Raw genomic sequence first — 72,089 nt, forward strand, 5'->3', positions numbered from 1 at the left:
CGCCACTGTCGCCAAACCGACCTTCGGAGATTCCCTTCCGCCCACCATCACCTGTAGATCCGGTGGTGGCCGTCGTCCAGCCACCGCGGGGTGGCCGCGGGGCTGCCGAAGCTGGCCTCAGGCAAGGTCCCCGCCGCAGCCACCAAGGATTAAGACGGGAGGACGAGGGAGGAAGGAACCGAACGCAGGTGCAACCCACGAACGGAGGTGCGACCGAACTGAGCCCCGGCGCCTTCCGCGACCCACCAGCACTGGAGGCAAGGGAGGCGGTGGCGGCGCCAGGCCAAGGGGTGACGGCCCAGGTCAGCGAGATCGGGCTAGGCACCGGCGCAGCCGAGCCTTACCGCAGCCCACCGGCGCCAGGTGTGTAGGTGGGGGCGGACTGATCCACGGTGGCGGCAGGGGCGATGGCGACGCGAGCGCCCCGGTGGCCCCAAGGCGACGCTAGGCGAAGCATGGGCGGATCCGGAGCAGGGGAGGTCGGATCCGGCGTGTGGTGGCTGGAGACCACCCTCATCAGCGACGAGCAGCAACCCCGCAACCATGGCAACCTTGAAGGGGAGAGGAGGAGGGAAGGGAGGAAGGAGGGAGGGAGGGAGAGAGCGTGCGGGGCCAACTTCGACCTCGCCGCGGGCCGCCCGTGGCGGCCACCGGTGCTAGGGTTTGGGGGTGGCGGCGGGCTGGGCGGGTGCCCCCGAGTCGCTGGTCCATACACGTAAGAGATCTAGGCAGCAAAATCTTCAAGGTCTAGCACTTGAATGCCCCACACCTAGGAGATCTAGGCAGCAAAATCTTCAAGGTCTAGCACTTGAATGCCCTTAATGCCCAGCGTGGAACTAAAGTACGTGTACCATTATCGTCCTTGAATGCCCTTAATGCCCAGCGTGGAACTTGTAATCTCATTGACAAACATGCCTTACACCACCATGACTGCGACGGCTGCTGCCTATAAATACTTGCTATCTCAGCCCTTGAAGGCACACACACGGTTCAGAACACATCCACGGTTCACTAGCAATGGCAACGACATCCAAGTCCATGGCGTCCCCTGCGCTTCCTCTCCTTGCCATGGTGCTCATGCTCGCGGCTTCTGCTCTGGCCCAGGCACCAGCACCTGCGCCGCCACCGACACCGACAACAACGGTGGCGCCCTCTCCATCCCAAGCTTTCTGTCCTCCCAGCTTCGACACTCTTCAGGCCTTCCAAAAGGAAGCTGCACAACATGGGGATCAGATGCTTTTTGCTTACTTCCCTCTCTTTGGATCGAGCGCAAGTATTACCAGCAAGATGACGGGTATCCTAAGCCAAAACCCTACCTGGAAACTATGCGTGTGTTTCCCTAATCCCTTCTTCATCCTAGGCTTAACGGGTCCTGAAGTGACATGCGCCTACTATGTAGGCTCAGTCTCGGTCTAAGCATCTATCCATGCAACATTGTTATGCTCGCAAGCATGACGCAACTGAAGTATGCGTGCAGCTTGAGTCTTACTCTTACACTACCGTATAGTATATGAATAAGTTGCCTTCTTAGGGCATGCATGTGTCATGTCTACGAGGACACTAGTTCTCATGTATTTGTGCAACACCAGGTAACTGGAGTTGACCGATTTGTGTAGCGTCGTGAGATATGTTTATGTTGTTGTATGTCTGCTCCATATATATATACCGGAAGCATTATAAATGCTTTCTTTACTTGGAAGAATTTGACTTAAGATAAACTCAGAATCCATCCTATAATAAAAAAAGAGGTATGGGTCGAGCAAATGCTGCCATACTTCTCAATCTTGGCCAATTACAATCATCCACGAACTCCACGACACACAAAATCCGGCCTTTTCAGATGCACCACTCCACGATATAATGGTACCGTGAAATAACCAATAAGAACGAATCAAAAATCCACTTGATCCATTTGAACAATTCCGTGAACCGATACAGCGAGAGCTCTTTTATGGTGCACAATACTAGACTATCCTAGTGTTTCAAAAGGATATCCTAGTATTTTGCACAGTAAAAATGCTCCCAGGTGAAATGCATGTCTACACCAAGTCTCCAGCCTTACCCAACTTCCCCACTCTTGCTGACTGATTATTTATCTATTCGTTTCTCACGTTGTCTATTTTTAGAATCTACTAATTGCCAAATGCGAAACAAATTACATAGGATAGAAGTACATGATAGCACACTGCAGGATGAGGTTCATACACCTTATATACTTATCCATCCCAAATTGTAAGTCATTCCAAGAATCTTGGAGAGTCAAAATATCTCAAGTTTGATCAAATTTATATGATAATATAATAACATTTATGATGTCATCTAAGTATATTAGATTCTTCATCAATTATATTTTCATAGTATACCTATTTGATATCATAAATCTTTATAATTTTCTCTATAATGTTGGTCAAACTTGAGATACTTTGACTCTCCAAGATATTTGGAATGACTTACAATTTGGGATGGAGGGAGTATTATTTAAGAATCATGGGGGCAAGTTTAACACTTGACCTCTGTATTACATCTTCATCATATTCACACGGAGTTCACATACATCGAAGTTATGGTGTCTTTGAGGTTATCTGGGTGGGTATACGCATCATCACGCTTGTACATGTTATCCATTACTCGTGCAACATTGACCGCCTAGCTTCTTCAAAAGCTCCTTAGGATGTGTCTGATCAAGACATCCCTGGACAATATCCATCCATGCTTCGTCGATTAGTGCTCTAAGCTTTTCATTGGCCTGATGTACTGTAATCCCATACTCCTTCATGCAAGTTTGCACCGTGGACACCACATGCTTTGAAACTTGTTCTCGCTTCAAGGAAGGGCAAAAAATAAAGAGTACGGAAAATTTTTAGCTACTTAAACTGATTGGAGATCCTTTAGTCAATCTAAAATGGTAAGGGTAGCGGAAGAAACCAATAAATATATGTTAAAAAGTAATAAAGGTACAAACAAGCTCATGTACATGCACCAGCTATATATTAGAGTGTCAGCATGCATGTTGCAGATAGAAATAAAATGTTCACAACATTGATCAAGATTTATATGTCGGTAGAGAGTTGTGGTACCTCATGTGACACGATGTCATTACCAATGCGCCCGACAATACAAACAGCTCTTATCATTTTTGGACAGGAGAAAGCCCACTCAATGACCCCTCTAGTAGTTACATCCCCCATTAAAATGAAAGTGATGTTCGCTATGTGCATATATACAAGCACTGCTACCCACTGAAACTTGTAGGTGTTCTTTAACTTTTGCTGGTACATAGCGTTCATCGCGCCATTTCTCCATAGCACGGTAACGTTTGGCCATGTCAATAAACTAAATATAAAGGTGAACAAAATGTTAAACATAAACCCAAAAGGATATGGGTCTTACGTGTTTTTTGCATGGTGTAATCGTTGGAGAAAAACTTACCAATTTTTGACCGATTCAGCGTACTTGTTTTTCTGAAGTTTTAACTCTTCGACAATATCATTTATAGTGTTAATAGGTATGAAGATGAATAATTCCTTCACCAATGCAGGCAATTTGTCTGCGCCTTGTTTATCCCACCTATAATCATATCATCCACTTCAAGCAAGTTATAGTTTGTCACGGCAAAATAGAAAAAAACCATATATGATGTATAATTTGTGTTCATCATTCTATAAGTATCAAAGAAAGGGTCAACCTTTCCAGAGAAGAAATGAATATCTCATATTCTTCGATCGTGCTATAGTTGTCACAAAAGTCATCCATCAGCGACACAAGTTTCAGGAACTTTGTCAGCACTATCCGTGATGAATACGACTGGTGAGGCTCATAAACAAACCCAAGCATATCCAAAAATGCATCTCCGCTACTCTATCCCGTGCAAATCTTGCATATGCCTGTGACTGGAGACCTTTCCACCATCAGTTAAACATGATTAGCACAAGACAATATTTTGCAGTTCAACTAAAGAAATGCCAACTTCCCGGTGCAAAAATAACAGTGTGCCCCCTTACACTGTAAGAGCTTTCAACTCCTCACAACACAGAGCCTGCAGAATGTTGTAGTCCAACGTAGCAAATTCCAGTATGGTGTCATTTCGTGTAACCTTTTTCTCATACAATTTTTTTTTTTGATGAAACAGGAGGGGATGATCATCCCCTGCTGGATATATATTTAAGAGAGAACAAAAGTTGTATAATTACAAATCAAGAAACAAAGAAGGAGAGAAAGAAAATCAGAAAAACTACAATGAGTGCTCTAGCCATTCAAACATTGGTTGTTTCCAAGCCTCTTTTACTCGTAGAACAACTTGAGTAAAAACAGTCCTAAACCTCCTCATAGCATCTTGGATGGAGGGAGTAATATTTCTGAAAATCCAATCATTTCTTGCCATCCAAATACGCCAGCTCATGAGCACAATGATTTCCATAAAAAACGGGACTTGCAGCTGAGTTTTAAAGCTGGTAAGAATTGTGTAAGGCTCATCTTCCAGGTTAGCAAAAAGACTGATATTGATCCAACACTCTTGGGCAAAGGGACATTGCAGTAAAAGATGGAACAAGGTTTCCTCACTATCATGCGGACACAAGACACAAGAATAAGAAGGCAGAGTCATGTGTTTTCTTCTAAGCACATTTCTAGTACTTAGTCGGTCATTAAGAAGGAGCCAGAAGAAAAACTTGTGTTTACTTTGACATCTAGACTTCCAAAGCCATCCAAAAACCGGATGCACCTGTCGATGCCCAGACAGTACATGATATGCTTTTGATGAGGAAAAGTGAGAATTGCCCCAGATATATGCCCAACAGTCATGATCTTCATTAAATTGGATTCCATTCAGATCTGTACCTAATTGAAGCAGCTGATCCATAGCTTGGGTTGATAAAGGCAAATTGAAAAGCTGGTGCAAGTTAGGCAGGTCATAAGCTTTCCTAACAGATATATCAACCTTTGTAGTGAAAGAGTATAAGTGTGGATACTCTTGTGCAGGGATCTTATTATTCCACAAATCATGCCAGAGAAGACAGGTCTGACCACTATGCACAGTTACAGATGCTAGACCTTTGAATTTATCCAAGAGTTTCACAACATCTTTCCACCAAAAGGATCCTTTTCGAACTTGTCCTGGTAACCTGCCAGAAGCATAATATTTCTCCCAAATTAGATGTACCCATGGTATGTCTGATTTGTTCAGGAACTTATGAAGGTACTTAAGAAGAAGAGCTTCATTCTGAGTCCTTAGATTTAACACCCCAAGGCCACCCTCTTTCTTTGGTAGACAAACAAGATCCCAGGCAGCCTTTGGAGGTTGCCTATTATTTATATCAGAATTTCTCCATAGGCAACATTTTCTATATTTGTCCACTTGTTTATATACTGTCTTGGGAAGCTGGAAAGTACACATATGAAACATTGGCATGGCTGTAAAAATTGAATTTGTCAACTGAAGCCTCCCTGCATCTGACAGAAATTTTGATGTGGATACCAACCGCCGTTCACATCTAGTGACCATAGGCAAGAACTCCTCAATTTTTGGCTTAGTAAGTCCAAGTGGAAGCCCTAAATAGGTAAAGGGAAGTTTACCAATAGCACATCCAAAAGTCTGTGATAGGAATTGTAGTTTTTCCTCTATGATATTAATGGGTACCATCATTGATTTACAGAAGTTGACCCTTAGGCCAGTGGACAGTGCAAAATTGTGAAGGAGCTGCTTCAAATGTAACAATTGGTTAGGACATCCCTCCATGATTATTAGGGTATCATCAGCATATTGCAGAATAGGGAAATCCGAACTGTATGTCAGAGGAATTGGTAGTGTGAGGTGGCCTTGTTCTTTGGAGTCATTTACAATGGTTTGTAATAAGTCAGCCCCTAGGACAAAAAGAAGGGGTGAAAGGGGATCACCTTGCCGGACTCCTCTTTTGCATGCAAACCTTTTCCCAGGGACGCCATTCAAAAGAACTGAAGAAGTACCAGAAGCAAAGATTTGTTCCATCCAATGAATCCATTTGTCACCAAAGCCCTTATGCTTCATGATTGCCAACATGGCCTGGTGCTCAATTTTATCAAATGCTTTTTCAAAATCAAGCTTGAGGATGACTATCTCCTTTCTGGACTTATGGCATAAGTGAAGGTATTCAAATGCCCAAGCAAGACAATCTTGTATAGTTCTGGTCCTGATGAAGCCATACTGATTTACATGCACAAGAGATTTGATCACAGATTGCAATCTATTAGCCAACAACTTGGTCAGAAGTTTCATAGAGGTGTTCAAAAGGGATATAGGCCTATAGTCCAATACATGTGCTGCCCCTTCCACTTTAGGTATCAAAGTTATCAGAGATCCATTTATACTCCATAGGGAAACTGTGCCAGAGTAGAAAGCATCACAAAGATCATAGAAATCCTGCTTGATGATCGACCAGCACCTCTTTATGAAGGTTGTATTAAATCCATCTGGACCTGGAGCCTTATCATTCGGCATAAGCTTGATAACAGAATCTATCTCTGCATGAGAAAATGGTTCCTCCAGGCAAGACAGATCTTCCACTTGGTGCAATAATTGCTGTAGATCAAAAACCATAGAATTGTATTCAGTAGTACCCAATCTTTCCTTGTATGCATCCCAGAGAATTGCTTCCTTTTCCAAATGATTATATTTCGGGGTCCCTGTTATGTCTGCTAGGGATCTAATATAACTTTTACCTTGCTTGATGGAAGCATTTGCATGAAAGAATTTCGTTGACTCATCACCAAACTTGATCCATTTAATTGAGCCTCGTTGTTTCCAATAGATATTTTGCTGCTTGAGTAAAGTTTGCAACTGTTCCTGTAACAGAACCTTGAAATTCCATTCAATAAGAGACAAGTCTCTATATTCCTCAATTAGTTCCATAAATGAGAGGGACAACTTCACATTGGATAGTAGGGACTTTAGATTTGAGAGGTGAGACTGCCATGCTCTTAGCACCCTTTTGAGATTCTTAAACTTCTGAGTAATAATTCTTGCTCTATCAGTTGCCTGTATTGGGACCGACCAGCCATGTGAAATTATGCTCATGAACTGATCATGTTCAAGCCAATAGTTCTCAAATCTAAAGAGCTTGCCCTTCGGAATATCAGAAGCGATGTTGATTACACAAGGAGAGTGATCTGAAGTTTCCATCACCAAGGGATAGGCCATTGTGTTTGGATGGTTAAGAACCCAAGAATTAGATGTGAAAAACCAGTCTAACCTTTCCAACAGAGGTACTTGTTGTTTATTTGACCATGTAAAGCACTTTGATTTCAGAGGAATCTCCACTAAGCCAAGCTTGTTAATTGCCTCATTGAATCGAAACATGTCATTGTGATTACCCCCAGGCTTGTTTCTATTGAATGGCTCTCTTATGAGGTTAAAATCACCCACCACTAACCAGTCAAAATCATATGGCATCCGTATATTTTGAAACCACTGAATAAACGCAATTTTCCCCTCCACAGAACAAGGCCCATAAACATTTGTTAAAATCCATTCCCAATCAGTAAGATTGGAGGAGAGCTTCACTGAAATAGCATATTGATTCATGAACACCAAATCACCATGAAACACAGAAGATTTCCAGATTATTGCAAGACCACTAGAAGCCCCTTGTGAAGGCAAAAACTCAAATTTATCAAAAGAGGATGGGCAAAAATTTTTGACGAATGCACTGTCAAAGGCTTCCCTTTTTGTTTCCTGGAGGCAAATGATGTCACAATTACTTTCAGAAATTTTATCTTTAACTGAATGTCACTTTTTGTCAGAATTAATTCCTCTGACATTCCAGCACAAAACCTTCCAGATCCTTTTGTTAGGACTAGAGTTCATTAAAAGATATAAGGCAAGAGTTCAGCAACCATAGTACTGTATGAATAACATCAATACAAAGACACAAAAGAAAATTACTTCCAGAATGATAAAGACCCATAGGTACATAACAAAAAAGGCCTTGTGTATACTTGAGAAGCAAAATAAAGTAACTAGTCCCCCTTCCAAGAGCACTACTTTCTGGGCTTCTTCTTCTGATCTTTTGGGACATTATCAGCTTCATTTTTGTCAGCTTTCTTCTTGGCTGGCTTCCTTCCACCAGGGGGAGCTGCAGGCTTTGATTTCTTATTCAGAGCAACCACTGATAACTTCAAAGAGTCAATATTACAGAATGACTCTCCCAGGTTACGAATCACAGACTGTGTCAAGAGCGGTGGCTTTACCGAGCAACCAATGCAATTTCTGTCCTTACATCCTGAAGCTTTAAAACCATTATTGTGTTTGGCAGTCCTGGTACTCCGGCGAAGTTCATCATCAGAAAGAGGGTTACCAGAGACATCTTGAGTTACCTTATCCATCATGGAGGCCTGCTGAAGAAGGGACTTGGACCATGGGCCAGCTGAAGCAGCAACCTTATTAAGCAACCCCTGAACCGGCGTAACTGGAGAAGACTGAGTGCTGTTGGCTGAGTCACCCGAAGGAAATCCAGGCCCAGCACACTGGGGTGTAGTTGCGGCAGTAAATGGAGAAGCAGAGGAACTCGTAATGAGGGATTTATCAGAACCTTCAAATATGATACCTTTGCCTTTGTTATCAACTGCTGTCTTGGCACAAGCTGTAGCTACAGAATGAGGACATTTCAAAGGGATCGAAAATTCCAGAAATTGGTCAGACTCCAGGCATTGCATAGCTGGAGATGACAGAAAATTCTTGGCCCACTCAAAATTTCCAGGGGTAATCAGTTGAGCCATAAAGAATGAGGCCCAAGAAATAGGGACCTCTACCTTGGGTTCATCAGATGCCGAAGAGAAATGTGTAGCCCACTTCCTATAGAATTCAGCACTTGGCTGATTGGAAGGTTGGCGATACAATGAGTCCATTTGGGCAAAAACTGGATCCTGACTAGGCTGTATAACCTCCACATAACCCAGGTGCATAAGATCATTATTCTCATCTGCCAACTGAATATCCTGGTCCTGATTGCCTCCCAGCAGCTCATTCTCATTTATTTCATCTTGCACCATCTGAACTGGTTGTCTATCAGCCTGAGGAATGAAAACCTCAACATGAACAGGTTGCTCCATCACCTGGTTAGCTATAGGAAGGTCATTATCAGAATTATCTGATCCTTCAATCACTTGGTTGTTTACTGCCTCATTACCTTCCTCCTCTATTTCCTCATCTAAAGGAGCCAAATTATCAATTCCCCCCAAATCATCAGCAATGGCCATGTTCAAATCAAATTCTGGGTTATCCCCTTCTGCTCCCTGCCCATGGTTCCCAGGATTAAGTGCAGGCAATGCCTGAACAATAGGGACAACAGGATCTTCCTGGGCTATTTGTGGGCCAATGAAAGGCCCATTATCTTGTGCATCCGGCCCATCTGGCCAAAGGCCCCATTGTGGTGCTGGCTCCTGATTAACCGGTTGATTAGCATTGAGATTAACATTTCCTGGATTTGCCACATTACCAGAAGGCTACCCATAACCAAAGAAATCAAATAGAGTTGGTTCCACATCATCAGGCGGTTGTCCTTCATCAGCAGGACCCCCACCTAGCATTCTATACTGCAAAATTTCACACTGCGCAGTCCAGGAATTCCCTTCAAAATCCTCACCTTCTGAACAAACAAGGAACCATGGTATTTCCGAGAGATCAACAACTCTTATTTTGGCAACAATTCTGGCCAAATTATTGGGATCCTCTTCCCAGACCAGGAGCCTACCAAATTCCGCAATAGCCTTTTCCAGGTCCGCTTTTGTCCAGTAATCAATATTAAAACCGAGAAGCATGATCCAAACTTCACAATTCATAGTTATGAGACGATTATTCCAGCCCTTATAATGATCTGAAAAAGAGATCCTATACTGGCCATACTCATGAGGGCCCCCACCAATTAGGAAATCTTTTTCATGCACAAACTAAAAACGAACATAGGCTTGGCCATACGGGCAAGGCTGAATGGACTGGACCCCCATTCGACACCGATTCCTCAAGAAGTCATCAAGCAGATCTCTTATGGATTGAAATGATACCTGCTGATGAGGAAGGGGCTCGATGGTTGCTATCGCCACATCACACTGATTTCGCCGAGGAGCACCAAGAATGACTCTGGACATTGGCTTACGGAAGCCCACCAACTGCCTCTGGGAACCATGAGGAAGAAATGGAGTAGGATCCACAAATCTGTACGCCATTGGGGCCGGAGGCGGATGCTCCGAGGGTGCCTGCTGTCGCCAAGACAAGTCACCCAAGGAGAAGAGCTGAGGAATCTGCGGCGAGGAGCAATGAGGGTGCGCTCCAGCCAAAGGAGGAGGATCACGGCGGCTGGATTGCGGCCGCGAGGAGGTAGGCAGCTGCGATTGCTGCGTCGGAAGCTGGGAAGGTGAAGCGACAGCACCGGCAAATGCGGCTGTAGAGGAGAGTTGCCAAAGAACTATTTCCTCCGGAGCAGCAGCAGGAGCACCCAGGAGGTACCGACCCAGATGTTGGAAGGTTCCTACAACCGGTGAAGCAGTTGTTGAGGGCCCACTTGTCATAGCCTCATGGGTTTTAAACCATCGGTGAACATTTACATCCTTTCAACCAGATTGAAAAACCGAATTGGAGAAGGTTCTATTCATGGATAGGCCAGGAAATCTTGGTGGGTATCTGCAAAAGTTGGCGACATGGCCCAGCCGGAAACAAAGCCCACAACGAACAGGCCGAAGACAGGAGGCCCGGTTATGCTTATTGGAGAAACACCTTGAGTATGATAGGCGGCCCAAATGAGAAGCAAGTGCCACATTCAAATCTAGCGCCAAGTTAGCAGGTGACCTTGCTGAATTATCAACTTGCAATGATGGCCCCAGATTAAGCCCCAAATTAACTCCGGTAAAAGATGAGTTTGAATTCGAAATCCACCCAGATGCCGTGTTCTTCGCTGGCGAAATATGCTGAGAATCCCAATTCTTGCCCAGGCGATGAAAAACAGAAGACAAATTCCTTGTATTATGCCGAATATATGCATCAGAGGAGAAAGATCTAACTGGAATGAGATTTGATCCAGTCAGAGGCAAATGACCATGATGATGAGCCTTCCTAGAAACCACTGTTTTCCAATCCGAGCTAATTCCTTGAGTGGAGGAAAGGACGGATCGTGCAAACTGAATTCCCCGTTCATTACAGAGATGAAAAGCCACCTTGAAAATATCACATTGAAAGACCCCCAATTGGTAAACTAGAAGACCAACTTCCTTGGAGAAGACACAAAACTTGAAAATCCAATCCTCCAATTCAGACACTTGAAAGAGGTCAGATGAACCTCCCAGGGCCGATTGTAAAAGAAAGCCAACATGCTCAACAGTCAACTTCAACTTTGATCTCGTGAAGGTTGCAATCAGCCAAAAGCTCGATCCAGAAGAAGGAGAGGCAGAAACCGAGACTCCAAGGAGGGATCGTACCTTTTTGGAAAATTGAAGACCAGGACGAAGGTCTACCAATGAGGAATCCATGGAGAAAAATTCAGAAGGAAGAGAGAAACGATCGCCGGCGCCGAGAACCGGCGGGACCTGGTCCCCGGAGACCAGAAGGTCACCGGCGGGAGAGCGCCTCCTCGCTCATCTTAGCAGGAGCTTTCGTTAGCTGAGAAGTATTGGTTTATATGGCTAATTGCTTTGGAGCTTGTGATACCTTTCTCATACAAATTGATATAGCGCCTTGCTTCCACTCTTTCCACTCTCCTGTAACTAGGTGTTTCCAATGTGTATTCCACCTCTGCTGCCAGCTCTGGATCTAAAGTTTTCATCATAGACTGGAGGCGGCTCTTGGTGAAAGCCGTGGCATTGTCAAGTATCTCTTCACCGCGAGTTCTGAGATGCGCAGCATCATACAGCGCCAGCAGACATTTGGCATCGTTACTTGTTGCAAAGTTTCCTTGGTCATCTCTAAACTTCACAAACACATCTGCTTATATAATTAACCAGACGTATGTGTTAGTGAATATCAAAAATTAGTTGCACATTATATAAACTATAAAGTAATACTTTAGCCAACACATTTTTAGATAACGGATAAAAAATACGGCTTCAACCATGCTCCGATCCTCCTTTTTGTTTCCTATTCCAGAGGAGTTGTTTTACTGCCTTACCGGAAGAGACATTGTGCCCATGCTTTCTGAGCAACTAATTAAAACCGCAGGGATTCGACATATAGCTCGCATTGCAGCCTCCTTCAAGCTGGGCGTCTTCAATATCACCCAGCAACTCATCTATCTCCTTGTAGTGGTGTCCCACTCCGATCCGTTGCAGTGTGTCGACAAGCTCCAGCTTGAGAGCCAGTTCGGAAGAAGCACTGGTGTCAAGTATGATCTGCCTCACCTCCTCCTGCTTGATCCGTGCATTCTCCTTCATGAACTGAAGTTGCAACACTAGTAACATGACACATCGCATGCATGCACAAACACACACACGTCTTGACATATTTTTCTACTGGGATGCAAATGGATACCCAAACCCAATAGTGTGTTCTGGGTCGGTCATTAATTACTATGGCATGCCACTCTATTTTATTTCTACTCCTAAATTATTTACACAGAATGTCATTCTAGTTCATTTTATCAACTTTTTGGGTCGACCCAATGACCCAAAGTATTTATAACTTGCATCACACTTGCAATGGAGTGCATGGCTGGTGTTCAAGGAAGAAGTCGCCCCAGATGCTTGGGGTGTAAGGCCGGGGCTTGCGCTGCAGGATGACCTCTTGCGAGGCCACAGCGAGCACAGGGCTGCCGCATGTGCCCATTGATCGATGAACGTGCGTATGACTGGCGCCGATCTATCAACGTGGAGGATGGTTGGCTTGGATGGTAGATGACTGAAGAACGTCTTTGCTGGCTTTATATAGAACCTGCGAATCGGCAGCTTTGAGAAGATCATGCGCTTGTAGGCGATTTTTTGCCAAACACCAGCTGCCTAATTAGATAGTCCAAGCATAGTGGTAATAATTACACTATTTTGATGTCATTATATAGTATAAATTGTGCTTCTTCTCGGCCAACAGCCCGGAAAATTGTCTGTTCAAACCTGATGAAGTGATGGCACAAATAACATATAAATTATCGGTTCATAAATCATAATACTATGGTCTGGTTTTCAATTTCTAACTACGAAATCATTTGTATCAGTGGTTGTAAACTACTATTGGAATTTCTATTATTGTTCACCTTGAGTCGACGGTGATGACCATTGACCTGCACCTATAACAGCACTAGCCTCCTCCCTCCCCGAGCTACTGCTATTCAAACTGAAGCACTGAGCTTCTGTTGTAATAAACAGCAGCAAACTCAAGGGAGGCATCAGCCTTTATTCTGGATTGAAAGGGAGGAAGCTCATTTATCAGAGGAGCATTTGTTTTTTTATCCAAAATTAGTTACAATGTTCTAGTTATCTTGATTGATTTGATATGTTATCTCTAGATTCAAGGGCATTGTTGCCATTATCACATTCAGTTCTACCCTACAACCATCAGTGACAAGTCATTAATACAAACCCTCTAGAATGGACGGCGATTAGTTTACCCAAGTTTGCTATTTAATAATCTTTAAGCGGCCATTTTGTTTTTCAGGTGCAGCTAAATTTTAGTCCAAAATTAAACACATATGCAACTTTTTTTTTCTAAACACAGCTATTTCTTAGGTTATTAATTCCACTGGTCACCCCATAGTGCACACCAACTTCTTCATTTTACTAAGTCTTCCCGTGTGTGCTCCCTTAACATTTTTATTTCTTACTCTATCTCCTTTCTATAAGCCTAATAATTCTATCAATGAGCATGTGGGTTCTTAAATATAGTCTAAATAGCATCTAAGATCGAGATGCAATATATGTCTCCTGCTTAGATTGTTTTTTTTTTAACAAATGGGCATGAGACTGTGCCAATTTCATTGATAGAGAAGAGGATACAAGAATACAGCCCTGGAAGGCTCTAATCAGGAACGAAAAACCAACAATATAAAGCCACAAAACCAAAAGACTCCACAGCTCTATCATCACCGGCTGCCACAACATTTCTAGCTTTTGTATCTAAAGATCAAACACAAGAGACGGAGTACCTCCCTAATAACCACAACACTAGCCTGCTTGTCGCCGAGATGGCTGTTGCTATGCAAAGCCAATCGCCACCACAGCACCAGATCATCCTCGTCCACAGGTCATGCACACAGTCATTGAAAACCCTAGACATTGCTTCACAACATCAGAAATCGAAGGAGAAGTAGACTGCACCGTGCCGAGAAGGTCGCCGCAATGCAGGGAACCATCGCCGTAATGTCGCTGCCACACCGCACTCCCAAATTGACCAAAGAAATCCATCAGATCCGGACCACTTAAGACTGTCTCGCAGTCACCACCATGAAAACACAAAGCGGGGGGGGCCGGGGGGGGGGGCTCGCCACTTCCACCGCCGGACTTCTCACCTCAATCCCGTCGCCTTGAAACAAACAAAGCACGCAGGGGTCTTGCCTCGCCCACCGCTGGACTCCATCTTATGCATCGCCATCAAAGTGGTAACGTGGCACTGCCCCACAACTCTAAGCTCCGCCTCCTTCTGCCAAGTCGCCACCGAGATCTCAACTGCACCGCAAGCACAGCCACCAGAAGCCTCTAGAGATACTGGTCCAACTAGTTCTTTTTCCCACCTTGAGCACACGGTCACCACCGTCGTGTCAACATGCCATCATTGCCGCTTGCGTCGTCTTTCGACGATGTCCCACGCCGAAGTAGCCCCAGCTGTGTCGGGCTAACCACCGTAGGCCGCTGCAAGGTGTGTTGCCGGCACATTGTTGTTGTTGCGAGCGCCATCTTCCGACATTGTTCTACACCACATTAGCTGCTGCAAACCAGGACCAACCGCCACGTTCTGCTGCAAGCAACCTGACCAACACACATGTCGCAACCTGAAGCCATCGCCACGCCATCGATGAACCAGCTCCATCTCCTTGGTGTTGTCATCTCCCCAAAGCCACACAATGAACCACCGCGGCCTTCAGCACCGGTACAAACACTCACCGCTTGCTATAGATGCCAGCATCACCGACTGGTAGCAACCACACCAACGACGAGGCAGCTCCGGTGAGCCACCGCAACACATGGCCGCTGCACGCCGCAGCTCACATGGCCTCATGCCGGCGCTGCGCACGACCGCATGTCGCAGCCCACCCCGCTGATGGCCGCCCGCCGTAGCTGCGCGCAGCATTCTGCCAAGGCTAGGAAGAACCGCACGCTGCTATCTGAACGCTAGGCGCCCACCAGCTACCCGAGACTAGAATGGCAGCGCAGGGCCAACGCCAGCCAGCCCCAGCCATGGAGCCTCGGCTACCGCAGCCATCGTTGCAAGCGCTAGGCAGCCGCTGTGGGCCCCTTGAGCGTAGATCTGGCGGCCTGCTGCCCAGATCCAGGCTTCCGCCACCCGGATCTGCGATGCCACCGAGCAGGGCTGCCGGCCTCCGGCAAGCTTGAGCGGTATCTCCATTATAGCCACATGAAAGAGAAGGAAGCTGAGAGAGGAGGAAGAAAGAGGAGAAAGGAGGGGTGGAGAGGGCAAGAGGAGGGGTAGGCCGCCGCCGCCAGCAGGCAGCGGCGACAGCGGCTGGGGTGGGGGGGGGGGGGGGGGGGGGGGGGGGGGGGGGGGGGGGGGGCGAGAGGGCGCTGTCACCCCTGAGCTGCCTCCGAGAGAGACGACGCGAGGGTCTTTTTTCCTCTCTAGTGTCCTGCTTAGATTGTGATCTATGATCCAACTACATATAGTGTTTTTTCTGCAGATTCTAATAATATGCTTTCATGTTCCAAATTGAACGATCTTGCCTCTTGTTATCCTCAATCACTAGCAAAGTTCCCGTGATTGCACCATCACATTTACCATGAGCGAAAGGGACGCATGTCACATGACACGGGGACCTTGTGGACAGTGACATCGTCTTCATGTACGGCTTCCAGGACCTCCACGTCCTATCTTATGTAACATGAGTGTGCATTGGACAGCTTTGAAAGCTACATGGTCACCACGGTTGTTCTTTTTGTCCATGAATTTTCATGGCTACACATTAACACATTGGCCCATCTCAGCGATTCAGAAGTTCGCATTTCTCAAGATTTCTGATATATGAGAACTATACAATGAGAGGCAACCTAATTATTTCACATGGATAAATAGCCATGGTAGGTAATCAATATAATCATTGTTATGATGAACAGTGGATGACTAATTTCTCAAACTGACAGACACTTCATTCTGGAGTTAAGAAAATGTTTAGGAAACAGTAATGCGAACATGAAAAGCACTAAAATATTTTTAACCCACAAACAGGCACGGCCATGAAATCCAAGAATTTGCCGCAACTCCAGGAGTCAAGGAACATATCATCTAAGCTAATGTGTGTTGTTAACCTGGCCGCACGTACCGCTTCCTCTCTCTTCTTTTCTTTTTTTTTTTTGAGCGAATACAGCTTTCTAGCTGTATGAGCTACGTGCGCTCCCTGGCAGGCCGGTAATCGGAGCATTGGGCTTACATTGGGCCGTTGGTGTCGGTTGCGCTGCCCAGCCAGAAGCTTTCACCTTTTTTTTCACATCACCAGCCCGCTAGGAATTGGCCCGTTTCAAACGAAATCAGTGCTTTTGTATTGTGTTTGGAGAAAAATGAAATTAATGTAGTGCAGGAGAGCCAGTTAATTGTGTTGTTCACAGGTGGCGCGAGATATAAATAGCGGTTTAGCTTGCTTAAAGGGGCGTTGGGTTACTTTTGCTTATTTTTAGCACGTGTCACATCGAATGTTTAGATATTAATTAGGAGTATTAAACGTAGACTATTTACAAAACCCATTGCATAAGTGGAGGCTAAACGGCGAGATGAATCTATTAAGCCTAATTAGTCCATGATTTGACAATGTGTTGCTACAGTAAATATTTGCTAATGATCAGACCTAAGCCGTTATCCGCACGTAATATAACTAGGCGGATAGGTGCGCTATGCTGCGCCGCCCGTTAGTTATGTTGCGCACAGTTGCGGAGACAAGACCAGGAAGTTCTTGAGCCGTATTAGTCATCTTGATATTTCTAAAAAGTTAGTCTCCCAGGTAAACCAAGAACAACATCACCAAAATAACTTAGGCTAAACAAAATGTATGATTCATAGTTAAGTATACATGACCACAGAAAAATAGTAGCTGAATTGTTCATTGCCAATACCACGTATGCAACAGAGCAAACTGGGAGACCACAGGCAAATCTGCTCCATTGCGGTAGCACGAACTGGCCTGGTAAATTATGCTTCTGTCGTGAAGAGCGAGTGCCGGAGTGGTGTGTGTCCCCGAGACGAAGACGAGCTACCGCAACCTGTGTGCTCCCTGCGTCGACTCCAAATCGGGCGTACACGTACGTACACTTGGGCGGTCGGGGCCAACGCGAGTGTGCTGCCGTCTCGCCGCCTACCTCGGGGCACGCGGCAGCATCTCTGCGTGGTCCGGCCGCCAGCAGCCGCCGCAACTGGAGGGCGCGCGCGCAAAAGGCAAAAGCCAATGCGAACGGCATCTCGTGTCCTGTCCGGTCGATCGCACCGAGTGGCAGAGGCGGCGGGCAGCAGATGGCCCTGTGGCAGGATGAAAGACGTGGGCAGATGGCGCGCGGGTGGACCTTGGCAGCACCCGGCCACCCCTGGACACGCGGCGGCCGCTCGGCGACACTTGGGCCGCGTGATTTGGCAGAAGCGTGCCACGCGAGCCATCCCTGTCTCCTCATCACGTTGCCTTGGCGTCTTGCGGCCGACGCATGCAATCGACGATCGGCCAGCACGGCAGCACCAGATGAGTAGTCCAGAGCAGACCAGCCCGCCCGTCCGACCTGCCTGCCTAGTGCCTACCGCGCGCGGACGCTCACGAGGCCCCAACGGCGCCAGCTCCGCTCGGCAGGTGGTGCCCGGCCTAATTTTTTTCCCTTAAAGAAAAGAATTCGACGATTCGTCACGTGCGGGTGTGGGGCTTTCTTCTGTTCCGATTCGATTCCGAGGCTCCAGCTCGGATTGCATGCAGGCGTGACGTCGGGGTCGTCGCGCTCCGACTTTGACGGCGAGCGTCCTCGTGCGATGCACCTGGAGCGCGGGCTCCGCTCGGCTCGACGGCGCGCGTTTGATTGCCTCCCAAGGCACCGTCGGATACAGACAAGACAACGGGCAGGCAAGGAAACAGCCGGTAACCATAAAGAAAGAAAGAAAAGAACGGCCGGGGCAGCCTGGTGCGGGATGTGACGAGCGCAGGGGGACGGGATCCATTGCGCCGTGGCAGCCGCTGCGGTCCCCGCGCTCCGGTGGCCTCCATGACAACTGATTCACTAGTCACAAATCTATACAGCTAAAAAAACCAAAGATGCGACGTTTTAACGGTCTGTCCCGTGATGCCCCACCCCCTAGCCCTCGCTCCAGGCGATTCCAGCCCTCTGATCGTTGACGCACCTTCTGCGGTATCCCTCGGCAACTCACCGCCCTTCATTCTTCTGTCGCATCACCCCATCTCCGTCTCCGCTTCTTTCGTGATCCGCGCATCCTACTTCTGCCCCAAAACCTCCTCTCGTCACCCTTTTCCTGCCGCCGCCACCCGCCCACTAGGCACACCCCTCTGTGGACGTCTTGGTCCATCACCCAGCGGCCATCTATCCTGGTGCGTTGCCCAACTCCCGATCGCCGGCATCGCACTGCAAGATGGCCTCACGACGTAGGAAGACGACGACCCATCCAGGCACCCTTTTCACGCCGCTGCCGCCGCCCGCCCATCATTTGCTCCTCATTGACTGCTGCGTTGCAGGTCTCAAATCACCAACCACAAGGGTGACTTCGCCCCTGGAAGACATGGAGCTGGTGCCCTCATCTTTCACTGTTGTTCCATCATGGGAAAAGGATCACCATCAGAAGATGGGAACAGGTGCCATCATCCATGCCATCATCAATGTCGTCGCCGTGTGAGGGTGCCATCTTGATCCATTCTATTCTGCACAAGGAACCAATACACGAAGGTCAGATCTCTCGGTCATGGTGTGATTTTTGCCACAACATTCTTGCCACTTCAATTTCTCCTTGCATTGTTTTGTAGTGTCAAAATAGTGGTCGATGGGTTTTAATATGTATCTTCTTCAGAAGCCAAGGAAATATTACATACTCCAATGACCATGAATTTCCAGGTGAGGAATAAGATGAATACTGATTTTATCTCCCAGTTGGGGATTTTATAGTGAAGTTATTTGTTTCTAATTGAACTGGGTACAACACTGACATGTAAATTTTCATTCAACCATCAATACTACTCAATGACTGAATTGTATCAGAAATCTAGGATCTTAAGAGCTTTCATCTGATGAATGCAACTTGTACAGTTCCTAACATTGATTTTTCTAACCTAGACAGAGTGGTGCTTTGGTATGTAGTCAGCATTCAAAAGGAACAAGAAATAATTACAACAATCTAAAAACTGTAATCATGGGTACACTACTTGACAACTGGTCAAATTAAGTAATAATAAAAATTTAAGATGCAATTTTAATTCTTTAGATGCTTCAGAATAGAGTTTCATCTATAATTCTGATGGATAGGTGATTCGATCTTTTGAACAAAGATTATGGAGCTCAATGCAATTGTCTAATTTGACTGCCGATGGTAAAATCATATTCTAAGGAAATTTGACAAATAATAGTGTTAAGAATGGAAAATATCAGAGCAAGGAAATATTTATAAGCAGAGGGAAAGAATCCTTTCTAGTTTTTTTTTGTTGTATGCAATTGTCATAATACATTAAGGATAGATAAGATTAGAGCAAGGAAATATTTAGAAGCACTAGGGTATTCCCTATGGCTCCTATCTTCACATGAATTCTTGACCCTCAAATCTAAGATCAACGATTTAGATTTAGTCTAGGGTTTGGTGTGAACTAGGATCAAATAATTCCCCATCCATCCCCTCCACACTCAAATTATGGACCCTTGAATTTGGAGATCAACGGTTTAGATTGAGTTGTTCTCCTCTATATATTCTCCCCACCCACTCTTTATCTCCACCTCATCTATTCACGCGTCGCAATCCCCTGCCCTCAGCCTTACCAGCGCCGTTCACGATGCCGCTGAGGCATGCCGAGCTACCTCTTTCTCTTCAGTTCTTGCCCGGTGTGTGTTGCCGCTCGCCATCGCCATGACCATCCCACCGGGTTCTAGTGGTGCCTCTGCTGACCTACCCTTTTTCCTTCCTTTATTGCCCCGACGCATAATCGTCGCTGCCACCATCCCACCAAGCTCTAGTGGCGCCTCCACCGACCTACCTCATTTTCTTCCTTTCTTGAACGACGCATAATCATCACTGCCACCATCCCACCAGGCCCTAGTGGCGCCTCTACCGATCTACCTCTTTTTCTTCAATTCCTAAATTGACTGATGGCTAATCGTCACTGCCACCATCCCGCCAGGCTTTGCTGGCACCTCCACTGGGCTACCTCTTTTTCTTCCTTTCTTGCTCGATGGGTAACCGTCACTACCACCATCCCATCAGGCTCTGGTAGCGCTTCGGCCTACCTCTTTTTCTTCCTTAGTTGCTCAATGAGTAACCGTTACTGCCACCATCCCGTCGAGCTCTCATAGTGCCTCCACTAGGCTAGTTCTTTCTCTTCCTTTCTTTCCCGTCGTGTGTTGCAGCTCTTACCACCATCGTCGTTTACTAGCCGAGCTGTGGTGGTGCCTCCACCACTGCCTGCAACTGCTTTCACTCTAACTGTAATTGATTATTTCCCCCTCCACATGCCAAACCTCACCATGCAACATGTCGCGCCTAGCCGTACCATTTCCTTTCCTAATTTTCTAGGATGATTTTGTGGAGGCACGGGGAGCCAACACTCCACATGACAGCTAGCGCCTGTCGGCTGTGGCAAGGGTGGACAAGTAGCCCTGGGAGTGGAGCCAACATTGTGCGCATGGTGGTATGGATGGTAGCCACAACAAGCAGCGTCAATGGAGCTTCACGTCACCATGCTGATCTGCGCCGCCACCAGTGATAGATCGGGCGTCGGGAACTATGGAGAATGGCTCAGTGAGAAAGGTGGAGGCAAAGGAGAGTTAACGCAGCCGTATGTCTGCATCCTGCTGCCCATCAGAAAGGCAAGGGGCAGTGATAGATCAGGCACAGGGAACTGCAGGGATAGCTCCATCAGAATGGTGGTGGCATGGAAGTGTGTCATCTCTATCGCCTCTACTACCGACTACCCTGATGACCTGGAGCTCTATCTAGGTCCATTGAACACCGGTTCCCCTCCTCCCTAAATATTTTGTTTTCAATTTATATATGCTATAGATTAAATTATCATCAACTACATAAGGAAAGAGATAAAAGAAACAAAATTACACGCACGCTCATCATGATTAGATTATGAAAACCCTATCTAACATTATTATAGGGAGTGAGATTGGACCATGTTCAATGATGATCTCTTGCTAGAATTTTTTTTTGGCTTATATGTGGCTGAAAACGTAGGGTTGTACTTTTGCACCCGTGGCTTCTTCAGCAGGCTATTACTAGAATCAATCTTAGCTTAATTTTTGAGCCTATAACATACATGTCAATAGGAACTATTCATACCAAATTTTTTCTTTTTTTAGCAATTGTACGAATTTACCAATTCCACTCCTTTTTTCCAAAGGAAAATTCATATTCGTATATACACAATTCAATTTCCTTGATATTCCCCTATTTTCCCACAATTTTAAAGGACCCCTCAAAACCTCGGGCATGATTGATAGTCACAACACTGACAGCCTAGCTCACTACCACAGTATTACTCCCTATTCTCCCTACCGTCGCAAACAGCAACCCCAGCCACACGTGACACGCTGCACCGGATTCTCATCCGCAGGCCACATCCAGGGCCACACGATTCCAGCGGCCGCAGAGGAACCACCTCGGCTGCCGTACTCGCTGATGCGGACACCCCTCTCAGCAGCGGGGCAGATGACGTCGTCACTGACGTCACGGAGCCCGCCCGGCAAAACCCCCCCTTGGCCCCGTCCCCGTTCCCTTTTGCTCCGGTCACCGTCAGGTTCAGAGAACCAGGCAGGCAGGGCGAGACCTGTTGCCATGGCGTCTTGTCGACCGAGACCGCCGCAGGTCGCAGGATAGCACCCTGCGGCAGCACTTGCTCGGCTCGCCGCACGTGCCAGCAAGAAAAAAATTAAATATAAGCTTGACCTCACCTAATGACGTGATCACGTGCAGGCTATCTTTGTTGACCCCGTCGTAGGTTTCGATTTCAATGGGAGGTTTATCCTCTTGGGCTTCCCGTCAATGCCTTGCCTCATGTTTGTCCTAGTAGGTTCTAAAGGAGTCAAAGGCTTTTTATGTTTTTTTTAGAGAAAACAAGATTAAGAAATGAGCTATCCCACGGCTAAGAGTAATGATCCTAAATAATTTATGATTTTGCTTAAAAAGCCTACTAATTTGGAACGTGTAATCTAAAGTTCCGAAACGGTAATTTACACGAGTGCCGTTCAAAGAAGACAACGAAAAAGATTCATTCCATCTTATGGCAGTTTCTTTTGAAAAAATTAGGATAAGATAAATCCACGCTCTTTTTCTGTTTTACCTTGAAAAGATCACTACCGACAAGCGATGCATATTTAGATCGGCTGTTATAACTTGTCGGAAGTGCTATTCAAAAGAGACAAATCGACAGGATCCGATTCGATGATGGTTTCTCTAAAAAGTTAGGATAAGCATAAATGCACATCCCTTTTAGATACGTTGAAAAGATCACTAGCCGACAAGTAACACGAAATCAAATACCGACAGTTGAAACTTATCTAAAATAACAAAGCCAAGTACCCACCACCTTAGAGGATTGCACAAGGTATGATATGCTACTCTTCCCTGTTTCTTGTAAATCTTAGCAAATTACTAGAAGACCTATTTTGAATGCAACACCATTGCTCCAATTTGAAAAAGACTAGAATTGTGCATAAGAAGAATCCTCCTGTCACTGTCAGTCATTGACAAAGAAAAGAAATGGAAGACAGTGGCCGCTCCCTGCATCCAACGGTGCCCAAGGTTCTTCCGGTCAAATGAATAGACGTCAGCGTCCTGCGCAAGCGGCCGACCGCAACCCCCAACCATCGGCGACCCCTACCCTGATCTGCCCCGCCCCTTCCCCCTAGCCGCCGCCGCCCCCAATCCCACCTCCTTTGACCCCCCGCCCACCACGAACCTTCCTCCCCTTGACCCTTCCCCCTCTCCCTATTTATCCCCCTTCCCCACTCCGCTCCCCGCCTCCCCAAGAACCTCCCCACTCCAGCTCCCCTCCCCTCCCACTGCCTCAGCAGCCGTCACCCACCCCACCCACCGCTAGCAGCAGCAATGGTGGTCCCGGCGCACCGCCGCGACGCCGAGGCGGAACTGAACCTGCCCCCGGGCTTCCGCTTCCACCCCACCGACGAGGAGCTCGTGGCGCACTACCTCTGCGCGCGGGCGGCGGGGCGCGCGCCGCCGGTGCCCATCATCGCCGAGGTCGACCTCTACCGCTTCGACCCCTGGGAGCTCCCCGAGCGCGCCCTCTTCGGCCGCCGCGAGTGGTACTTCTTCACCCCCCGGGACCGCAAGTACCCCAACGGCTCCCGCCCAAACCGCGCCGCCGGGACAGGGTACTGGAAGGCCACCGGCGCCGACAAGCCCGTCGAGCACGCGGGCCGGACCGCGGGGATCAAGAAGGCGCTCGTCTTCTACCACGGCAAGCCGCCGCGCGGGGTGAAGACCGAGTGGATCATGCACGAGTACCGGCTCGCCGGCGCCGGCGCCAAGAAGCCCGGCAAAGACGGCTCCCTCAGGGTAAGAAACTGAAATTATTCCTGTTCCCCCACATTCTTGATGCGTATTATTATTAAAGGATTTAACTTGTTCATCATCCCCATTCCTGATTCATTGATTGATTGATTTGCAGCTGGACGACTGGGTGCTCTGCCGCCTGTATCATAAGAAGAACGAGTACGAAAAAATGCAGGGGCACAAGGAGAAGGTCGTGGAGGCGGAGGCGTCGCTCACCGACACGCGCACGCCGGAGTCGGAGATCGACGACGACGCGTTCCCGGCGTTCGACGACATGGCTCCCGCTCCCGCTCCCACCACCGCCCCCGCCCCCGCCGGCGCCGTCCAGCCCAAGGAGGAGGTGCAGGATTTCGGCAGCCTCGGCGGCGACGACTGGCTCGCGGGGATCAACCTCGACGACCTGCAGATGGACGCCGACTTCAACATGCTCGTGTCGCCGGTGGCCCCCAAGGCGGATCAGGACGGCGGCTTTCCGTTCTTCTGAGCCTGTGCTCTGCTCCGACTCCGAAGAGGGATGCAGCTGCAATTGTGACTGTGAATAGTTCAGATTTGTTCTCGATTCAGAGAAACAAAATCTTCTGCTGATATATGTCTGGTTCTAGTGTTGTAGTGCAGAAGTAGCAGTATGCAGTTTAGTTAAGGATTGGAGTCCAGTGTAGTGGACTGAAGCTCGTCATTGGAGCTGTGTCAAGTGACAACATTCATTCGTTTCTGGTTCAGTAGTTTATCACCTCTAGTCTTAATTAGATTTGTTTCTTTGGAATTCAGATGGGAAAATGGCATGCAGCCCCGTTTATGTTCCTTTGCCTTCTGAACATTGGATGATTAGCACATCTCTGTTTGGCATTTTCGTCTGTGATTGATTGCTCAGTGTGTTACTCTTTAACATTCAGGAACTGTTCTTCGTTGATGACCACCACGTTCCTTGCGTTCGAGCACACTACTGTATCTTTCTATTTGGTCAAATGTTGCAGAGGATGTTGGTTGTTTGGTTCTGGTGAGATCATACGGCAGCCTTACCAATGCTGTTCAGTGTGTACTGTGTAGAACTGACAAGTTAATTTTGCCAAATGAGGTGATGCGCAAGGCTTGTTTAGTGCATTGGTCTGACCATATTGTCTCCATCATCAGATAGGCAGGACGGCTTTTTATGTACTCTGAATAAGTTTTTATGTGACTCCTAAAAATATCTTTCTTGTGTTTATTGCCCAAATGGGTAGATGCCAATACAGAAGGGTTTTGTTCCTTACATGTGAACAACTGCTATTCACCATGCTTGTGTAAAACCACATGGTCTCCACCATTAGATAGGCAGGGCAACACTGACTGAAAACACTGTATCAGTCTGAAGAATTTTTCAAAAAAGTCTGAAGAATGTTTGTTTGGTCCTTGAAAATATGCTGCGGGTCATGTTGACTCAATTGATTAATGCATAAAAAAAGAACGATTTGTTCATATAGGCTTTATATCGAATAATTTTTAGCCTTGATGGGCACAAGGTGTTAGCAGATAGAACTGTATATCATTGTGCCTTAAGAACATATGGAATTTTATACTTATATCTGAGAAAAGTAACAATGAGGAGTAACAATGAGGAGGAACTGAAACTTTGCCTTAAGAACATATTCAGACTTACCAAGATTTGAGAGGGGAAAATGGCAACAAAATTCAGTCGATTGTGCCGGTGTGTTGCAATGGTGCTATTGTTTGGAGGTGAATTATAAGAATCGAATGGACTCATAAATCCTCATCAGAGCTCTGACAAAGCATACAAATTCTCTTGTTTCCGGTGTAAATTCTTCAACTTTCTCACTGGTCTGTCCAGATGATTGAGGTCCAGTGCAGCCTTCCCTTGCATTAACGGCGAGGTTGGTGAACTCCGAACATTTTTGTATTTAGCAGATTTCCGTTCTTCTTGTTCTGCATGTTTGAAAACAATGAGCTGGGGGCCGTTCAGGCAGTTTCCGTTTGACCACCTTGTCGCTATCATCAGGTCCCCAGTGCAAATACCGTCTCTGAAGGAATTTCTATGCAGTCCCTGGAAATATCTGACACCATATGCTCTGACTCAGTTGAGAATACATTGACGGGCATGAGAGAGAGAATGAAAGATCTGCTAAATCCGGGAAATCCAAGCCGCACCACGTGATGAATTGATCTGTTCATCCGTATCTCCAACCATCATGGTGCTGAAATCTTTTGCCAAGCTGGAACGTTAAGGCTGGATTATTGAAGATTTTGGCGGTTTGAATTGAAACACATGATAGAAATAGCGATAGGCACAGTATGCCAAATCTCAGCACAGTGCAGTGCTACAGTAGTGACAGCCTTCTGGAAGATCAAAACAGCAGCTGCGCTATACGCTAGGCACACGGACGTGCGCAACGCCAGAGCTAAGCCTCACAGATAACAAAGAATTGTACTCGTACAAAGCGGGATCTAATAAGATTCTAAAATTCTAGGTTTTTGTGCCGTGGCAATGTGGCATTCCTAGAGCTGATCGGTGGTTCAGTGCGTAGCATTAGATATTCGGCTTCTTCGGCTGGACTTATAAGTCGGCTGAAAAGCTGAAACGGCTAATTTGTTGTGAGAGAAAAATACTGTTTGATAGTTGATAAGTTGAAACGAACAGGCTAATTGTTTCAGTGTGTAGCATCGAGAAATCGTTGAGCTGATGAGCTCGTGATGCTGTTTTTGTACGTTTATCTCACCACATTGAATTAAGAGTGCTGGTTCAATCGAGCACACATCACGGATTCAGGGCACCTTTGGTTTCCTTGCCGGCGGAGAAGAGCCAAACTAGCTCGCTCAGAAAGCAAAGAAAAAACTTTTTTCACAAGCCCCAAGGCATTAGGTAAGGAATCCAAATGCAAGGATTGCTCGCCCAGCTAGGCTAGGTGAGCCCAGGCGAGGGATCTAAAGGCGCTTTTATATGCTAATGTCTTGTTTGTTTCCACTTATATTGTGAGCCTAGCTTTTAAAAACTAGATCAAGTTGATCCAAACACAGAAGATTCCGCCAATCCAGCCACCAAAGAGCCAATGCATGCCAAATTTGTACCAAATTGTATGATCTAATCACCACACATGTACGTACAGTTCAAATATTTAAATAGCCCTTCGCTTTTACAATCCAATTTTAACAACCCACGATATAAGATGGATCCAAACAAGATCTAAATCTAGCGGATCAAAAACCATTGCTCACTCGCACCACGTGATGAATTTCTATGTGTGCCCCCAACGTTTTAAATACTCGTTTTACAAATAAAATCTTTTACCAAGCTAGAAAATCGATCTCATTAATAATTGAAGATCGATTTCCATTGTTTGAAAAACTTGAAGCACACGGTGCAAATACAATACGCGCATATGCCAAATTTAAGCGCTGGGTGGCCTTCTAGATGGTCAAACGGCAGCTGCAAATGTGCGTAGTAGCCGTTTCATCGAATTTGCCGTATGAAGTGTCACGCTCATAGTGCAACGTCATCTCACGAGGCAGACGGGCAGAGACGCGCACTACTCTAGCGTTGCGTGGCGGTGTAGTCAGGCTGGCAGCTAAGCCACACAGCTCACAAACACAATGCCAACAAGCTGGCAATCAAAGGCTCGAAAACCTTATGAGAGTGCCTCGCAAAAAAAGATCACAACTACGAGGGTTGAGGAGCGACCATGATCAGGAACATTGGCTTTAATTTCAAAATCTACTAAGAGATTGACATCTAAGTCAGGATGGTCGAGTGGTTTAAGGCGCCAGACTCAAGTTCCGCTCCTCTAGCGAGGCGAGGGCGTTGGGTTCAAATCCCACTTTTTCTGACGCTGTTTTGCTTTTTTTTTAATTTTGGTACTTTTTTTACTGTACTAACAAAAATGGTGTAGCATCACAACTGCTAAAATGATTGCTTTTTTTTATAATCTGGTACATTTCTTTTTACTGCACTAACGAAAACGGTGTAGCCCACAAGTGCTAAAATGATTTGTTAATTACTTTCATGGTTAGTACAAAAATTGGTAACCTTAGTCTTGTTGCTGACACAATGCTAGAGGCATGCCCAGACCTTACTGCCTTGTGGACTATGTTTTTTTCAGGTTGATATTGTTGGTGGTACTTAAGTTTGTAAGTAAGATTTACTGGACTTCAGGCAGGGGCGGACACGGGCACACATGCTCCCGTTCAAAATTTGCTAAGAACGTTTTTGTTACCATGAGTGCCCCTTCACAAATGAAATGCTAGGCCCCTTCATAGGAAGAAATATAAGCTAAAGTTTAATAGTCATGAAGTGTGAATGAATTTGAGCCGATGAACACTACTTAAGCTGGAGATGAAATGATTATAGCATTATCAATATGCAATTCCACCTGAGGATAATTCGGCTTATTCTATTATATCCCTTCCATTTATGCAACCAGAATGAGGGAGATCAAGGCTGGGGGCGGCTAAAAAAAGAACTGGTGTTGGTAAGGTTGGTCCCAAGGATTAGAGGGAGAAACTTTTACAACCATTTCTGAGGCCACCCAGTTCTGGTTCACTTTTGCCTTTAGACATTCCTAAATACTCAAACATGATCCACACATTGACATGATTTTTGCCCTCAACCATATAATATTGGTACTAGTGGATTGCAAATGCCTCTTCCATGTTTTAAAAACCTTGGCTGTCAAATCAGAGAATTGCCTTACAAACATTTGACGTGCGCTTATGTGTCTTGCTTTGCAAAAACCAGGCCATGGAGACATGCCTTTTGGCTTTGGGTGTGCAAGTCTTGAACTTGATTCTGTAGCCGTTGAAGGAGCTGTTCTCCTTGCTGCTGGTGTGGTATGCTGCTGTTGTAGTTTGCAGCTTGCCACACTCCCTCAATAAAAATTCAGACGAGGATGCCGATGACCATAAAAGAAAGATCGACCGCTTGGGTCTTACTGTAGAACCATCGATCAACGGTAAATTCAGCAACTATTGCGAACTGAGGATACTGACCGAATTTATTTTGATCCAATGTACTCTCTCCATCCAAATTGTAAGTCGTTTTAGCATTTCTAAATTCGTAACTTTCGCTATGTATCTAAATATAAAATATATATTATGACCCTGGCGTGACTCCAACTCCACGTTAGAGCTGTTCAGATAGGGTGTTTGGCTAGGAGGTAACCTCCAGCTCAAAAAAGAGGATTTCTGGGGTGGATTATTGCCTTTTTTTTCCCAATTCATGACCCCATCTGTTATCCTCTCAATCCCTATTTATTTTTTTTCCAAGGATATCTTCTTCCTCCCACCCACGGCCACGGGGCCTCCTCGTGCTGCCGCTCCGTTGGGCCACACCTCTACTCCTCCTCTCGCCTGCACCCCCGCGAGGCCTTGCTAGCAGGGCAGCCGGCGCCCGGTGGTGGCGCACAGGAAGGGGTGGAGAGGGAGCCGTAGCACCGGCTACTTCATATTTATGTTTATATTCGTGATCCTTGGGTTGCTAAAGAGGCGTTCTAAAGAAATAAACTAGAGCTCTAAAAGTGTTTGGCTGGCTCCACCCAGCTCTAGACTGGCATTGGAACCATGCCAAATATGACCAATATCCAGATACATACTAGAAGTTATAAATTTAGAAATGTCAAAATGACATGTAATTTGGGATGGAGGGAGTATATTGTGATCGGACGCATTTCTGTCTTTGCTGTTTTTCTTACGTGACTCAAGTAAGCGGCGAAGTTCACCTAGTTGCTATTAGTTATTGATGCATTCTGATACAAACAATTGGCAATTTTTCCTACTTAGTATATTTTGTCATGTTCATTGAAATATCAAGCAAAATTTACAGTTCATCACAAATATTGGAGAAAATTTACATTCATTGTCACTGATGGAATAATTAAGACTTCTTTTTTCAATTTTCATGTAAACAAAGCCTTGAATATCAAATCACAGCACCACTGGATCATCTCCAAACAGTCGAGTAGTTGGGAAACATTTGATACTGATGTGCTACTTTGTCCTGATTGGCGCCGTCGGGCCAACCGCCAAGTGTTCGACCGGGGTCCTGTCAGCCAACGCTACGCCACGCCCTGCAGCGACGGCGTTGACATCACCTCGGTGTTGACCGTGGATGACGACGTCGACGGCATGGACGCCGGCTCGGGCGTCGCGGCCGACGACGAAGCCGTGACTTCCGAACCCTCGCCGTCGGGCAACAATGCGTCGCCTTCGCCGTTGACGAGGCGCGCGTTGTAATCGGCGAGCATGCCCTTGAGCAGGGCGAGCACCTCGGTGATCTCCGGCCGCTCGTGCTTGTAAGGGCGCACGCAGCGGCACGCCAGCGCGAACACGGCGCGCACGGTGGGCCTGTCCCACGCCGGCCCGAGCCGCCGGTCCACCATGGCCTCGGCGGCGGGCCCCGCCTCGCCGCCGGCCTCGGTGACGGCCCAGTGCGCGGCCTGCACGATGGACTCCGCGCCCCCCGACGGCGTCGGCACCACGGCGCGCATCCCCGTGGCGAGCTCCAGGAGCACGACGCCGAAGCTGTACACGTCGGCGGCCTCTGACACGTGGCCCGCGCTGAAGCTCTCCGGGTCCACGTACCCGCGCGTGCCGCGGATCTCCGTCGATACGTGGGTCCCGCCCTCCGGCACGATCCGCGACACGCCGAAGTCCGACAGCTTCGCCGCGCCGGACTCCGAGAGGAGGACGTTCGTCGGCTTGACGTCGCGGTGCACGACGGCGCCGTCGCGGAACCCGTGCAGGTACGCGAGCCCCTCGGCGACGTCCACGGCCACCTCCAGGCGCCGCCGCCACGGCAGCTCGCCCTGGAACAGCGCGCGCCACAGGTTGCCGCCGGCCATGTACTCGTACACCAGCGCGTGGTCGCCGCCGCCGAGGCAGTACCCGACGAGCGTGGTGAGGTTGCGGTGGCGGAGCTTGGCGAGCACAGCCACCTCGGCGTAGAACTCGGACACCTTCTTGGCGCGGTAGATCTTCTTGATGGCCACGCGCTGCCCCGACGGGAGGTGCCCGAGGTACACCTTGCCGGCGCCGCCGGTGCCGAGGAGGAGCTTCTTGTCGTACCCGTTCGTCGCTTGCATCAGCTCCGCCTTGGTGAAGATGTACAGGCCTTCGCGCGGTAGTGGCGGCAGCGACGCCACCGAGTCGTCGTCGTCGCTGCACTCGCTGTTCCCGGCAGTCCGCCTACGCCGACGACGGATCCTTGTAATTGCCACGGCAGCGAGGGCGATGCAAACGACGGCCGCCACGCCTGCCGCCGCCGAGCTGGCGGCGATGCGGACGGTGTTTCTGCCCGAGGAGGAAGAGCTGGAAGCGGTCGGAGCGGGAGGAGACAGGGTGGCCGAGGCGGCAGCAGGCGGCGGCGGCGAGGGCACGAGGTCGCCGGTGCCGAGGCTGTTGACGTTCTCGAGGACCTGGAGCATGCAGAGCGCGTAGGCGCTGTAGCGCTCCAGCTGCGGCGGCGCGGCCGACCAGATGGCGACGGTGGCCGCCATCCCGCATGGCACGAACTCCTTGGTGCGCTCGCTGGCCAGCATTTCGTAGGTGGTGGCGATCACCGCGCCGCGGCACGCGGCGCATCCCGGCGTGCCGGGCCCGACGCTCTGGCCCGGCTCGGCGCAGAGGCGCGTGGCATTGGGCAGCGCGCCAGGCGCCAGCGCGCGCACGCCGCTGATGGTGGCGAGCTGGCACGGGCGCGATCCCGCCGCGAGCTTGCCCGGGTCGCCGGTGAGGTCGCAGGAGCCGTCCGCGGCGAGGAGTGACCGCGACACGAGGCCGCCGGCGAGCAGCGCGGCGGCGAAGGCGTCGGAGCACGCCGCCGCGGGATCGCGCGGGAGGAAGGCCTCGCCGGTGCGGTTGGCGTGATCGGCGGCGGTGAAGATGTAGGCCGCGAACACGTACCAGCAGCAGCCCGTGGCGCCTGGCGCCGCCGTGGAGTTCGCGTGGCACTCACGCGGGATCATACGCGCCGCCGTGGCCAGGTCGTACGGGCACGACGGCGCATCGTTCGTCGGGCCAGGCGCGGCCGCTGCCCTAGCCGCGGCGGCGGCGGGTGGCGGCGCGAGCACGAGGAGGAGGAAGGCAGCGAGGCAGAGCATGTCGTGTGGGTTCCGGAGCGACTGGGCGAGGGAGCTCTTGGAGTGTACGTGGCCATAAATGCGAACGGGTCAGAGCATGGGCAGTTGGAGGTCATGATGTTTGACTTTGGCAAAGTATCACTCACTTAGGGGCGTCTGTTTCCCAGTACTAAACTTTAGCCTATCAAATTATATGTTTGATACTAATTAGGAGTATTAAATATAGGCTAATTATAAAACTAATTGTACAAATAGAGGTTAACTTGCGAGATGAATCTATTAAACCTAATTAATTCATAATTTAACAATGTGGTGCTACAGTAACCATTTGCTAATAGTGGATTAATTAGGCTTAATAGATTCGTCTCGCAAATTAGCCCAGTGCTTCTGAAATTAATTTTATAATTAGCTCATATTTAGTCCTCCTAATTAACATCTGAACATTCGATGTGACAAGCGCTAAACTTTAGCCCAAAGATCCAAACACGCCCCTAGTCACACAAATTTGTTCACGCGTCTCACCTGACATGACAGAGTAGGGGTACTGGGTAGATCCTTTGTCTTCACACCATGACTGTATTTATCTTTTCCTTCCATTTTTAACACTAGTCCATCAACTCGTGCTCCCGCACGGGCTAATGTTTTTAGAAGCTATTGTATTTGAAAATTATTTAGAAATTAAACTCTTAGCTAATAATCAAAATTGTTTACCTACTACTCTCTTATTTTTCCAATACTTCAACATAATACTTATATACCTATCTTTATCCAGATGTGATTGATTTTTAATTAATAATTACTCTATGCACTTTTTCATCCATATTCATACTTTTTCCATTTTGTATCACACCTCCAATCCTTCATACATTATGTTTAGCATCCAAATCAATGTTTTTCATCGATTCTGCATGTATATGTATAAATGGTCTAAATGGTGGCACTCATCATGTGTATATACTTTAACTTAGTATTTTTATATTAACAATGACATAAATAGGTAATTTAGAATCATATATTTGTTTACTTTTTGACATTTCTGTAAGATTTAGATATTTACTTTAGATTATTTTTAATAACGACATATGTGGGTAATATAGATAAAATTTTAGAATGGTATTTTAAGTTATGTTTTATAACGAGGTGTATTAGTAAATTGGATGAAGATTATGAGGTTACTTTAGATTATGTTTTATAATAGCTGAGCTCGGTAATTTAGATATAGGTTTAGATCTCATTTTTGAATATTTTCACAATGACAGTGGTGGGTAACTTTTTTAAAAATATAATAGATTAATGGCTATGATTATTAGAGTTTACAGGATTGGCGTTTGATATTTTTAATTTTTATGAGAATTTCTCTCTTTTTCTAGCTTGTCTTGTGGGAACTAATGTGGAGTCTCCAATGGAAAAAGAAATGAGACTACATTACTACAAAACTATTACCATAGGCTACCTCTCATTTGTTAAATATTCGAACACAATACTTATATAGATATATACTTAATATCTTCGTCCAATTGTGATAGATTTTAGTTAGTAATTACTCTATAATATTTTCATCCATATTTATGATCTTTAACTTTTCACTTTGGATCGCAGGTATGTGCTTGAATTTCTTTAATGAACCCTAAGTTTGAGATACAATTTTAGCATAAGAATCTATATTCCCATCACTTTATATCCTTATAAACGATGATACACATCATACGTATAGACCTTAATTATTATATCGTATAGCAATAGTGCAAGATATAGAGGATTTAGAATCGTATAATGCTGTATATTTTTAATTAAGGTTATTTGATTCAAACGTAGGGTTACCATGTTATTTTTAATAATGGCATGTGTGGGTAATATAGATGCAAATTTAACGGGTTACTTTAAGTTTTTAAGTAATAGTGGTGGGCAATTCGGTTGCAAATTAGGGTGTTATTTTAAATATTGTTTATAATGGCATAAGTGGGTAATTTTGATGAAGATTAGGGGGTTACTTTAGTTTATTTTATATAATGGCAGAGGTGGGTAATTTATATATAGATTTAGGGGGTTACTTTAGGCTATTTTCATAATGGCATAGGTAGGTAATTTTTTAGAAAACATAATAGATCCAATAGCCATGATGATTTGAATCTATTGATTTATGGTCGGATGTTTTGCTTTTTTGTGAGAATTTCTATGATTTCTCTCTTTTTCTAGAGTGTCCACCTAGGAATCCTAGGTGGCTTCACCTGAAGGCTTCAAAAGGAGCCTCCAATTAGTAATAGTAAGATAGTCCATCAACCTGTGCTCCCGCACGGGCTAATATTTTTAGAAGCTATTGTATTTAAAAATTATTTAGAAATTAAACTCCTAGCTAATAATCAAAATTGTTTACCAGCTGCTCTCTTATTTTTTAATACTTCAACATAATACTTATATAGATATGTACCTATCTTTGTCTAGTTGTGATTGATTTTTAATTAATAGTTACTCAATGCACTTTTTCATCCATATTCATATTTTTTCCATTTTGTATCACACCACACCTCCAATCCTCCATACATTATGTTTAGCATACATATCAATATTTTTTATCGATTCGTCACATACATGTATAAATGGTCTAAATGGTGGCACTCATCATGTGTATATACTTTACCTTAGTATTTTTATATTAACAATGACATAAATAGGTAATTTAAAATATTATACTAGTTTACTTTTTGAAATTTCTGTATGATGCACATGAAGATAATTATATTAAGATTTAGATGTTTACTTTAGTTATTTTTAATAATGACATACGTGCATAACATAGATAAAATTTAGAATGATATTTTAAATTATGCTTTATAATGATGTGTATTAGTAAATTGGATGAAGGTTATGGGGTTACTTTAGATTATTTTTTATAATAGCTGAGTTCGGTAATTGAAATATAGGTTTAGAGGTCATTTTTGAATATTTTCACAATGATAGTCATGGGTAACTTTTTAGAAAGCTATGATTATTAAAGTTTACGGGACTGGTGTTTGATGTTTTTAATTTTTATGAGAATTTGTCTCTTTTTTCTAGCTTGTCTCGTGGGAACTAACGTGGAGCCTCCAATGGAAAAAAACATGAGACTACATTGCTAAAAAATTTATTACCATAAGTTAGCTCTCGTTTGTTAAATATTCAAACACATAATGCTTATGTAGATATATACTTAATATCTTCAATCTATTGTGATAGGTTTTAGTTAGTAATTAATCTATAATATTATCATCCACATTTATAATCTTTAACTTTTCACTTTGGATCGCAAGTATGCGCTTGAATTTGTTTAATGAACCCTAAGTTTGAGATACAATTTTAGCATAAAAATCTATATTCCCATCACTTTATATCCTTATAAACGGTGACACACATCATGCATATAGATCTTAATTATTATATTTATATCCTTATAAATGGTGACACATATCATGCATATAGACCTTAATTATTATATCGTATACCAATAGTGCAAGATATAGAGGATTTAGAATTATATATTGCTGTATATTTTTAATTAAGGTTATTTGATTAGAACGTAGAGTTACCTCATATTTTTTTAATAATGGCATCTGTGGTTAATATAGATGCAAATTTAAGGGTTACTTTAAGTTTTTTAAATAATAGTAACTTAAATAATAGTGGTAGGTAATTCAGTTGCAAATTAGGGGGTTATTTTAAATATTGTTTATAATGGTATAACTGGGTAATTTTGATGAAGATTAGGGGGTTACTTTAGTTTATTTTATATAATGGCAGAGGTGGGTAATTTATATATAGATTTAGGGGGTTACTTTAGGCTATTTTTATAATAGCATATGTGGGTAATTTTTTAAAAACATAATAGATCCAATGGCCATAATGATTTGAATCTATTGATTGATGGTCGGATGTTTTACTTTTTTTTTGAGAATTTCTAAGATTTCTCTCTTTTTCTAGAGTGTCCATCTAGAAATCGTAGATGGCTTCACCTGGAGGCTTCAAAATTTCTAAGATTTCTCTCTTTTTCTAGAGTGTCCATCTAGAAATCGTAGATGGCTTCACCTGGAGGCTTCAAAAGGAACATCCAATTAGTAATAGTAAGAATGGCTAAGTGAATGTTTCTAACTCAAATAGCTCATGCATGGTGCATCACTGAACTAGGAAAACCATTTGCCGAAGTTCAAATTTATCCCTATAAATACACGCGTACATACTCTGCTCCTAGCAATGTCTCTAGAAAATTGAGCTGTTAGATCGTAGACTGATTAAGTGGTCACATGCATTTTGCTGTCGACAGTATTTCACTTACTATTGAAGATATATATATATATTTTAAATACGAACATCCATACCGAGTTGAAAACTTAAACCTGGGTGAACATATTTCAATACAAGGAATCTAAGCAACCAGTTTAAGGTCTCCTTGACATTTACAAAAAGTAAAGCTCCAGCGCCTCTAATCAAGAGGCCAAAACTATCGTGGGGGTGTTATACTAAAATGCTTCCTGTCATGCATTTAATTTAGTTCACCATCAGAATCTCGGATGAAATTAAAGATGAACCAACGATGGTTGGTTGGCGCAACATAGAGAAGACCATTTATATTCGAGTACAGCCGAGATGGAGAAGTTGTGTTCAAAGTAGCATATAGCACATTCACCAAACATCCTAGCAGAGAACAACCATACCAACAGCACAAACAAATAAAAGCTTTCAAAGGTTCATGGAAGTGAACCGTCCCAGTTTGTGGCCTCAATGATGGGGGTCTAAGAACGTATGCGAAATGCAAACCTTAAAGTAGTCAAGATTCGGTGAAAAGAAAACGCCCCCCTGAAGATTGTGATCAAGATTACAGTGGATATTCAACGCTGACAGGCTGGTGAGGTTTATTCTTTAACATCCAATAAGGAATCCTCGCTGAAGTCATGATTGTGAGATATATTACTTTTTTCCCGCAATGCTGTGTGTTAGTCAGTCCAATACATAAACTTAGAATAAGATTACTAGATCAGTTGTGTTTTCACACCACCATGTTCTGAAACGAGGAGAGGTCGAGAGTGATGAGGAATCCAACCGAATTTTGGGCTGTGGAATATGGAAGTGGTTGATGGCAGATTGGTCAACGCTGTGCAAGTTAAGCAACTAGTGAACTCTAGTACTGACTCTGATCAGGAGGTCAACCTTAGCTAAAAGTTTACAAGATCCCATCGGCGGGTTGACTTCAAATTTTGTTTCTGCAAATCAGTTGTCAGGTAATTCTTTTGAATTCCTTTTCCTTGTCAAAGGGACTTGTAAAATAACATTCAGTTTCTGAACATGCTATATCATATAGTATTAGTGCTGATTGTTAAGACTTCAGCTACCGGGTGTTGAAATGCTAATTACCTTTCGTTTTTGGATCTTTGCTCTGTTTTCGTCCTCGTGGTTTGGAGATACATCCACTCTTTCCCCTGCCAGCAGCAGTATGAAGAAGGGTCAACAAGTTACCTAGGAAAATTAAAACAAAATTGTGAAAGTGCTGCAACTTCAAGAGAAATATTCTATTCATAGGTTTCAGAGTAACTTTCAAAAGCTATAAATACATTACGAACCTTTGAAACTCAAATTTCCTATGACCTACTTCAGGGCATAACATAATAATTGGCAACATATATTCTTACCAAATTCCCGCATTTTCTGCGATTTCATTACCTGGGAATAGTTCTAATGAGAGTGGACTACCACTAAGGCCCCATTTGAATTAAACTTTTGTCCATGGTTAGTGGTATCATGACCTCCACTAAGCACATGGTGCCATGCATCTACCTAGGAAGCCAGGCGCTGGTCCCCCTCTCCTGTCCAGCGACTGGTAAGTATATATGGGCAAGGAGACTGTATGTTGGCTGTGATGGTGATCAATTAGTTTGCATGCAGTTGCAAAGGATGTCAACTGCAGGTGAAATTTGTTGCCGTCATCTTATGACATGATTGTGCCCTTTTATGCTAGCTGGTGATGGCTGATGACACCACTTCTTTTGTCGGACAACATCGAGGAGTTTGGCTATGCAGCGTGCAGATGTGAAGAAAGTTGCTGCGGAGGTCCTCTTGCATCTTATGCTCTAGCTGGACAAACTCAGTTAAAACATAGGCAGTTTTCTGATAGTTCGTCGAAATACCTGTAGTTTTTAGAAATTCATCACTAAAAAGAACAGAAAAAAGAAGGCGAGTATGCCAGAGTCATTATTTTGTTATAAGGGATACTGTGGTGGCATCTGGAAAACTGGCTCAGCTAGTATATATATCTGTTTCACTGACTATTGGTTGAGCTTTTGTTTCATATCTGCTACTAGTTTTTAAGTAGATTCTTGATATGTTTTAATTTGCATTCCTTTCTAAAAAGCACCCAAATTTTATGATGACCATTTTTTTGTTACATTCCTTTTGAAAATTTATCCTGCCTTTACATAAAAGAGACAACTTTCTAGCTTGCTATCGCTACCCTATTTGCCTCTTATTACTCGTATCAGAATCTATGCACATGGTATGCATATATAAGTGCAACTTCGATGGAAAAGAGTTCCTTTGTTGTGTGGTCCTGGAAAAGAAATGGATGCATTTTCCAGATTTTGAGCAAACAATTCATCCAAAGGTTGCTAGTGCAACTTTCGTCCCGACAAAATTTACCCAAAAGTTGCTTCTTTTATTTCAGTATAAGTTTATCAAACTTTTATCAAGTGGATGAAAAAGTGACTCCTTTTCCCCCAGGTTCACGCCACTGCTGCTTCGAAGTATTGAAGCAGCAATCATGGTGCATTTTAGATATGCCCTTTTTATGTTTACGGCATATTATATATAATACTGGGTCATTGATATTTCCTTCTCTCTGTTTTTGCGAGTAACATTTTCTTCTCTGTTTATTAATGGGAAGGCACTTATCATCTTGTAACAATTAGTAATACAATACATCTCTCTTTGCACAGGTCTGGGACCTTTATGTGAAGCTATGGACTTTTCTGTGGCTTTGTTGAAATAAGGTACAAGTAAATTAAGGTTTCTTGTGCAATTTCTCTTGTTTGGCAATATGAAAATATATAGTAAGGTTATTAGTGCCATCATTTTTATTCCACAATTAATTCAGAGATGTGCAGATCGCTTTTATTTCATCAGTAGACTTAGTGTATGCCATCAGGTTCATTGGCGTGTGTGCACAGACAGACACACTAATAATTAACTGAAGATATACATTAAAACTGGTTGAATGTACTATTTCACACCTGCCTTTTGGATATGATGTTGCAAAGAATATATATGAGTCGAGCATCTATTTAAGTTGATTGGTGGTACAGTAGGCTCTGATTATGAATACATCATCTCATAATCTGTGGGAAATGGATAAGAAACAGACTGTAATAAGGGACAATGGCTGTGTGCATTACGATTTAGGGCCTGGACCATTTGGCGCCACAGCAACGATTGTGTTTTCAATGGAGCTGCTCCCAGCATTGCTACAGCCTTGACCTAGCTAGGGAGGATGCTAAGCACTGGTGTTTAGCAGGGGCTAAAGGTTTTACCTTGCTCACTGTCAGAGGGGTTGGCTAACTGGTCAGATCTCCCTGTGGTCGGGTAGTGTTCTTCCTATTTTGGGTGTTTAGTCTCTCTTTTATTTTTGGTGTGTGTGGGTGTGAGTCTGTGTATGACTCTTTCTTCTTCTATTAATATAATCATACACAGCTCTCCTGCGTGTTCGAGAAAAAAAACTTATTTACAGTGAGGGAGGCGCACCATCATTTACAGAGACTAGAAAATGGGAAGGTGCTCCAAATTTGTACATAAATCTCATAGCTCACCTTATTTATTTGCATGTGTGTTGGGAAGTCATGTGGATCAGTGAAAGTGATGTGAATACCTTTCAGACCTTACTTAAAGTCACTTAATTTGAACCACGAATCCTTCAAATGGTTGGTGGATGGAACTGATCTCTTGTGTAACTAGCAGTACAGTGTAACTGCAGCAGCACAAACTCATGATAAATACAGAGCATCTCTATGAGGCTGCAGCCGAGTGGTAGGGCCGTAGGGCTGGCAAACAGTCAATTCATTTTTGTTCATAAAATTCATGTTATATGTATTTCTAGATGGCGACGTGGGCACTGGAGGTATCAGGAATTCAAGCTCAAGCCAGATGATTGCTGAAGACAGCCATAAAGAAAGGATGCTCTGCTATTACCCAACTTTGGGCGCATATTTCTATAGCACTGCTGTAGTTGTTATGTTCTATGTCAAAACAGCCTTGATGATTATATAAGACAGTTTTTTTTTAACCTTTAGGCAAAGAACATTCCATTTGTTTATCATCAGAAAAGAGGATTGACATAGAGGTTTGATCGATGTCCTACTCTGTCATGCGGTGAACTTTATAATGACTAGATCAATATACATCTGCCTATGAAGATGACAAATACCATTATGCTTACGCAGTTAGAGATGCTATTCTCATGGAACAATAATCTTACTGCACTATTTTGAGAGCTCAGGTATGTGGCACGAACCCCACATAAACTATTCAGTTAAAAGGGGGAACTGTGTACATGCTTAGCTCAGGAACAGAAGAGGAGCAATGCGTGGGTATAAGCCTACTCTAAAATCTTTCTCATAAAATAATTTGACTGAACAAATACTAGAGCTTCTGTACGTAATTAACTCACCACCAAGAAGGTAATGGTGTAAGAACTGTGACCACTTTAGCAACGCTTTGGGCAAATTTAAAGGGAATGCCTGCTTACATGCACATAGAAAGGATGCATTTCAATTTTAAGATCTGCTTTTACTGTTAAGGTGAGTAGTTAGTTATTTATCTTTTTCCTTTTCTACAGGAGGTTGTTATGACTGAATAAAAAACTACGTATAATGCAGTGCATAGTTTTCATGCATCAGAAATTAGTTTCATGATAACATGATGACATATATCGATTATCGAATCAAGCTAAATTGAATCATACTTAGTATAAGGTTTGATCATGCAAGGTAGACATGGACCCTCAAACTACCAACCATTTTTTTTATGAAACATGAGGGGCAAGGCCAGTAGACTGGCTAATATATATTAATACAAAAAAGAAATATTTACAAGAGAAACCAAACTGAAGAGGGAGAGGAGCTCATCCTGCTAGGAATTCTAGCCATGTTTCTATCAAAGGAAAGTAACTCTTTTTTGCTCTATGCATAAGCAAGGCAAATTCCTGTATGAACTTTGCTTTAACCAATAACCAGAGCTACTGAGGCATCCTGCCCATTAAAAATGAAGTCATTGCGTATACAGATGCTCCAAGTCAAAACAAATCATGATCAATAATCACTATCACGTGATATGGTGTACTCCACATTTCCTTAACGCTCACTACTGGAATTTGCTTGTTAACCCTAGGGAAACAAGCACATCATCCTTAATTCAACTATCAGATTGTGGGCATGAGAGGTATCCGGGTTCAACAATCACTGTAATTTTTTTAACGAATGGGTACAAGATTGTGCCTATTGATAAATAAAGAGGAAACAATCACTGTAATTTCAGCTATTAAAAATTAAAAAAATCCAAGTGCAATCAATTATCTCGATCAATAAATTAATGTTGCCCTTCTTGTAGCAGATTGTACTGCAGGCCTATTTTGAACTACTAGATCAGTAACTTTTGCCTAGAGTTTTGAACAGGTAGGCGACAGTGACCACTTTTTCTCTTGGTTATCGTGTGGTCGGTGAATGCTCAGTCGGTGATTTTATTCTACTCTCGGCAAAGGCTGGTGTATGACTTATTATTACCTTAGGCAATAGCAACAAATGATAGTACAAAGTATTCTTCCCGTCGGCCACTGATTATAGGACACTCTCGGCAACTCTTGCAAGTCTTGTAGTGAATGTAGTTACTCTAGAATTCACATCAGCTTGTAGAAGTTTGGTGCAGGACTTTTATTACTGTATAATCTACCAGGCCTAGAAATGGATCTACAGGAACCTTCTAACAAGCATCGCAACACTATAATTCGAGCTAGGACTGAAGATGGACATGGATGTCCAGTGGAAAGGGAGACACTGGGAACTCTAGTCAAAAATCAAGAAACTCATCTGCTGAAGCCAAGCTGAAACAATGTATGATTCATATACTACACAAACTTCCGGTACATGTGTAGCTCTAGTAGCTAATGGTCTATCAAAGGGTTCATGCACAAGAGCATCAGATATAGCACAGCCTAAGCTAGGTCTCTAACCTTGTCTTCTTTTTAATGTTAACTCTCAGGCCATTCTGTGCAATGAGCAAAGTCGTAAGGCAGCACAGGAAATAGTAATGGCATGCACTTACAAATTTGATCAATGCCCAGTTGGGTCATGTAGTGGACATCCTCATAACTGAAACCCCTTGGTTACGTAAGTCACACAACGATACACTTTAGGTGCCAGGCAGTTCATGTGATACATGTTTGTGTACGGATGAGATGCTACGCTCTGATCATCTACTTCCCAGGCACAACGATGCTTTTAGAGGTCAGAGGGTAGATTAACCTCCTGCCATCCCGAGGAATGCGGCATGGGGACCGAGGTTCAAGTCCCGGCCGGTCCATCCCGCACTCTACCACGAGCCGCGGGAATCGAACCGGGGATGGCACAACAATGCTATACAGTAGCTAGTGTGTTCCAAAAATTTTAAAACCCAACGTTATAGAGTACCTGACTCAAACATGGTGGAACTTCCACTGGGCACAGTTCACGACTGCATAGAAGTTGATAAGCAATTTAAGAGAAATTTGGCTTTCACGTAGCGAAGGAGCGGCATGCATCAAGGGATATTGTTTGAAGCTAATCCACACGAGCGCATTTTCATGATCTGATTTTCATGCCTGATACTCTGCAACTAAAACCATTCCTTTCTTTACTCTTTGGTGGGAAAACATAGTGCTTGCTCTCTGTTATGGACAAAATGCATAATTTACATCAAGTAAACATAATAATATCGATAAAATGACATGTTTACAAAATTCTAAAGAGCATTTCATGTGAACATTTTTGATTGTTTATTGCTATCATAAAATTCGAATCTGCCACCCGACTTTCTAGGAACAAGCTTTCCACTAGACTGCCTGGCACATGAACAACTGGCCTTGCTATACATTAATTCATTACCCTCGAATGAGTCATAATGTATATATGCTCATAATGATAATCACTATTAAATGCTGCTGATCTGGAGATCATTTTGTGGTGCTGTATAATATTAATGTGCTTCCAAATATAACAAGTTCTGAGTAAGACGCATTTGCTGTTCTACAAGCTGTTATACAGGTAGTTCTGAGTAAGATGAGGTCCACCCAAGTCCTTGCCTCATGGTGCTAACGTCAAGTGTATCCCTGCCTATGGCAGCTATAACATGGACGAGTATATCTCTGCAAGGTGTGTGTTCACAACTTTTCTGTCATCTGTCACCGTAAGCACTGATTTTGTTTCTGTATATCCAGATGGATGTGACGAGAGAGGAAAAATGAAAATTTCGAGTTACACCAACTCAAACTCACGTGGTACAGATTCTACAATCCATGTTCTGTCATGGTTGCAAAGGATCTTTACAAATCTTACTTGACTAACTACCGTACTTCATATTCTTTGGTCTCTTCGTTGCTATCGAAATCATTAATTAATGGGAGGATTACAACCAGCACACATACGCTATACATTTCATTATTTTTTATGACAGTGCCAGAGTGTAGCTGTATTCCAGAACATTGCACTCCAAAACATTAACAAAATTCCATGTTAACACAATCTTTTGCTAGATATTTACAAATGCCTACCAAATTAAGAACGCGGAATCCAGCTAGCTATAATCCAGCACAGAATAGCATTCATTCAAATCTTCTCTGATTTTTGTTTCCATTTCGATCCCCTGCGTGTGCCTATATAAACGACGACTGTGTAACAAATCGTCATATACTCTTAAGGCTTAGCCAAGAAACCACATTTTTTCATCTCGGAGATGGTGAAGGGTCAGAAATCTAAGGGAAGGCAGAAGATTGAGATCAAGCCCATCGAGAATGATCAAGCACGTCAGGTATGCTTCTCTAAGCGCCGCCAAGGCCTGTTCAAGAAGGCTAGTGAGCTATCTATTCTTTGTGGTGCAATGGTCGGCACTGTTGTGTTTTCAGCCATTGGTAGGGCTTTCTCTTTTGGCCATCCCTCCTTTGATGAAGTTGTAAACCGCTTCCTCAATCCGGTCGCTCCCGATGTCCCTGCTGCGGGTGATGCAAGCAATGATAATGTGGGGCCACCAGTGACAGATACAGTCCATAAGCTGAATATGGAGTACTTAGAGTTGGAGCAGTCACTGGAGTCTGAAAAGAAGAGAAAGGAGAGGTTGCAAGAGGCAACTGAGAAGGAAATGGGTGAACCCATGATGCAGTGGTTGAATGCTAATATCATGGAATTGGGTCTAGATGAGCTCCAAGCGTTTCAAAAGAAGCTGGAAGAAATACATGATATTGTCAAAGAGAAGGTCAATAAGGTAATGGTGGAAGGAAGGCAAACTCCTGGGTCACTGCCACAACCACCTATGGAGATGGGTTCAACCTCGCAGAGTGCCAATCCTATGGCTTCCACAGCTCCTAGTTCGAGCATTGCTCTGATTGATGGATTTGAAGCTGTCAACGATCCCTTGCTTAGTGGTGTCCATGGGGTTGGTGGCCTGGGGAATGTCCCCAACAACCAAACCCATGGTTGATTGCTACAGATGTAATATGTTATGAATAAAAGTATCAGTCGTAGATGCATGCACTGATAATTCAAAATAGGTGTCAAATGTCTCTGTACCTTCATTTCAATATTAGATGTATGTCACCAAGATATATCTACGACTTGTTGTCAAGATATAATCTACGAGTTGTTACCATTGGAACTATTTGTAAAACTTCATATGTATGGTAATTTCTTACTAATGAATCTGGTGGATGTGATGTTTGATGTTGTACCTTCCCCACAATGAGATAGAAATTGCTCAAAGATATTCCAATGTTTTTAATCTATCTGCATTTATTTATAGTTGCGCTGCAACAGATATTTAAAAACTGGGGATGAATCTATAATACTCCTTATATGTTTAGGCCACATGTACGTGACATTTGGACAAAACTTTCAGAAAATATTCTGCATCTAGTGGGACTGGGAGGACAAAGTTCTGATTGGTGGCTACTAAATACTTAACCTGAAATAACAACGTCTTGAGAATTTTTTATCTTTTGACACAATTATGAATTTTACGGATGTACTTGCAGCAAAATGAAAATGATAGTAACAAATATGTATCGAAAGTTAAGATGCAATGCAACACCCTACCTTACAATTTTTTCAGACTCCTGTGACATAAACTAAAAATTAACAACACCACTTCCGAGCTTGAAATGATAAATGCAGCAATCAATGCCTGCCTTAAACATTCTGAAATAATATATTTGACTGAATAAAGTAATGGTTTCATAACAGTAATATAACATTGCACTTGAATTGAGTAAAACAAGGTTCAGTCTAAGGGGTTTATTTTTAGCACCCGTACGTCACATCGAATGTTTAGATACTAATTAGGAGTATTAAACGTAGACTATTTACAAAACTCATTACATAAGTGGAGGCTAAACGGCAAGACGAATCTATTAAGCCTAATTAATTCATGATTTGACAATGTGTTGCTATAGTAAACATTTGCTAATGATGGATTAATTAGGCTTAATAGATTCGTCTCGCCGTTTAGCCTCCACTTATGTAATGGGTTTTGTAAATAGTCTACATTTAATACTCCTAATTAGTGTCTAAACATTTGATGTGACACGTGCTAAAAATAAGCAAAGGGAACCAAACACCCCATTAAGAACATAGCGAGAGGGGCCTACACTCTTGTAGTGTTGCGGTAAGCTCTATTGTTAACGGAGACACTGGCTAGCTTCATTGTGCCGGCTCGGTCACCGGTATGGATCTGGTTTTCGCGCTGGCACGCGGATGAGGTGCTTTACAATAATGTATTATTACTCCTTAGTTAATAGTTATTTTACTTCAGGGTATGACCTCATAATCCCCCAAGTCATTGGCCTCAAATAATATATGGGGCTCTAGATATATATCGATATATATAAGAGATGCTGCACGTGCCTAGCCGTGGTTTTTGACAAGTCAATCAGGTTAATTTATTTCACAGAGTGCCAGCAAAAAAAAAGTGGAGAATATGAATAACAAGATGCAACGATTTATTTGGGTAGGAAAAGGAGGCATCAGAAACTTGCACACAAGCTGACCAGGGAGGTCTTGAGCATGAGTGCTATATCCAATGTGAAAAGAACAACAAGAAAGTAGAGCAGAACACATCCAGTACTCTTTAATCCGTAATGAGGCTTCTCGAGGAAGGTTTTGCAATTTTGGCTGGCACTAGCCACAGAGATCGGCTTCCCAAATATGAAGCTGTGAGCGTGTCATCAAGCACGACTAATAACCTAGCTAAGTAGTTGCATGGGCTATTAGCATAGGATTTTTCGAGTTATCTAGCGATAGTATATGATGTTATGTTTAGGTGTTGCATTAAATTCCAAGTTTGCACAATGATATACTGGTTTGATGTGATACATTGAGGCAATAGGTAAACTTACTCTATTCTTAATCAGGTTTTTATGACCTCTGAGTTCTCTAATTCTTATAAATATCAGTCAATTCGCATCCGTCCATTTTTCCTCCAATCAGGAAGCCTAGCAGTGGGTTTGTTTATTTCCATCTACGAGCTTAATTAAGATGGCATGAGAATGATCAATGTACCAGGATAAAATAAGCGGTCGGCTCTCTATCTCTCCCTCCATTCCAATTTCCTACACACAATTAAGGTTCCATCAATAGATTTCGATGCATTCCACCTTATAACAGGATTTGAGTCCCAGTTGGCACTGGTAGCCATCTTCTCAGTCCAACTAGGCATTACTCAGACATGAAATCCGTTATGCTTCTGTAAAACATTATCAGATGCAAGATAATGTAATTGTTCCCTAAGCACTATTTTTCTCTTAAATCAAGCTGATGTTGTCAAGCTAGGTGCATAAACACTCGTAGATTATTAATTCTGCAATCATCCAAGCAGACCACCAGGGCTAGCCTAATCATATCCATGATATGTGGCTAGCTGCTTGAGCTAGGTTCAAGTCGAGTTGACTTTATATATACTGGTGACTTTATAGTGGATTATCCATTTAATCATGTGTTTTATCTATATCGTCGAGCATTTAGGATATTTTACATAGCAAAAAGGTCATGTAAGCAATGTCCGGCCTCAGCCAGATATCACCAGCAAGGCAAATACTTTATTTCAAGGCAAGGCCCTCGATCAATCAATTATATATGTCATGTGCCCTAGACCTTTATTTTCAGCAAAATACATTACTACAGTTTATTATAAGCATAAAACAAAAGGGAAGTTGTTGGTCATTTCAGCCATTTCAGATAACCAGAAAAACATAATATATTGAAGCAGCAAGCGGATATGTAGTCCTATGGCATCAAATCCATGACCCATGCCACCATAGCAAAGGAAAGCATTGAATTATTGTCCTTTTAGCACATGTAAACAGATACATATGACTATACTGCAGGGCAGTGACCTCTTATGGTTAATTGGTCAATAATTCCTTGAACCGCAGACCTCGCAAGCATACACGCATTCTTCTACCATTTATATAGACATTAGATATGAGACAATAACTAGCTGGCCCTGGTCTATATAATGTGTTGCATCAGGGTCTCAACCACCAAATAAATTTGTTTCCTAGAGTGATGGAAAGAAAAACGGAGGAGAATATGAACAATGATTTCCACGACCTTTCTGGGTTATGTATCAGATAGGAAAAGGAGGCATCGGAAACTTTTGGGCAACATTCAAACTGATAGGAGTATATGAGTCTTTTCTGTTGTTTTTGCAGTTCCTGTGGGCAACATTCAAACTGAGAGGAGTATATGAGTCTTTCCTGTCATTTTTATAGTCCCTGAGGGCAACATTCAAACCGACAGGAAAGACTTGAATCGACAGGAATGAACTGTTTTCTAGTAATGTCGAGGCTATATCATGTGAGGTATAGAAATAATGTATGTTGATTATAAATTATTTGGAAACTAAATTAAACATCCATTTATGTGCTTAGCAAACATCCATGCATTTGACCAGTAACCTAGCAAATATATAACCTTATGTTGTGAATTCAAGAATTTTTGGCTATTACAAAAAGATGCACATACATGTACCACTATACATGAACATCAACTTAGGACAAGTACATTGGTATTGTCTAATAGACAGCCTAATGCATTGACACGTAATTTTGAGATGATTTAAGAAGCAACATGTATAATGGGTTGTCTTTTTTAAGTTATCTCATATTAATTATATTTTCTTAATTTGCGCATAGAAAAAAATATTATGAGTTCTATGGCAACCACAACTTGTACAATGGTGGAGTCGTCGTCTCGTAATTCTATATTTTAGTTTATGAGGCGGTTGTCAATGACCAATTTCTCTTTCCTCTCATCCACGTCAGCAAAATCCTATGTGGCATTAAATAGCGGGCTAAGGAGATTTAGCGGCTGGACTCTAAACAGCTAATAGTGGGCTAAATTGTATATGAGAAAAAATAGCGATATCTTGCCTCAAATAGCTATAGCGGGCTATATCACTCCTACAAATAACACCGTTGAATAATGCACTTTGGAGTACATGTGTAACTATAAATCACCGGCACCAGGGCAGTGGTTATTTTGAACTTTAGTGGGGTGAAGTGATACGGTTACATTACACCTCCACCGCCGTATCAAGATATCAAAGTTTCTTACCCACTTTTGTCATACAAGGATGGGAGTTGCAGAGACAGAGCTATAAGTTTGCCTCCACTTGTGCATGACATCTGTGTCTTGGTACGTAATATATGACCTGGAAGATTTGAGTTAAATACAACTTTACTGCAAGGCAATGCCCTATTTATGGTTGGTAGATCAATAATGCTTTGCAAGCTGCAGGTCACAAACCTTGAGAACATACACATTTTTACATTTATATAGATAGGATATCGCGCAACTCTATATATATAGCCATGGTTTCTTGTAGACACGCATCTTTGTTTAGGCATCAAATTGTTCTGTTATTACTAGAGTACTGGCATACAAAAACATAGATTGTTTTATAGGGAAATGCCGCTTGCTAGCGTTGTAGGTTCTAGACAGGAACAGGAGGCACCGGGAACTCATGCCCAAGGTCCACTCGATAAGCATGTGCTTCTTGTCATTGCCCTGCCTATGGCACGAAAGGGAAGTTGATCTGGTGCAGTGTATGTCTGTGGTAGAACCTCAGCATGCCTCCTTTATGGGCGACGTCAATAGCAGTACGTGCTGAATAGTAGTACCATATGCTGTTAATTGGCTGGCACCTGGAACGAGCTCATTTGGTCAGCTTGGGTTCAAATTGACTGGATGAACACCTTCTCAGCAGCTGCCTATGTGGTATTTTGCTACACTTACCAGGCCAGAAAAACCCATCGCCAGGGCCCCAGTGCAGTGTATTTATCAAGGCTAATAACAGAGATTATGTCCTCAACAAACCACATGAACTTCCTCTTATTATCTTTTTTTATGTGAATCATAGACTTCGCAAGCATACTTTCTTCCACATACCATTCATATAGACAGATACGAGACAACTCCGTGGACGCGATCCATGTGTTGCATGCAGGTCTCATGTCTCAACCAGCGAATCAAAAAATTGTTTTTTCTAGAGTGATGGCAAGAAAAACAGAGGAAATATAAAAAACAGAAATGCAACGATCTATGTGAGTTATGTATAAGATAGGAAAAGGAGGCATCGGAAATTTGTGCCCAAGCAAGGTTTCATGAGTACAAAAGTACCATATAGATAATTACTTCTGCAAAGTGCAATGAAGCTTCCCAAATATGTACAACAAAATGGAGAAAGTAAAATCATGTGGAAGCTATCCATTGGCAGCACAGCCCGTAGTTGAATCGTGCTCAGCCGCCACTGAGGCAGCATAGCCAGACTCTATCGTAGTCGTAGTGATGGTGTGCCTCTGAAGCTACCGTCAAATGTGTTGATCTTTACTGTTTAACATCGATGGAGAGAAGCTACGAACGGCCAAGCCACATTCAAAGAAGAAAATATTAGCAACACAAGCACACAAGACTCTGTAATGTACATGCACTGTACGTGCTGAATAGATTTAACTGCTCACGTCCTGTTCTGCTTTTGGAGATGAGTGATATTCATAACGCTCTGCTGTAAAATTTCGTCTCATATCTTACTAATTACGTTTTCAAGTAGGGCTCCTCAAGGAGAATTGCACTGACTTTTTTTTCATGTATACGCGCTTATGGACCTTGGAATATGTTCTCATCAGACATGAGATCAAATTCACTCAACAAGAGTCAATTGCAGAACTCGTGATTTACACTGGAACCAGTAGATAATTATTAGATTCATGTTTCATGCCCAGTAACACAGTACTCATGAACCGAACAAGCATATCATCACAAACAGTTGAAATGAGATCAAGGACAAGATCTGGTTAATCGACGCCGTGGTGCAGGCCAGCAGGGTGCCTACTCCCAAAGTAATTAAGATTGTCATCGCGCTGAAGTCCGCCGCGGCCAAGGCGTCATGTTGCATCGTCATATTCAACAAGCTAGTGCCAACAATGTCAGTCACGGTGAATCTTTTTTTTTTTGCGGGAATGTCATGGTGAATCTTTGTCCTTTTCCAGATAATTGTTTTTTTTTTGCGAGTAGTTCTTTTGCAGATATTGACATTGAGGAATGAGTTAATGGTGACTATACTACACGGCAGTGATATCTCTACACGCTGGTTGGTGGATACAAGTAATTCCATGAAGCATAGACCTGCACGCATACATTATGCTTCTACCATTTATATAAATAGATTGGACAGAACTCTAGCCGTGATTGTGCACATGTTGTATCCGAGTCTGAACCATCAAATCGAATTGTTTCCCAGAGTGCTAGCAAGAAGAAAAAAAGAACAGATAGGAAATCAAGAAGGTCTCCACACATGGTTCTTTGGAGTATCTGTGCATGTAGGCTAACTACCACCAAGTTGATTTGTTAGTTTCACACAAAGCTTGCATGATCAAACATATGGAGGTTACCATTTATATTGACATTTATCTTGCTAGTAGGAAAAGGAGGCACCAGGAACTCATACGCAACAGTCAAGAAGGTGTGTGGTGCCAAGATATTCAGGTCGGGCACATAGTTCAAGTGAGGAACCCCACCACCATGTCATCTACTTTGAAAGAGCACAGATATATTTTTATCAGCCTGGTGTTCCATACGCATTTTGAACTGTTAAAAGATGCTGTGACAGATAACTAGTTGCATCAAGTGATGATCGTGTAATGACCTCGTTGGATCGCTGGCTCAATTATGGTGAACCCATTGCCTACACCTGCCCTGCCCTTTTTTTCTCACCTTCTGAGGCCTAATATTTCAGTTCTGTATGTTTTCCAGACTGGCGGAGGCTCACATTGGCTGCCCGCATAAGCTGGCTCTCCTAACAGACCTTGATCACCAGGTTGTTCTTAGTGAGCGGCCAAACATGAGGCACCTGAGTCTTACCAAGCATAGGATGCTTACAGTTGCATACGGCCTCATGCGTTTGGCTGTCAGTCCTTATTAAATATGCTGGCACATTTGGGATGCGGGAAATGGAGTCGTCTTCCATCATGAAAATTTCTGTATATTCAAGTATTGTTTCAGAAGTGTGTGATGACCTCGGCTTGTGGTCCCACAGGTTTGTAAACGTCTCTAATAAGGATGTGTGATCTGGTGCTAATGATCGTTCGTTCCTAAAAAAAATTGTAACTCTGCGACTTGTGCTCCGGGCACCTTTGGTTTCCCATTTTGAATGAACCACTGATGCAATTCACCAATGACTATATCACTACTATACTGCAGGCAGTGACCTCATATGGACATATGGTTGGTGGTTCAATAATTCTATGAGTCATATCGACCTTGCAAGCCTACTTCTTGCTTCTACCATTTATATAGACATTAGATATAGGATCAAATCCTAAGCCATAGTTTTTTTGTTGCATCTGGGTCTCAACAACTGAATCGATTTGTGTTCCTAGATTGATAGCCAGAAAAACAGAGGAGGGCATGAACAGCTCAAATGCCACGGTCTATTTGAGTTGTAGAATCAGATAGGAAAAGGAGGCATCGGAAACTAAGGCCCAAGTTCTCGAAGAACTGGTTGAGCTTAAGATCTGCATCCAATGCAAAAGTGACAAGAAGATAGGGTAGCTGAACGCAAGTGATCATGGAACAAGGATTCAGAGGCACGGCTCATCGTATTTGCAGTAAAAATGCCACCTTGTCTACATGAGTTTCATGATGTAACTCTGCCACAACAGTGCATGGCCAGAACATGCCGAGCTCAACCAACCAGCTACTATCGACTTGTGTTGAGAGATTTCAGTTTAGACGTTATGATGATAAGGTGCCTAACTGGAAATTCTTGACACCGTTTCAACTTATCAAGGGATAATTTGAGCTACTAATAACATCATATACAACCCAAGTAACTGTACCTTCAAGTTGCATTACCGTTCAGCACTGCCTAATTAACAGTTAAAAAATGTAAGTGAGGCAAAGCAAGCCCAAAAGGATGAAATCATTTTGTCTGCTCATCTTTGAGCTAGCAGAAACACTGGTGGATTATGATTCTGCAATTCGAGTATCCAACTGTGTTCTTGAGGATCAATGGTGGTCACCCTTGGATGATGAGTGATTGACAACGTTGTGTTGGTTTGATGTTGCTCTTGGCTTGTGATGTGCAGGTGTAGGATGCGACGTGGCGGTCGACGGTGTGCGGTGAAGGTCAAGCGAAAGATTCATGCCGATGGACCAAGGGCGGTGAAGGATGAACGCGAGTAGGCTTGGACCGATGGACCCGAGGAGTCCGGACGAAGTCACGGGCGGTCCACATGGTGCACGGAATGGCGAGAGGGCATGACAGGATGAGACGGCGTCGGTCGAGTCAAGCGGGAGGCTTGGCGGAGGCCGGACACGCGTCAATGGACGGTTTGGGTGGTTTGGGCCTCAAAACCACCGCGCAGGCAGGTTTCCCAGTTTGGGCCTCAAAACCGGGGGCGAGCCCGGTGCGGCCGGAGCTTCGAGAAGGAGGGCACGTGGCGTCATCGCGAAGCTTGCGTCGAGGCGAAGCAAAGTCGTGAAGGCGGCGTGTCCATCCGATGCGCGGATAAAAACTTGGACCAAAATGCCCCTGCGTGGGTAGTTATCTTAGTTGTAGCTGTAGGGGTAGTATAGTCTTTCGTCCTGGACTATAAATAGGGATGGGGGGCTGGTTATTTCAGCACCTCTTTACTTAGCAACTCATTATCTATTTGCTTAGAGGCTAGTCATGTGCTTAAAGTGAGAGGAGAGAGGGGGATTAGGGAGTGATTACTCTTTTCTCTTGATTTCTTCATCTTTAGTGGGTGGATGAAGGGAGGAGGCTAGTCCTCATCTTGTATAGAAGATGCTCTCGTGATTTAGCTTTATTTGTTGTCTCATATCGTGCTAAATCTTTGATTCCCGATCGTTTTTCTTTTTCCCTATTTTCGGAACTATTTTTGGGGATTTTTCGTTCATCATGTTTGAGCCCGAATCTCGTGAGATTGGTTGAAGGGAAATGTTGCTAGGACCTTGGAGAGCATTCGTGATATGATCCCCTTCCAAATCCCTCACGAATCCGGCTTGATTTTGAGTTTTTCCCAAATCGCGTTCTTGAGTTAGGGTTTCGTTTTTCTCCAAAATCCGTGATGGATACTTGAGCTTTTTAAGATCTTTTTCATGGATCCATTAGCCCTTGTGGTTGCGCATCCTTGTCTCAAGTTTCATTGCGATTCATGGAGATTTGACGGAGGATTTCGGATTTGAAGTTGAACGTGTTCTTCCCTGTTCTCTGGTTGTTCTTGGTGTTCTTGCTCTGTTCGTTTGCAGGTCGTTGCGTGGAGGAGGCACGGGACGTGCACGCGAGCCAGACCGAATCCAACATCAGCTGCAGGGAGCAGTCCAGCTCGCAGCCCAGCTACGCACATGGTCCAGGAGGGGAGCAGTACACGGGCCAGGCCTGTTTGGGCAGCAGGCCACATGCTTCGGGAATAGCAGGCCGAGTGGGAGGACAGCAGCTTGCCTCGCGGGCCAGACAAGCCTGACGGCCCAAGCAGCAGCACTAGAGGCCCAGCTAGCTGCGGCAGGCCAATCGACCCAACAGGAGCAAAGCAAGGGAGGCCATCGGGCCTGGTGCAGGTTGCAAGCTAGCAGGCTGACAGGAAAGTAGCGAACGGTTAATTCTTGCAACTTGGCTCGTTAGTCTCTATTCTTTTGTCTAGCTTCTTAATTAGAACGTACCATTTGTTTAGCTTCTTAATTAGAACTGTCACTTACTAATCATGTTAGTGGGTTACTGATTAAGTTTCTTGCACGTTGCTAATTAATCTTTGACATCTTGTTTAGTTTTTTTTTTTATTATGCCTAGTTTATTGTTAATCCTTCCGTGCCTAATTTAATAAATAGTTAGTAGTACCTTAGCTTTGTCTCATATATGCAAACTTGATGGAGTCGATTCATGCTATGTTTCCGCTGTGATTTGAGTGTTGTTTTATCGGTACTAGGGTGAGCTTGTCACGAGTTGACTTGCGTCATCTTGACGATATAACGCACAGTGTGCTTTGGGGTTTCGTTTGGGACATAAGCCTTGTTCTCGTAAAGAATTTTTATAGGCTCCCATTCACCCCCCCTCTGGTCGCCCTTTCGGTCCTTCAATTGGTATCAGAGCCGGTTAAGGTTTCTCCATACCCTAATCGGTTTTGAAACCTATTATGGCGACCTCTGAGCGTTCTTCCTCGACCGCTGCACCCTACTTTGATGGCTCTGATTATCGGTATTGGAAAACTCGCATGAGAGCCCATCTAAATAGTAGGGGAGCAGGGGTTTGGGAAATCACTCAGGATGTGACTTATGTGATTCCTGCTACTCGTGTGACTCAGGATGAAAGGGATAAGTATCACGCCAACAGCAAGGCGGTTGATATTCTGTTTGCGAGTCTGAGTCGTGCTGAGTTCGATCGAGTCGAAGATCTCTCTCTTGCTCATGAGATTTGGTCTCGACTTCAGAGTTTCCACGAGGGAAACAGTCAGGTGAAGGCTAGACTCTTTGAGACTTATAGGCGTGAGTATGAGAACTTTGTTCATTTGCCTGGTGAGTCTGCCGATGCTTTGTTTCAGCGTTTCTTGGCTATTGTGAACAAGATGAAAGCAAATATCACCGTCTTACCCTACACTGATCATGATAGAGCTTTAAAGCTCCTGCATGCCTTGGATCACGAAGTGTGGGGTACGAAGGTTGATGCTATCATCGAGTCACCGAATTATGAAACACTTTCCATTGATGAACTCTTTGCCAAGTTGAAATCCACGGAGGTTGACAAGAGGCTCCGAGCAAAACAAGGAGGCCCTACTGATCCAAATAGTATGGCTCTCATGTCAGGCTCTGGACAGCCTAAGTCTTTGAGTAACTCTTCTTCTATGTCGTTTGCCTTGTCTTCTTTGGTTTCTGTTTCAGAGGAGCAGCTGGAGGTTCTTGATGATGATGAGCTCGCCTTGATCACGAGGCGATTCATGCGCTTCAATGACAACCGTAAGAATAGGCGAAGGAACAACAACAACTGCTTCGATTGTGGCAAGCCAGGTCACTTCGCCGCCGATTGCCCCGACAAGAACAAAACCAAGAGCAAGTACGACTACAACAAGCACAAGAACAAGGACGGCACCAAGAAGAAGAAGAAGTACACCGACCGCGAGAAGAAGGAGTATCGCAAGAAGGCCAAAGCACGTGCCTTCATCGCCTCCCTCAGCGACGTCGACTCCGACACCGACGACCACACCGACTCAAGCTCAAGTGAGGAGGACGACGACCGCAAGGCAAAGAAGAAGGACGGCAAGAATTTCAATGGCCTCTGCTTCTACTCCGACAAGAATCGCGACGGGTACTGTGTCATGGCTCTCAACTCCAAGAAGGATGACAAGGAAAGTGACTCCGACACAGAAACTGAGGTAAAGTCTACTCCTGAACAACTTGCTCTAGAAGTAGAAGAACTTAATGATTGCCTAATCAATCAAGATAAACTGCTTAAGAAGGCTGCTAAAGAGAGAGTTGAGCTTAAGGCTAAGTTAGAAAGTGCCTTGATTGAGATAGACATGCTTAAATCTGCTTCTACTGTTTCTGATGTTGTTGAGTGTGATGAATGTGGTGTTCATATGGCTAGTCTTGCATCTTTACAATCTAAGCATGCTTTGTTGGTAGATGAATTGGATTTGACTAGGGCTGCTTTAGATGAGATCAAGAATAGGCCTGTTTTGCTTAGTGCATGTAAGTCTTGCCCTGCTTTGCAAGTTCAGTTGGATGATGCATGTGCTAAGCTTAGTGCTTTAGAGAAGTCTGAGTTTATTGCTAGATCTAAACTTCCTGAATGCACTGTTTGTCCTGAACTCAAGCTTAATTTGCAACATGTTGAGGATGAAAACTCCTACTTGCGCACTGTTCTTAGTTGGGTGTCAAGTAGGGAACCTCAGCTAGGCATGATGATTCAGGAGTTCAAAAGGGCTGATGGTTTTGGGCTTGGGTCGGTTATGAAGGGATGTCTTTTTAATGGGTTGCACAAGTTCTTTGATGGGTTGTGTGAGAAGGTGGGTCAAAACAATGGTGAGAGAAAGAAACCAAGCTACAATCAGTGTGAGCCACCAATTGACTACACCCCTCGAGAGTCACCCACTAAAAATAGAGAGCAACCCAACCCAGCTTGTGAGCAAAACTTGTCTGAGTGTGTGAGAGATGGGATTTTCATTGAGACACCACCTAAAGCACCCAAGAAAGCCATTTGGGTCGAAAAGCCAAACCACCTCAAGAACAAACTTGACACACTTCCAGATATTGCTCCTAAGAAACCTCCACCAAAACCTCAAGACAAGCCACAACCTAGAGTGAATCCTCAGCCAAAACAGCCTGCTAGATTCCACTGTGAGTATTGCAAGAGATGGGGTCACCTTGAGGAGTTTTGCTTTCGCAAGAAGAAGGCTTTGAGGCGTGAGCGTGAGTGGGGCAACAGGGACATGTACCACCCTTCTCATGGTGTACATGCGCCTAGAGCAGCTCCTCCACCTCGTCGTGTGGGTAGTGTGCGTTTTGCTCCTTCGCGTGTTTTTGCTAGGCATGCTCCTCGCCATGATCAATATGGCTCAGGACAATATGGCCGTGGCTTTGAGTCTCGGAGCTACAACGGACCATGTTTTCCCCCTAGCGTTGGCCGTAGTCCTCCTGTGAGACGAGAGATGGTTGATTTTGATAAACCCACTCTTGAGCAAATGGTTCGACACTGGTATTCTACTTGTTTTTCTAACCCCAGTGTTGAGTCATTTGCTCATCCTTGGTCTCCCTTTGTTTGAGCAGGTCGGAGGCCTGGAGAACACGTGGCTTATTGATTCCGGTTGCTCTCGACACATGACCGGTGATCACAGATGGTTCTCCAGCCTCACCCCGGTGATGACCAAGGAGTACATCACTTTCGGGGATAATAGCAAAGGTAAGGTGTTGTCTGAAGGTGTTATCAAGGTGAGTGAGAATTTCATGCTCAAGCGAGTTGCTCTAGTTGATTCTCTTGGTTTCAATTTGCTCTCTGTGTCGCAACTGCTTGATGATGGTTTTGAGGTCCGTTTTAAGCAAGGGACCTCAAGGATTTTAGACTCTCGAGGTGATCTTGTGTGTATGATCGTCCCCGAGGGTCAAGTGTTTCGAGTTGATTTTTCCAAGTCATTTGGTCTCTCTCGGTGTTTAGTGGTTGGCTCATCTTCTGAACTTTGGAAATGGCATAGGAGATTGGGTCATTTGAGTTTTGATTTGCTTTCCCGCTTGAGTACTTTGGATCTTATTCGTGGTTTGCCCAAATTAAAGTTTGAGAAAGATCTTGTTTGTGCTCCCTGTCGACATGGGAAGATGGTTGCTGCTTCCCATCCACCTGTGAATCAGGTGATGACTGAACATCCAGGCGAGCTGTTGCATATGGACACTGTTGGTCCAGCTCGTGTTTGTTCAGTCGGTGGGAAGTGGTATGTGCTTGTGATCGTTGATGATTTTTCGAGGTATTCATGGGTTTTCTTCATGGAATCTAAGGATGAGGCATTTCCTTTTGTTCGAGATTTGATCTTGAGGTTGAGAAATGAGCGACCAAAAGATGCCATGAGAGCTATCCGCAGTGACAATGGCACAGAATTCAAGAACGCTCGTTTTAAAGCCTTTTGCAATGATCTTGGTCTTGAACACCAGTTTTCATCGCCTTATGTCCCTCCTCAGAATGGTGTTGTTGAACGGAAGAATCGGACCCTTTGTGAAATGGCTAGGACGATGCTTGATGAGCATAGGACTCCTAGAAAATATTGGGCCGAAGCCGTCAACACTGCTTGCTATGTGTCCAATCGAATCTTTTTGCGAGCTTTCCTGAAGAAAACTTCTTATGAGCTGATGCATCGACGTTCCCCCAAAGTGAGTCATCTGAGAGTGTTTGGCTGCAAGTGTTTCATTCTCAAGCAAGGAAATTTGGATAAATTTGAGTCTCGTTCTACGGATGGGATTTTTCTTGGTTATGCTTCTCATAGTCGTGCTTATCGTGTGCTTAACCTTGAAACTAACCGGATCGTGGAAACTTGTGAGATTACATTCGATGAAACTATGCCTTGCACAACTCCTGTCTTTGAAGTTGCAGGTGAACATGAAATGGGGCAAAGCATATTTGAGGAAGAGGAAAAGCGTGTAGATGGTGGTGAGGAAGAGGATGATGAGATTGACCGAGCTCCAGCTGTTGCACCTGTACCTTCTACTTCGACTACGAGAGTTGATGGCCCTACCTCTACTTCCACTACTTCAAGCCATCAACCAGTACCACTACAGGATGATGAAGAAGAAGATCAGAGTGATCCAGCTGCTGTTGAGGGGGAGGCGACTTCAGAGCGAGAGGCTCCACGGCACATTCAGCGTCGTCATCCTCCACAACAGATGATCGGTAACTTACATGAACGCACCACTAGGCACAGCTCTAGGCATATTTCACACTTTGCACATTCTGCATTTGTTGCCTCTTTCGAACCCCGAGATATTGGACATGCTTTATCTGATTCAAATTGGGTTAATGCCATGCATGAGGAGTTGGAGAACTTTGAGCGAAACAGGGTTTGGGTTTTAGTTGAACCACCTCCAAATTGCCATCCTATAGGAACAAAATGGGTTTTCAAAAACAAACAAGGTGAGGATGGGTTGATTGTGAGAAACAAAGCGAGGTTGGTTGCCCAAGGTTTTAGCCAAAAAGAGGGGATAGATTATGAGGAAACTTTTGCCCCTGTTGCCCGTTTGGAAGCAATTAGAATCCTTCTAGCCTTCTCTGTGGCTAAAGGTTTTAAGCTCTTCCAAATGGATGTGAAAAGTGCCTTTCTAAATGGTTTCATAGAGGAGGAAGTGTATGTGAAACAACCCCCTGGTTTTGAGAGTCCTAAATATCCTGATCGTGTTTTCAAACTCCAGAAAGCTCTCTATGGCCTAAAACAAGCACCCCGAGCGTGGTATGCTAGATTGAAATCCTTTTTGCTTGGGAATGGGTTTGAACTGGATCAAGCCACTTTTGCTCGTTTGCGGGGGGAGTTGGGTGTTTGCTTTCCTTTCTGAGTTGGGTTTTTGGAGCTTCTCTTGTATTATACTTATATCATTTTTGAACAAAACATGGTAGGATAGCCACTTTTTTATGATAGCTTTGAGTTCTTCATGTATATCTTATCGTGCTATTTTTGTGATATATTGTGGTGGATGATACATATGAACATCATGTCATGCTTTACCTTAGTTCATATTTGGGTATGGCATGTTGTTCATCTGTATCATTTTAGCTTAGTTCCCATGCATTTTGTACCATATTGCATTTTGTATCATGTTGCACTAGATGAGCTTCTCCTATATATCTTGTGTACTCCCTTATGCTACTTGTGAGGTAGTGCTGTGGTTGGTGATTTTGATGCAATGTGCAGTTATGCTCTTGATGATATTGTATACTTGTTGAGATAACTGTTTTTGAAATTCAATGCTAAATTCTACTCTATTAACTTGCTTATCACCCATGAGTAGATGCTTGGTTATGGTTTGCCCTTGGTTGAATACTGGTTCCATATCTAGCTTATGTTTGGAAATTCATGTTCTTTTCAATTGGGTCAAAGATCTAGGTATCATTGCAAATGTTTAGCCCATGATGCACCCCTTGGGGAAGCATGGCTTCTTTGTGCCGCAAAGGCACTTCATGTATTTTGCTTTGTGTGAATACTGAAAAGAAATATGCTAAAAACTTCATAAATTTACCAAGTTTTTGTGCTTAATGTGATATTATTGCTTGCTTAGTTGTTACAAGATGTCTACCAAAAGAAGTAGACACTTGTTTTCAACAAGCTTTAAACATGACTTGGGATGCATATGTGGGTGTTTGCAATGATCTCTTGTTGAGAATGGATTTTCCTAGTATGAGCTCTTGATGGACTAGTCTATTCTTGCTTGGGTGATTCTTAACTAGGTGAATGCTCATGTGGTGATCTTTTTATACATTGCTAAAACTTGATAGTTGCTTCACTTCCACTGTTGTAACTTGATATCATCTTGTTGGCGATGCTATTGTTTCTTATGATCTATCAAGCTTTATCTCCCTAGTAGCCTTTGAGAGTGCATTGTGATATATTTGAGAAGCTTGTTAGGTTCTGCATTTCCATGGCATGCACTTTGTGCTTTCATGCTTTTCTTGATGGTTGCATTGTCAACAAGGGGGAGAGAAATCTACACAAACTCCTTCATCTATCAAGGGGGAGACTTTGCATGTATGCATGATTTCAGGGGGAGTGCGTATGTTCAGGGGGAGTATTTATGAGTTGTTATACTCTTGTTATGCTCTTATGCCCTTGTACCGGTCGCGTTGAGCTGTTTACCTCTTCTTGAGGAGCCGGTTTTGGATTTTCATGTGATTGGTGTTGAGCCCGTTTTCTGCCTCTTCTTGAGGGATCACATGATTTTGTCTCAGTTGTGTAGAGCCGTTGCCCTTATCTTAGGGGACTGAGATTTTTCTATTTTGAGTTTCTTATTTTTCTGTTTCAATACTATGAATTTGTGGGGTGTTGTCAATGCACTCATCAAGGGGGAGATTGAGGATCAATGGTGGTCACCCTTGGATGATGAGTGATTGACAACGTTGTGTTGGTTTGATGTTGCTCTTGGCTTGTGATGTGCAGGTGTAGGATGCGACGTGGCGGTCGACGGTGTGCGGTGAAGGTCAAGCGAAAGATTCATGCCGATGGACCAAGGGCGGTGAAGGATGAACGCGAGTAGGCTTGGACCGATGGACCCGAGGAGTCCGGACGAAGTCACGGGCGGTCCACATGGTGCACGGAATGGCGAGAGGGCATGACAGGATGAGACGGCGTCGGTCGAGTCAAGCGGGAGGCTTGGCGGAGGCCGGACACGCGTCAATGGACGGTTTGGGTGGTTTGGGCCTCAAAACCACCGCGCAGGCAGGTTTCCCAGTTTGGGCCTCAAAACCGGGGGCGAGCCCGGTGCGGCCGGAGCTTCGAGAAGGAGGGCACGTGGCGTCATCGCGAAGCTTGCGTCGAGGCGAAGCAAAGTCGTGAAGGCGGCGTGTCCATCCGATGCGCGGATAAAAACTTGGACCAAAATGCCCCTGCGTGGGTAGTTATCTTAGTTGTAGCTGTAGGGGTAGTATAGTCTTTCGTCCTGGACTATAAATAGGGATGGGGGGCTGGTTATTTCAGCACCTCTTTACTTAGCAACTCATTATCTATTTGCTTAGAGGCTAGTCATGTGCTTAAAGTGAGAGGAGAGAGGGGGATTAGGGAGTGATTACTCTTTTCTCTTGATTTCTTCATCTTTAGTGGGTGGATGAAGGGAGGAGGCTAGTCCTCATCTTGTATAGAAGATGCTCTCGTGATTTAGCTTTATTTGTTGTCTCATATCGTGCTAAATCTTTGATTCCCGATCGTTTTTCTTTTTCCCTATTTTCGGAACTATTTTTGGGGATTTTTCGTTCATCATGTTTGAGCCCGAATCTCGTGAGATTGGTTGAAGGGAAATGTTGCTAGGACCTTGGAGAGCATTCGTGATATGATCCCCTTCCAAATCCCTCACGAATCCGGCTTGATTTTGAGTTTTTCCCAAATCGCGTTCTTGAGTTAGGGTTTCGTTTTTCTCCAAAATCCGTGATGGATACTTGAGCTTTTTAAGATCTTTTTCATGGATCCATTAGCCCTTGTGGTTGCGCATCCTTGTCTCAAGTTTCATTGCGATTCATGGAGATTTGACGGAGGATTTCGGATTTGAAGTTGAACGTGTTCTTCCCTGTTCTCTGGTTGTTCTTGGTGTTCTTGCTCTGTTCGTTTGCAGGTCGTTGCGTGGAGGAGGCACGGGACGTGCACGCGAGCCAGACCGAATCCAACATCAGCTGCAGGGAGCAGTCCAGCTCGCAGCCCAGCTACGCACATGGTCCAGGAGGGGAGCAGTACACGGGCCAGGCCTGTTTGGGCAGCAGGCCACATGCTTCGGGAATAGCAGGCCGAGTGGGAGGACAGCAGCTTGCCTCGCGGGCCAGACAAGCCTGACGGCCCAAGCAGCAGCACTAGAGGCCCAGCTAGCTGCGGCAGGCCAATCGACCCAACAGGAGCAAAGCAAGGGAGGCCATCGGGCCTGGTGCAGGTTGCAAGCTAGCAGGCTGACAGGAAAGTAGCGAACGGTTAATTCTTGCAACTTGGCTCGTTAGTCTCTATTCTTTTGTCTAGCTTCTTAATTAGAACGTACCATTTGTTTAGCTTCTTAATTAGAACTGTCACTTACTAATCATGTTAGTGGGTTACTGATTAAGTTTCTTGCACGTTGCTAATTAATCTTTGACATCTTGTTTAGTTTTTTTTTTATTATGCCTAGTTTATTGTTAATCCTTCCGTGCCTAATTTAATAAATAGTTAGTAGTACCTTAGCTTTGTCTCATATATGCAAACTTGATGGAGTCGATTCATGCTATGTTTCCGCTGTGATTTGAGTGTTGTTTTATCGGTACTAGGGTGAGCTTGTCACGAGTTGACTTGCGTCATCTTGACGATATAACGCACAGTGTGCTTTGGGGTTTCGTTTGGGACATAAGCCTTGTTCTCGTAAAGAATTTTTATAGGCTCCCATTCACCCCCCCTCTGGTCGCCCTTTCGGTCCTTCAGTTCTTAACAATGAAAAACATCAAGGAAGCAGGCCAGCAGAGGCTGCTTGCCAATCTCATCCTTGACACGTGGCTAGAAGCATGAGATTCCAGTCCAGTTGAATGTATATATTAGTGATTTTGTGTGATTCTCATAGTTTATTCATGTGTCTTGTCCGTTGTTGAGCAGCCTTTTTGACATTTATGACAACCAATAGTACTATATCGAAAGAAAGCATTCAGAGGGTTTGTCCTCGGCTACACACCACCAGCTGCTAGGCAAAGACTTTATTTCAAGGAAGCACCATCATAAGGTCAGTCGATCAATTATGTCATGAGCCATGTACCTTTTAAACATATGCATCCTACAGTCTACATGCTATATACTCGGGTATCAGTAAGGTTGCTGGCCATGGTTTTAAGCATCACCACTGCTTTCTGTAGGCCAATCACCAAGAAGGTGATTTGTTAGTTTCACACAGAGCTTTCTTCCATTCATATATATATAGAGAGCATCCATGATACCTTTTCTAATTACTACAAGGTATATCTGGATAGTAGGAAAAGGAGGTATCAGGAGCTCACGTCCAAGATTTTCTCTGAAAAATGGTGCCCAATCTCTTTCGTCGAGCACAATCGACCTTGGCCTTTGCCGGCGCGGGTGCCAGTGCCAGCTTCTGCTACGGAGCAGCACTTGCCCTCTCCTGAGGCTGCTATCCCACTCTTCGTTCCGCTCTGGTTATAGCAGTGGATCTAGCCAGCACAAGACGACTGGTCCGGAGGTTCTTGTCTCGTGGATCCTATTGTTTCTGGTAGTTCATCGTGCATTTGAAGAATATTGGTGCCAGGGTGCACATATGTACTTCAGCTGGATTCTCCACGTTCCCAATTCGGCTGCAAATTTAAGAGTGTGCTTCAATTCCGCAATACAGGGCATCCACAGTATTTCTTACAAACTCTCTCGTTTTTGCTCTCTGAGTTTCACAATTTAATTTGTACTTGTACTGATTCAGACAGCCATCAGAAAATTTGATTTCGATCATCCTACAGCACCTCCAGGTGAAGTTGCATTAGAGTATCAAGTTCAATACCTCTGAGTTACATTCATTTACAGATCATAGTTTTCCCTCCTTTTTTTCGTTTTTTAGGGGCATTGAATGCTGACAGATGTCTGTATGGTGCTGTATGTGCTGAGATGGGCACATATGGGCTAGATGGGGGTAAAAACAACGTTCTCGTCCTTCATTTTTTTCTAGGTTGGGCCAGAAGCTCAGTTTGGCCTTGCCTCGCGGAATTTACTAGGTGTTAATGATTGTTCATGAAAAAAAATATCAAAAGTATGGATGGAAATTTTATCCAGGTGACCTGAGAATGTAAATCAATCAACGATTCATTGAATAAGAACCACTACTATGATATAGTTGACAGTTGCTCGCTAGAGACCCCACGCCTGGGTGGACGCATTTGTGGAGGCCGAGCTCCTTGCCTGGGCCGGCTTGGAAGCCTCTCTCAGGCTCTATTCGCCACAATAGCAGAGATGGACCTCCACAGGCTCCCCTCTTCACAAAAGTAGAGGAGCTTGAGTTCGGGGGTAGATATGTTGGACATTTTCCATCTTGTGATCGACTCAACCTAACGTATCATGATCAGCATGTGTAACTTACGTGTGCCGAAAGGACTCAGCCTTGCTGAGAGATGTAGTATATTACTAGCATCAAATAGCAACAATTATGATAGTTATTAATTATGGGAGGTGAGGCATCAAGAGCTTAAAGTCATCATATTATTATATACTCGTAGTCCTATGTCGTGTGTAACAAGCTATATAAGCATCTCTGTTTCGCTGCAAAGTGTAACAAAGGAACCTTGTTTCCTCCCTATAAGATTCTGTAAGTGAAGATGCACGAGGACATGGGAAAGGGTGGTACCAGGAATTTGTGCTTAAGATTATAGATTGCAGGAAGCCCACAACATCTGATAGAAGGAAGAACACGAATCTAGAGCAGAACTTGTCTTCTACTCCTGACTGCTGGTTTCCTTTGTAGCGTCATTAGCTTCTAAAAACCTATGCTTGGCAACGGCTGGTAGCTGTTGACGCTCGATATTGTCACACTTTTACCCCTGTTTATCTTCAATAATAACATGAATTTAATACCTAAACTATTGATTATACCTAATAAACCGATCATTTTCACATGTGCAATATATTTTGGAGGATGTTCTATTTTTGTAGGAAATCAGATCTAAAAGTATATTTTTTGGATAAAGCACTGAACGAGCATTGAACCAGACGAAGACGGAGGCCAACGGGCCTAGGAAGGGCCTAGGCTGATCAGCCCAGAGGAGCCCAACCCGATTGGCCTAGGGTCTTCTGAGCCTTCCGACACCCATCTTTGGCAAGCTATCTTCCAAGATGACTTAAGGGCTAAGTTTGTGAAGATATGGCAATGATCACTTCGGGATCAAAGAGGAATGAAAGAAGATCAAGCGGAGATTTGGAAAGTCATTGAAGATCAATCTCATCCTGAAGCAACCGACGTGCTAGGCCCACATGCAAGTGAAAATAAGACATTGAAGCACCAGATGAGACTTGGAGATGAAGCATGACACGAGGGGCCAAAAGGAAGGCCCAGGCTGATCGGCCTGGACCCTCCCAGGCCGATCGGCCTAGGGTTTCCTTCGCCCCCTTGCCTTCCAATTTTTGCCATGCATTCTTTGGACTATAAATACTCTGAAAAATCCATCAAGCCCGATATCCAAGACGACGTACTCGACGTGAAGCAGCAGAGAAGCAGAAGGAGCTTGAGGGACACCTCTCCGGAGAGCCGAGGGTCGTGCAGTTGTCGGGGGTTAGTGTAAGCGAACCTCTGCCAGCGTGATCACCCTGCGAGGAAGATCATGCTGGAGTTCTGGAGCTAGAAGTCATCAAGATCAAGGTAGGATTCCGGTGGTAATCTTGTGATGTACAATCATTCATGGTGAAGTAATAGATGTGTTCATGTTCTTAGCGATCTAAGTATCTCCTTCGACGGTTTTATGCTTTATCGGGTTTGCTTGCTTTTCAATCTATGAATCGATGATAGATTGCTTAGGGTGTTCTAGTGGTCGTGGTGATCAGATTTGCATGCCTAATCTATCGATGAGTATGATATGTTCTTATGATCATGCTCTTAACCTGCTTGCGCTGATAGAGGTGATCGTGATATGATCTTTCTTTGTAAGGTGGGGGTTTCGGGATCCGGACTGGAGGTGTAGATTTAAAGATGCTTTTTACTAAGATCATATCTGTGTTGCTTTACTATCCATGCTCAGAATTACAACATATGCATAGTCTAGGTTACTCTAGATTGGTTACTTTTGCTCTATCTGTTATGTGTTTGTACATGCTTAGTAGATTGGATCTGAATCTCTCATAAACACCAAGTTAATACTAACAATGCTAGTTGAAATATATCTTGTGCTATAAGTTCCACAAATTGATAAACCTTGGGGAATACTATGTGGGAAGAGCTACAACTGATTCGTATTCTTGTGGTTCATAACTTGATGTGCTAACAACCGTCAACGATAACTCAACTGTATTATGGAATGCAGCTGAAGTCACTTGCCAGTGTAAAGATCGTTGGATGTTTCACCGGCTGAAAGTCTTGGCCTTCTAAGAATCTAAGCCTTGTTTGCCTTGCAGCTGAGCATTTCACTATTGCAATTCGGCTGAACGAATACGACGCTAAATTAAAGTGCAGCTCACTGTGAGAAAGCCAACTATAAAATCGAAAAGGAAGATTGATAGTTGCTCCTTCTTAGTCCTTGAGACCTATATAATTTGTAGTCTGATGCAAACAGGATGTCTGAAGCTAGAAATAAGCTTCGATTGTTGGATTATTGCTCAACTTAGTTTTTCCATTCCCCACAGAATATATTGTCCTTCTTTTTTATTTTTAGTGCATTTCTCATGTTTTCTCTACTGTTGAACGTTTAGGATATAGGCACACAAAACAGCCAATAGCACTGTAGTAAAGGAAACCATGGAATCATTGTCCTTTTGCTCGCATTACCAGTTAGATATGAGTTAAGAATGACTATGCTAGGGGAAATGACCACATATGGTTGGTGGAGGTGGAACACGCAAGCACAAATGCTTCTACCAATTATAAAGCCAAGCATGGAGGGAGGTTCGTTTCTTCTCAAGTCGGCTTGCCGGCAGTGACCAGCATCAAGCAGTTAGGAGACAGAAATGGCTAAACGAAGAAGATGGACGATGATGACGATCAAACTTGATAGGACCCGGATTTTGGCTGTCAAAACTGGTCGGTCCGGTTTTGGGAGATCAGCAAGGGCGATTTATTCGAGTCCGAGTAGGAATTGGGAGTATTGTGTTGCAAAGGATCTCAAGCGGGATAAGACCTCACCATCCTATAAATATAAAGGCCAACACCCAACAGCTGATTGAGGGTATCAAATACATCAAACAAATTAAATACAATTGATGGGGAATGAACTGTTCCCCACCCAACTCATGTTTTTTACATTTTTTATAGATATTGAAGTATAGAAGCACATATACTATTTTCTTTTACCGGAATTGAGTGGTCATTTTTGTGCACGAGAGTTGTTGTGTTCATGTATCAAAAATCCTGACAGGACAATATATAATAGTGTTAAAGGAATACGAAACCTTCAAATATTTCATTAATAGCTTTCCACATATTAGAATGTCCACACATGCGGATGCCATCCTGTAGAATTATGAGCACATCTGTAACGTATAGTGTGACACATTGCTTATAAAAAATTTACTCGGCACTCCAGCCATTATATAGCTGGTGCTGTGGTGCATTACAACTCTTTTTTGTCTATGTTGGATTACACCTATATAAATATCCACTCCGGTAATAATGGAGGTGGATGCACTTTTGTGTAGAGTTCAGAGAACCAGCTCAGTCCTCGCTAAATTTCGAGTAAGACTCAGAACCAAGCCCAGTAGGAATGCGAGCTTCAACCAGTGGCTGACGAATGCCCAGGCTGGACCTCTAACCTTTCAGAGTATACTAACTAATGTCCGGACCAAGGTGTGCGACTGACGAAGGTGGACGTGCACGGAAAGCCAACCTATCAGTAGCTTTTTGATTCAGCGCTTCAAAACATCCAACCGTGTTTTGGTGGCGAAGAATTTACCTCGCTCATCGACAAACGTCAGCGCCCTCTGCTGATCAATTGTGCTCACACGCCATAGCTAGGGAGCTGTCCACCTCTGAAGCTAATGTGAAATGTGTTGATCTTTCTCTGTTGAATAACCGAAGATAACCAAAGAACAATACTGGAGAGCGAGCATAAGAGACTCTGCTCTTTACGTGTTCTTCTCACTTGGATTTGAGGGATTCTTCCTCGCTTCTTCTGTATGCTTCTAGTGTGATTCTCACCATTTCGATTATTTTGCCACAAATTGAAGGTCTCTAAACTAATAGTTTGAACTGCTATGCAAACTTTTCCTCTTAAATATATTTGCCAATAATTGACGTCCAACCATTAGTATCAGGTCAAAAATGCACCCAGTACTAAAGCATGCGACGAAAGGAGTAGTGATTTGTGCTCCAGTCACTATTGAACGACAACAGATGCAGCCCAAAGTAATAGTTTCCTGAATTGCATTGCAGTCCAGCTAGCAGTGCCATTAGCTGCATTTCGTTTAACCAAATATATATATTATATAGTGGCAAGCAGGTGGCTATTCCTATGGCATCAAATCCATGACCCGTGGCACAGTAGCAAAGGAAACCAATGAATTACTGTGCTTTGTGCACATATATACTGATATGACTATGCTGAAAGGTGACCTCATACATATGGTTAATGGATCGAATAACACCGTGAATCATAAACCTCATACAAGGGTTCATTCTACTATCATTTATCTAGACATTATATGTATATATGAGGCAACTCCCTGGCGGTGGTCTATATATATGCGTTGCATCCGGGTCACAACCAAATCAATTAGTTTCCTGGAGTGATGGCAAAAAAAAGAAGAGGATAACATGAACAATAGATGCCATGATCTATTTGGGTTATGCATAAGATAGGAAAAGGAGGCATCGGAAACTTGTACTCAGCTTGATGGAATTGCATGAGCTAGAGGCCGAAATCAACTAATCCTGCACAAGCCCGGTTCTGGGGCAGAGCGAAGGGGGTGGCCGCGCGCGCAAGCTGGGTGGTCGTGGAGGTCCCCGTCAATCCATTGGTATTTGCAGGCCTACAAGTGCAGCTATTGCATCCTTGCCAATCCAGAGGTGCCATCATGACTATCAATTGAGTACCAACATTCTCCCTCTTGCACGAATTCTCATTTTTCTGCTCGTTAGCTGTGTATACCAAGATTTCCTTTTTTTGTTGGTTCTCAGTTTTCTGGTTCAATCATAGCTACCGGTCATTGTGCCATGTGAACGCTAGTGAAGTAATGATTAAACCTAATATAATGCACTATTGCTTGGAAAAGCAATACCTTTGGCCAGTTCTTGTTATATTAATCTCAAGCAATTGTTCACAACTATCTCCGTTTACAATTCAGTTTAGAAAATAAAATGGAATATCGTGATTATAAAGATATTAACAATATCCATGGCGGCATAACCCTGATAGGGGCCTTGAAGAAATCAATCACTTGTATTCTTTTATTATATAAAAATTTAAATTGTAATTTCAATGATGATCAAAGCAAAATAAATTTATTGTCCAAAGTGAGTATATATAAGCTCCAACCATATTAAAATTTAATTAAGTACTTTCTTCGCATAATAATCAAATTCAAAATGTGTAAAAAATACGCTAAATAATAATCAATATTTGGTTCCACTTGGGATTGGATACGCGGTCCCCATTGCACACTTCACATTTGTAGCAAATAAGAAAAACCTAAAACTGAAAAAAAAGGAACTTGCATGTATCTAATATAAAGGATCACCAAGATGTAATTGTTGAAGGTTAATAATAAAGTTATCCTTATCGAAAAAAATCTAACATAAGGGCTCTTCTATCTATTTCGCCTTGGGCTATGAGGATCGGCCCTTATCCTGAATGGGCGCCCATGTAGAGAACAAATTTTCAGTATTTATCCATAAGCACTACTTTTCTCTTTAGTTAGGCTGATATTGTCAAGCTTGGTACAAAAAGTATTGTATTTAGTGATCATTAATTCTGCAATCAAAATTTTGAAGTATGCATAACAAAGAATCAAGAAAACAAACTCATGTGGAAGCTGTTCCATTGATTGGCAGCGCAGCCCACAGTTGAACCGCGCTGATCTGTCACTGAGGCAGTTGCCACACTCTTTGATAGTGTCGGTTTGCCACTGAATCTACCGCCAATTGTGTTGATCATACATTGTCACATCCATCCCTGAGAAGCTATGGACAGCCTAGACACATTTAGAGCAGAAAATGTAGTAACACAAACACAAGACGCCTACTCTGTGTACTGTGCATGCTCTGTACGTGCTGAACATATTTAACTGCTCACATCTTGTTTTGCTTTTGGAGATCAATGATATGGATAACGCTCTGCTAGAAAGTTATGTTCCATCTTATCTTTTCAATTGCTGAGAATTTCTCTGACTTTGTTTTACATATACGCGCTTATAAACCTTGACATATATATGGTCCAATCAGACATGAGATGAAATTAAGTCAACAGGATATATAGAGATGGAGGATCCTAACTTATGGCACCATAGCAAAGGGACTTTGAATCTCTGTCCTTTATAGGATATGAATATCTAGGAATGAGTTAGAATGACTGCACTACAAAGTACAAAGCATGACATCTACATGCCGGTTGGTGGATAAGCAATTCCATGACGCATAAACCTTGCAAGCATATATACATTATGCTTGCTGCTACCATTTATATTGTATATATTCACAGCTCTAGCCGTGGTTGTGTATATATTGTATCCGGGTCTCAGAACCAAAAAGTCAATTTGTTTCTCAGATCGCTAGCAAGAAAAAAAAAGAGAAGAGAATGTGAACAACAAATGACACGATCTACGTTGGTTATAGAATTAGGTCGGAAAAGGAGGCACCGGAAACTTATCCTTGACTTGTTTGCTTAGAGTGAGAGTGAACAAAGTAGTGCCTAGTGGCCTTTTCTTCAGTTCATGTGCTTAATTAGCAAGTTTGCTCACGCAACAACGAAACAACTTCACTACCTTTTGCCTGCTCAGCTAGGCTAGGCAAGCCTTGCCCAGCTAGCCAACCTTAGCAAATGAACCAAACGGGCCCTAAACTCCATCCTTGCAGCAAGTTACTCCCAGTCGCAGCCAGTAGACAGATGATAAGGTTTAAACGTAGTTTGAATTTCGAATTGAATTCAAAATTCAAACAACACTCAAACATGAATTCCAAATTAAATCCGAAACGATCCAAATCAAACCACTCCAATTTTTTAAATGGAGTTTAGGGTAAGAGAGAAATATCTAGCTTTTCAAATTAGCACACAATTCAAATAAATTTTTTTAAATTTTTGCAAATTTTCACTTATACAAATATTACAATTTTTTTGAATATTACACCTGTGGGGCGCCGGCTCAAGCGCTGGCTGACCGTATCGTCTCTGCTGCTTGGTGTACTATTTTCACCCATGTAATCACACCCAAACGATAGATTGTGACACCCGGCCCAATTTGGTTGGCCCATGAGCGCAGGTGCGCATGTTTAATACCACCTTACTAGTTGAGCAAGGATGGAGTCAACTTATAAGCCTTTGTCAACCAGCCATAGCACATT

The 72,089-nt window shown here is 43.9% G+C and overlaps 2 protein-coding genes and 1 pseudogene across 2 annotated transcripts; 2 read left to right on the forward strand and 1 right to left on the reverse strand.

Annotated features, from left to right (window-relative positions):
* Nucleotides 1-2,535: 2,535 nt before the first annotated feature.
* LOC117844050 ((E)-beta-caryophyllene synthase-like) lies at nt 2,536-12,778 on the reverse strand (annotated as a pseudogene).
* A 10,531-nt stretch (nt 12,779-23,309) lies between these two features.
* On the forward strand, nt 23,310-24,664 carry LOC117842325 (NAC domain-containing protein 67). The gene is made up of 2 exons (XM_034722728.2): nt 23,310-23,866; nt 23,979-24,664. Exons 1-2 carry the CDS (start codon nt 23,399-23,401, stop codon nt 24,345-24,347), a joined length of 837 nt encoding a protein of 278 aa, XP_034578619.1. The 5' UTR covers nt 23,310-23,398; the 3' UTR covers nt 24,348-24,664.
* Nucleotides 24,665-43,917: 19,253 nt separating this feature from the next.
* Nucleotides 43,918-44,658, forward strand: LOC117844052 (agamous-like MADS-box protein AGL29). The gene has a single exon (XM_034724830.1). The coding sequence runs from the start codon at nt 43,918-43,920 to the stop codon at nt 44,656-44,658; it is 741 nt and encodes a 246-aa protein (XP_034580721.1).
* Nucleotides 44,659-72,089: the final 27,431 nt, after the last annotated feature.

The sequence above is a fragment of the Setaria viridis genome, chromosome 2 (assembly GCF_005286985.2).
Source record: "Setaria viridis chromosome 2, Setaria_viridis_v4.0, whole genome shotgun sequence".
NCBI classification, from domain to species: Eukaryota; Viridiplantae; Streptophyta; class Magnoliopsida; order Poales; family Poaceae; genus Setaria; species Setaria viridis.

What these genes read in the sequence shown, in the direction of transcription:
- LOC117842325 (XM_034722728.2), top strand. Translation starts at nt 23,399, where the DNA reads ATGGTGGTCCCGGCGCACCGCCGCGACGCCGAGGCGGAACTGAACCTG. An exon ending in GCAAAGACGGCTCCCTCAGG is followed by an intron (nt 23,867 to 23,978) that starts GTAAGAAACTGA and finishes ATTGATTTGCAG; the next exon opens with CTGGACGACTGGGTGCTCTG.
- LOC117844052 (XM_034724830.1), top strand. Translation starts at nt 43,918, where the DNA reads ATGGTGAAGGGTCAGAAATCTAAGGGAAGGCAGAAGATTGAGATCAAG.